The sequence below is a fragment of the Sesamum indicum genome, linkage group LG12 (assembly GCF_026168435.1).
Source record: "Sesamum indicum cultivar Baizhima isolate 11 linkage group LG12, ASM2616843v1, whole genome shotgun sequence".
Lineage (NCBI taxonomy): Eukaryota > Viridiplantae > Streptophyta > Magnoliopsida > Lamiales > Pedaliaceae > Sesamum > Sesamum indicum.
In genome coordinates, this window is record NC_142668.1 from 9013014 (window position 1) to 9073823 (window position 60810).

At 35.0% G+C, this 60810-nt stretch overlaps 5 protein-coding genes and 1 long non-coding RNA gene across 28 annotated transcripts; 4 read left to right on the forward strand and 2 right to left on the reverse strand.

The window, feature by feature from the left end:
• Nucleotides 1-1105: 1105 nt before the first annotated feature.
• LOC105178503 (Zinc finger C-x8-C-x5-C-x3-H type family protein) lies at nt 1106-13760 on the forward strand. Of its 6 annotated transcripts, none has more exons than XM_011101993.3 (12): nt 1110-1392; nt 2882-3490; nt 3599-3712; nt 3802-3838; nt 5238-5373; nt 5468-5524; nt 7567-7664; nt 8073-8144; nt 8251-8459; nt 9415-9617; nt 12941-13153; nt 13451-13760. In XM_011101993.3, the coding sequence occupies exons 3-12, from the start codon at nt 3649-3651 to the stop codon at nt 13520-13522; spliced, it is 1161 nt and encodes a 386-aa protein (XP_011100295.1). In that variant the 5' UTR covers nt 1110-1392; nt 2882-3490; nt 3599-3648; the 3' UTR covers nt 13523-13760. The 6 variants fall into 6 exon arrangements, with proteins under 6 accessions (XP_011100294.1, XP_011100292.1, XP_011100293.1 ...); XM_020699387.2 differs by having other exon boundaries at nt 2969-3490; XM_020699388.2 differs by having other exon boundaries at nt 1111-1392; nt 3808-3838.
• Nucleotides 10681-19280, reverse strand: LOC105178504 (uncharacterized). 2 transcript variants are annotated; one of them, XR_849144.3, is made up of 4 exons: nt 18449-19280; nt 17773-17854; nt 17524-17591; nt 10681-11045 (listed from the first exon to the last, which is right to left on the reverse strand). It is a non-coding gene; the product is annotated as an uncharacterized LOC105178504 (long non-coding RNA). The 2 variants fall into 2 exon arrangements; XR_849143.3 differs by having other exon boundaries at nt 17768-17854.
• A 10063-nt stretch (nt 19281-29343) lies between these two features.
• On the reverse strand, nt 29344-39545 carry ATXR2 (histone-lysine N-methyltransferase ATXR2). 17 transcript variants are annotated; one of them, XR_016063237.1, is made up of 16 exons: nt 39357-39545; nt 39207-39282; nt 38907-38992; nt 38537-38817; nt 37935-38047; nt 37788-37819; nt 36655-36806; nt 35675-35762; nt 32575-32623; nt 32427-32481; nt 32197-32266; nt 32051-32120; nt 31848-31923; nt 30472-30525; nt 30051-30148; nt 29672-29740 (listed from the first exon to the last, which is right to left on the reverse strand). XR_016063237.1 is itself a non-coding variant. In XM_088876564.1 (15 exons), exons 1-15 carry the CDS (start codon nt 39462-39464, stop codon nt 29630-29632), a joined length of 1425 nt encoding a protein of 474 aa, XP_088732690.1. In that variant the 5' UTR covers nt 39465-39545; the 3' UTR covers nt 29344-29629. The 17 variants fall into 17 exon arrangements, 3 of the variants coding, with proteins under 3 accessions (XP_088732690.1, XP_088732691.1, XP_011100291.1); XR_016063231.1 differs by having other exon boundaries at nt 31848-31933; XR_016063229.1 differs by having other exon boundaries at nt 30472-30548; nt 31848-31933.
• A 3797-nt stretch (nt 39546-43342) lies between these two features.
• LOC105178501 (phospholipase A1-II 1) lies at nt 43343-45303 on the forward strand. The gene is made up of 2 exons (XM_011101988.3): nt 43343-44193; nt 44527-45303. The coding sequence occupies exons 1-2, from the start codon at nt 43567-43569 to the stop codon at nt 45115-45117; spliced, it is 1218 nt and encodes a 405-aa protein (XP_011100290.2). The 5' UTR covers nt 43343-43566; the 3' UTR covers nt 45118-45303.
• Nucleotides 45304-47612: 2309 nt separating this feature from the next.
• LOC105178500 (uncharacterized) lies at nt 47613-52380 on the forward strand. The gene is made up of 4 exons (XM_011101986.3): nt 47613-48439; nt 49269-49802; nt 49889-50165; nt 51722-52380. The coding sequence occupies exons 1-3, from the start codon at nt 47699-47701 to the stop codon at nt 49991-49993; spliced, it is 1380 nt and encodes a 459-aa protein (XP_011100288.1). The 5' UTR covers nt 47613-47698; the 3' UTR covers nt 49994-50165; nt 51722-52380.
• A 450-nt stretch (nt 52381-52830) lies between these two features.
• LOC105178499 (ERV-F (C)1 provirus ancestral Env polyprotein, putative (DUF604)) lies at nt 52831-55420 on the forward strand. The gene is made up of 3 exons (XM_011101985.3): nt 52831-54162; nt 54284-54817; nt 54928-55420. The coding sequence occupies exons 1-3, from the start codon at nt 53395-53397 to the stop codon at nt 55036-55038; spliced, it is 1413 nt and encodes a 470-aa protein (XP_011100287.2). The 5' UTR covers nt 52831-53394; the 3' UTR covers nt 55039-55420.
• The last annotated feature ends 5390 nt before the right edge of the window (nt 55421-60810 follow it).

The window sequence follows — 60810 nt, forward strand, 5'->3', positions numbered from 1 at the left end:
CAGAAAGTTACAGATTAGATATTACAAAATTGGAAACTGTTTTATTGCACTTTTGTTTATAATAATTATTAAGTGTGACAATTCTATATACATGCATAACTTTTAAAATGAATTGAAATTAAATATTTTTATAAATTATATTATTAATTTTTGTGGAGTAACAAAGTACCAAAACATATATATTAAGATAATAGATTAATATAAGTATTTTGATTTATTGACAAACAAAGATAATAAATAATACTGAATAAACAAAAAAACGAATGAGAAAAAAATACTACCAAAAGGTAGTTTCGGAAAATGATGATAAATGGAGGAGCTAAAAATAATTAATTAATTATTTTTTTTAAAAAAAATTGCATACCAAAATTAAATAAAACACCTAAAACGTGCTCTCACTCAATAATAAGGTATAGATAATTAGCTGTCATGGCATATTGTCACTGTATTTATATAATAAATAATCTTTCACATTGTAAGATATATTATAAATAATAATAAAATTATTTAAAAGCCATGAAAGAAAGAAAAAAAAAATCTAAAATATCATTGACGCAACAAAATAATTAGTGCTGTAGTGTTAAAATGGCGTGAAGTCACTTTTATAAAAAAAAGGATAATTACAATTAGTTTTTAAAATTTTCTAATTAGAGGTATAATTATTATACCTAAAAATTGGTGTGGCGTGTGAGTGTTTATGTTTTTTTTTTTTTTTTTTTTTTTTTTTATATTAGCTGTTGTGGCACGTTGTTTTTATGTGCATATAATGAATATTTTTTTTTATATTTTAAAGTATATTTAAATAAAAATAATATATAAAAATCAATACATTATATTAAAAAAAAACCTCAAAATTTGCAAAGGAAAATATATAAACCAATTCAATTAATGTAAAATTTTGAAATTAAATAAATATAGTTATCAAAATTAAACTAAAAAAACATAAATTAATTATTTTATTAATTGAAAAATATTTTTGATTATACAAAAAATTGGTACCACCATACTATTAATCATTGATGGTAGAAGATTTTTTTTTTTATATTGGTATAAATATATTAGTGTAGATAATGTATAAATATATATACATATATATTATACTTGAGAAAGAATTGTTTTCTTCACTGTCTTGTCATTTGCGCATCTCAACCTTGGTGTGCATTCACTACCGTTCTCTCTTTCCGTCCTCAATCACCAAATTAGGGTTTGTGCGGTTGGACAGCAATTAAATTGGAGTTTCAGCTATTTTCAGTTTCCGGGAAAAGCAGAAGAAGATGGTAGAGAAGAAACTTTACAAGACAAAGCTATGTATGTTATATCAAAGAGGCCGTTGCTCTCGCCAGTACTGTAACTTTGCCCATGGCGAGGCCGAGCTCCGACGCTCCTTTAATGGTATTTTCGTTTCCCCCCTTTCTTGGAATTAAACTCAAGTTTCATCGTTGGATAATACTGCAGCTTTTTTGGTATCATGTAAACAAAGCCGTAGAATCAGAATTCGAAGTGCTTCTGTTTGAATCTTGAATAATTATTTCGTCAATTTTAAACTCCATAACCGCAATTTATGGTGTTTCTTATTCCGTTAGTAGATACTGGAAGGCTGATATGAACTCCTTTGTCTCTTCCCCCTCTAGAACGATAGTTCTTTCGATTATTACCATATATAAGTGACCAAGAAACTTGGAAGCTAGGATCGGATAGAGTTATTTTCCTTTTCTTCGCGTGGAAGTATGTATAAGTAGTTTATTTGTGATTCTCTCTTCCAAGCTATGTTTGGTGGCCCTGGAACAGCTGAGAAATATTGGTAATATTGTCATTTAGTGTTGAATTTGCTACGTGTTTGATAACTTTCTAGTTATTCATTTGTTAGGTTCACCACTGATATTTTCCGAGCTAGTGATGGAACAATACCATTACTGTGATATTTTATATCTTTTTTATTGGGAGTTTTTGTGGTTCAGCCTATGGCCTCTCTCTCTTAATATTTTCAAAAAATAAAAATAAAAAATTAAAAAAATTGATGACGTGATCTTCAATCATTGGTTCATTTTCCTTTGTCGGCATCTTATTACGTGTCACTCTAGTGGCATTCTTTGCTTGAAATATAGATTCTTGATGTACTGCGAGTGGAAATAAATCTTTGAAATAAAGAAACTTCAGCATCTGATTTATGGACTTTCTTGTTAAATCTTCATCGGGGTATGAGCATTTATGCTCTATGGATCTGGGCTTCTATTCATGGAACCTTGAGCCAGAGAATGGAAAAGGGAATTAGTTAGTTGGATGAATCCTATGATATATTCATTTGCTGTAGTCTTCTTTCAATAATGTTCTGCCATCCCAACTTGGAACTAGCTCACGTAAGCATATTTTTATTTAGAGGTCAAAACTTACACTGGCAGCATGTCTGTGCCACTTGATACCCTTAAAGGAATACCTGGAGATGGATAAGATTTCAGAGTATTACATGAACAAATTGAGTTCGGAAAAGTCTTGTTTTACATTGGCTGAGTACAGTTATTTGATAAGTGAACATGTCCTAGTATCATTTGTCTCTGTATACTTGAATCAGAGCATGCGTGCCATATCCTTATTCTGAGTGTTGACTGTGAACTTTAGTGCTTGACCCTAATTGACAAGTAAAACGTTCATGAATATGGGTAAGGCTTGGAACTCTATCCTAAGTTTGGATCTGCTGAGGATGTGAAAAATTATTTTCTATTTTAGTCCCTGGAGGATCAAAAAGTATCATGAACATGCTTATGTGTGACCTTCTTTGGATATTCTTGCATCTCAGTAAAAATTAAGAAACATCAAGTGAGCTACTGTTTGTTTGGGTTTCTATGAATTGTCACCAGTGTACTGACTTAATATCTCTTATCAGAATGGATTATGCTGCTTGCTTTATCTTTGTGCACCTTTGGTGTTGTTTTCTCGGCCTCTTGGTTTATCCTAATCCTTGTTGAAACAGCTGTATGGTTAGAGGGAGCAGAAATAGGTTTCCATGGTTTTTCTGCAGTTTGTAGAGAACGTGGTATTTTCTTCATCTGATTTCTCTATGAGTGACACTGCTAAGGGCCATCCAAATGCATTATTCCACTTTATTCTGCAGTGTGTATATTCTTCAAGAATGTGGTATTTTCTTCGTGTTATTCCTTCATGAAAGATACCGGGAATGGATCTCTTGGCTTTCTTGGCTGGGAACTATAGACCAATGATGGCTATATATTGCGGAAGATATAGTTATTAAATTCATACAGACACGGGAAGAAATCTGCACCGTTGCTTTATATTCTTATCACACAAGGCTGAGGATGTCTATCTTTTGAGTTGATTCCATGATTCTTCGAGGGATTTTCTGTCTAAAAAAGCTCATGGTATATCTTTATCTATCTTTATACGAAGAGCCAATAATTCTATGGCTCATATGGAATCTGCACGATGGCACACTAAAACTGTTCATAATTATGTTACTCATTTGTTCCCTTGAATGGTAAGCTCTGTTCCATATTATTGGTTTATGGGCTCTCTGTATGTGTCCTTTTCGAGAATGTGAATTTGTACATCTATACTGTTGTGTTAATTCTTGTCCAAATTGCAGGAAGGCAGGAGTATCGGGGTGGTAGAGACTTGAGAGAAAGGCTTGATAGAATGCGTTCTCCCTTGCACAACTCACCAGGAAGAGGAGATACCAAAGCAAGATATTCTTCTCACGGTAAGATTCATAAATCTTACCTTCAGATCCTGTTTTTTGTTGCCTTCTTGGATTGTCGTCTGGTTTGTTTGACTTTGTTCTACTATAAGTTGCAGGAGATAGTCCTCGCTCTCCTGGGAAAAGGATGTAAGTTCATTTCATGAACTTTTGCTTTTATAACTATCTTGGTTTTTGATGATATATCTTGCTACATTTAGTGGAAAACACTTCCTTCTGTGCTGATGGCAGCTATCTTGTTTTTCTTCCCCTTTTCCTCTCTTAATGCTCATCTGTGAATTTCCCATTTTCTTCTTCAGTTATATTATGAGAAAATAAGTTGCCTTGGTAGTTGGTACTTGTGGGGCAATATCGGTAGTTAACTTAACTTGATAATCAATATTTCTGGGGTTTTAGCTTTATATAGTAACAATTCTAATAGAGAATGCTCCAATTGGACCACACACTTGTGTGTATATACATGCATGCATGTATAGGATTATAATTTTCACATCCTTTGCTCTTCATTGGACTTCTTCTTTATCAACTTTTTGAGTCAATTATTTCTATCTTCCTTCTAAAAAGGCTAGAAATCTATTCGTTCACTTCATATGCATCTAGGTATTAGAAATTGAATAACTGAAAGTTGAATTAGGTAATTCAAGATGTTTGTCAGATTTTATTATAGGATTCGTATTTCTCTTCAAGTGGGAAGTCACTTGAGAACCCCTAACTTTTATACCTCACTAAAATCGCACAAGTGTAAAGACATTATCAGAGGCACAAAGTAAATTCTGATAAAACTTTGTCTGGCAATGAATTGCATGGTCCAAAAGATGTGGTCGGCGAAGGTGTTGAAATGATGATCTTGTTCAATTCCGATTATACATGTTACTTTATAAGAAATTGATGTAAATGCCTGGTCAAAGTGTTAGAAGTTCATAAATGCGGATTATGCTCGATTTTGTTTATTATTGATGATGAGAAGGTTGACCTTTTGAATTCCTTTAAGCTCCAATCAAGTGGAGTAGTTCTCCAAGTGATTGAGTTTTTCAGCGGTGCTGTGAGGAGGTTTCTGGTCTGGAATGTAGTACTATTGACTTGGATGGCCATAATGTGACAATCTTTGACGACTTGGCTAATGAAAATGAAAAGATTAACCGGCTCTCAAAGCTATGTGTGGTGTGTGTGCGCACTGGCATGGAGAGCACTTTTCTCCTCCAGTGTCTTTATTTAATTGTAATGCTTTTTAAGTTTTGGAATCTTTTCTCTAGTAAGCGTAAGCATTTCACCTTATCTACACATGCCCTGTTTGCTGATATGGTATTTCTCAATTTGGCATCATAGCTTATGGCATATCTCTTGGCCCGTTTGAATTATAATACATGACTAAATTTCTATTCGTGGAGCTGCATGTTTTCTGGTTATTTAGTTCTATCAAAATCTAGCGTGTTAACATGCAAACTTGCTCTATTTTGAATGTGTCAGATTAAATAAACTTGCCTTATCTTGTTTTTCTTCTACATCGCGAGTCCATTTCATTTTGCAGTGACAGAAATAACAGGAAGAGAAAGCAGTTGGATGGCCATAGTGATTATTCTGGCAGAATGTCAGATGGGACTGAAGACCAAATAAGAGATAGAAGACAGACATCCTCTGATACCAAAATGCGTATTGATGAGCAGGTTTGATGGAGAATGGCTTTTCAATTTTGCCGAAGTAGCTGAGAAATTTTGGCTGTCAAAATTGCTCATACTTCGTTTGTTGCATTATATGCAGCTGAGAGAATTGCACTCTGAAATTAAGATGCTGGAGAGTGACAAGCGGCAGCTGGAGGTTAGTTTTTTTTGTTTGTGTCTTTTGTAGCTGGAGATTATTTCTCCTCCTCTTAAGCGTGGCAAATGAAGTGCTACAGTGTCAATTTTCTTTGGTTAAGTCCATATGGAGAACATTTGAGTAGTGTTCCTTCAATTTTTCCTCCTTTTTTTGTTCTAATGGAGGGTGAAAAACGAAAATAGATAACTTCCTGCTTTCTTAAAAAAATTACTTGATTCTGTCTGCAACTTCATTAATACATTACTACTGTATATACTAGTATCCCTTACAAACTGAGGCTTATGGAAGTAACAAAAACAGTGAAGAAACGAGGTTCCTTTCTCTGCATGAGGGTCTTGCTGGTTTGGGTTCAGTATTCCTGAGTCTATTCTAATACTATTATGCATAATCCAAATGGATGGCTAGGCTTCTGTTTGGAATATGAACAGGTTTACTCAAGATGTTGAGTGTTAATGGAGCTGGAAATTTACCAAATTATTGTGTCATTAATTTGCTGTGCAACTCACTTACAACTGGGCCCTGTAGTCATTTCTCATGTTTCACTCTTCTTATGCCACCATCTCCAATACCTCACTTTTCCACTAAGGCCATCCCAGTTTCTGCCCCAGCCTCTACCCACTGCTCCCAACTGCTATCCACTGGTTTATAGTTGTTAAAGGTGCATGGCACATCATGGCGTAAAGGACCCCTGGAGGCCATGGCATGCACGGCGAATAATGTAGTCATATATAGAAATCTTTTAACATCAGTAATGCATAAACAATTAATATATACACCAGAAATTATTTTAACCATTATACCCTAAAAGAAATATGTAAAAAATTGGTTTTACGGAAAAGGAGAGTTCCAAAATACAAGACCATTAAAAAAATCCTACTATAATCATTATAAAAATGAATAAAGAAATAGAATATCTATCACTGTGATTCCATTTCTTCCCCATCACTAGTTTCTTTTTGGTTTCTTTTCTATTTTTATGATTTTCTTTTTTTTTTTTTAAAATTAAGTTAAAAAAGCCAACCTTTATTTGGACTGCGCGAAGAGTCTTTGAAAAAATTTGTGCTTCACGCAGTTCTTCTTTCAGCCCAAAAAGGGCTCGGCTTGCAGAAGCTTAGCACGCCTTTTGCAAGCCTAACACCATTTTCTGAAGATGGCACTGGGCTTGCGCCTTGTTGGACCATTAATAACCATGCACTGGTTGAGGAATCCATCATCACCAACAAAAAAATCAATCCTTCTGTCATCAAATCATTGCCTTCCAGTCCTAACTGGGGCTATTCATGCCTGTGCTGCCTCCTCCAAACCTGCAAACTACTTTGTCGCCTCCTGGAATCAGTATTTGCCCCCTCAATGTGGAGGTCACCTCTCTAGAAAGATGGGCTGTTGAGCTTGTGGGGCCAGCAAGGCTAATTAGTCCTTTCTTTGTTATAATTTACCTTTTCTATATTCTACATCAAAATGTATAGGAGTTAAGACTTGCTTCTGTTGATAAATAAGTCCATCTGCCTTCGCTCTTTGCAAAAGTAAGGCTACGTTTCTTCCCAGTTCTTTTCCTTCTAATATTCCTCCTTCTCTGTCAATCCAATCACTTTACTTGAACCGCATTAGATATTTCTACAGACCTACTCTACAGTCCTACATGTTTTACCATGTCGATGCACGGATATTTTAGCAAATCTGTGTTCAGTTGGAACAGATCGTAGCTTAGAGGGAGGAGCTACCTGATGCTATTTTCGCTTGGTTGTGATCTTGTGTATTCTTTGTATCATATTGTTCATTAGGTGAAATTGGATTTTACCTAAATAGGATGTACTTCTGTTTCCAGCTTCATCTGATATGTTTGTTTACAGAATTGTTGTGTGGAAGCTGGGTTTTCAACTCTTGTTGATTTTAGTCTGGGAATTTTCTTTTTGTTTGTGATCTGTTGAATCCCTCCCCTCATTATTATCAAGAAGGATTTGTCTTGTCTAAGATGTGTATCACAAATTTAAGATGAACTATTGCTTAAGTCTTAAACTGTAATCTTCATGCTTGCTGAATAGGTCTACCTGGAGGATAAGGTTAAGGAAGCAGATGCTTTAACTTTGAAAATTCATGAGCTTGAGATGCAAGTTTCTAAAGAGAAAGAGGAGGGCAAGAGGTACTACTATTTACTGGTTTCTTGTTCTGATGAATATCTGTCAAACAAATTTTGGCAGTGTTTGTGTTTACTAAATCAAAACCCCACACGTCGAAATGATATTCAAAAGGTGTTTGGCAGTGCTAGTCACGCATGTCTTTGTGGATGTTTGATTGCAAAATGATAGCATTTTGCTGGGATCAGCGGCTGGTTCAGCCTAGACTATTTATTTTTCTAAGCATGATCTTTATTTCCAAATGCAAAGTTAATTCACCGACATCAACTCACACAAAATCAATTTTCATAGAATCTTTTGCTATGGCATCTGAGTTTGATGGTGATGTATATCCACTTAGCTGGTTAGGAGCATATCTCTTTTTGTTTTTCAGCCTTTGTTTCGATTCGTTATCTATCTTGTCTATTTTTCAGGTTTACTACAAAAATTAAGAAGTTTATAAAAGCACATAATCGTCACTTGCGGTTACAGGATGATCTGAAGAGGTATATTTTGGTTTGGTATAGTTCTCCTGGTCCTTCTTGCCTTAGTTTTCTGGTTTATGAATTAAGGTCTAGCAAGTTCACATGTATTAGGCCTTCTTTTCTGTAGATCACATGCTCAGCTTCTGAAGTTGGGTGAACAGCTGGATTTAGATGCTGCTGGACCAGGAAATGCAGATGATCTGAAAATCAACAACACAAGTGATGATATAGTTGGTGGTTATGCACTAAGCCCATTGAATGAGGATCATATGAATTCTTCTCCACACAGGAAAAGATCACGAGTTACTTTAGAAGCTCGTGATATATCAAATAGAGGTAGTATAGAAGTATAAGTTACATACAAGTCTTTCAATATTCATCTTTCAAAGGTTTCGGGAAGTTCATGCAAATTTTTTACTTAAGTAGCATTCTTAACATCTCTGGATCTTAACTTTTCCAAATCTATATTCTGTGACAGTTTCTTTCTTTTATTTGTTAGTTTCAATTACATGCTTCTTATTCTTCCTTGAAAATCAGGGATTTCAGAAACATTGCATACTGAATATAGCCAAGCACAAGACTTAGCAGGAGATCCTTGCTGCTCCAGCTTGATTGTTTCAGTTCATCTGAAAAATTAAGTTAGTTTTGGTATATATATCCAGTCTAATATTCAGTTTGAGGGCCATTCGAGGGACCAGCTTTGTTCTTTCATATATTGTACCATGTGCATTCCTTATAGGGTTTCCATGTCTTTTCTTGACTGTGCCTTACACTTTTCTATAAGTGAAGTAGTTGACTTAGTTTTTTCAGATTTTGTGATATCATGATGTCTATGGACGCTAACTGAGAAGAACACCTTTTAGTTGTTGAGAGTTTGAGTTGCTACATACTTTTATCATTGTTTCGGCAGCGGTTGCAGAGATCTCAGAAGTGATTGAAAAATTATTAGATAAAAACTTGGGATTTTTTCCTCTAACCACCATGCATATTAACTTGTTTGATAATTTGGTGGGAAGTTCTGGGTTGGATGCCTACCTCAGCCATTTTACCTCTACAGATTTCTTTCTTTATCGCTGGCCTTCTTAGTTTCACATGTTGAATTGTTGGCTACCCTTGAGAAGTCTAGTCATCTATCAAACTTAATTTCTTTTCAACATAATAATATGTTTGTTCGTGGCGATGGTTAATGTAGGTTCTTCCTGAAACAAGAGTTTCTAACTGCTGCTAATTATTTGTTGTAGTACAGATACCCTGGTATCTTTTCTTAGCTGACAATTTTTCCTTTCTTCAGTTAATCCAGCTGGGGAAAGGGCTGAGATTGGGAAAATGAGAGTGGAAAAGCTTTCTCGACGATCTGAAAATCGTGATCAAGTGAGCAATAGCAGGAAACCTGAGGCAGATCGTGATGCATATAACGGGCGTGGTCCCTTGGCATATGAAGACAAGTCCAGGAGAGGAACAAACCTGCCTGCTGATATAGCGTCTGCTGACAAGGTGCCTCTTTTTGTCTCTAATAAGAAATTACGATTATCTGTTTCAGTAAGCATTTGTTGCAATATTTCTTTCTTTTTCTGGATAAAGAGTGCGTTGAATGTATTCAAGCAGTTTTGTCATTCTAAATCTTTAAATTTGTTTCCATGGATCTCCGTAAGCATTTACAACTTCAGTGTACAACTGTACATTTTTTTTACACTCACGCATTCAACACACACGCCCACACTCAAAGTTCGAAAACCAGACGCCCCTAGGGACAAGTTGAGTGTACATTTTGATTTCCAAAATGGCAGAGAAAATGAAATAGCTACAATTTGCTGCTCTGTGGTGCTAGGAAAGTCTTGTGCCTGAACCATTAGGTTGTGCCCCTAGGGACAAGTTGAATGTAAAATCTGATTCCAAAATGGCAGAGCAAATGATATGGCAACAATTTGCTGCTCTGTGGTTTTAGAACATGCATAAGGAAGCACAAAGCTAACAAGTATCATATAAGGTAATGGGTGATGGTTTGAACAAGGACATCAATAAACTATTGGCATATTTTTGGACGCATGAAACATATGGCTGACTAAGAATTCTTGAGTGCATTCTTAGTAAATTGGATGGAAGCTTACTTTTATTTGGGACTTTGGGTTTTGCATTGCTGCATAAAATTGAATCATACAGAAATGGGCCAAGATTCAAATTAACTTAAATTGATAGGTCACATCAATTCAGTGACAAAATATTTTGGTAATTTTGCACTGGTTTATAGTTGCCCTGAACTCTACATAAAGAATAGTGAAGATAATTAATGAAAATATCTTAGCTATGAGTAGTACCCTCCACAACCATTCCAATCCAGGGATCTTTACCCAGACTTGGGTTGTCCTTCCAAGTGAAGTGGTTGCAATTTAAAAAAGCCCAGCACTGCTAGGCTGGTAGGGAATGGTGAGTGATCCAGGTGCTGGAGTTTCCAGAATGGGTGGGGGAGAAGAACGGAAGATTACAAAGCCAAGCTAGTGATTGGAATGGGAAAAGATTAGTTGAAATGTGAAACTTGAGAAAGAGTAACTTGGGGAAATTTTTAATGAAAACTTCAAGAGAAATACGTGTATATCTTATATATATATATAATTTTATTCCAGTTTAATATATTATAGATTTAATCTATCTCCTGACAAGATTTCTTAGGAAAGAAAAATATGCTTGACCAATAGACTTGAAGGGAGAAGAGAATAATTTCACTAACTGTGCTCTGCCTGTATACGATAAACAAATGCTCGTTCAGGAGTTTACTCTGGATGTAAGCTTATCCACCATGCCTTGCACTCGACCGCTTTGAGCTTAGAGGTAAGGAGAGGACTTCCTGAACATCTTACTACCGGTAACTTACTCCGGTTGAATGTCAACTATAAGAGAAATCAGGTCGCACCTCCACCTTAGTACCTGAAAAGAACACTTCAGAGTTCAGCATTTTTGTCACAGGGCCAGATGAATCAGCAAAACTTTGGAAAAAACTTTAAGGCTGCATAGAAGCATAACAAAGCTGACATATTACATCTCCAATGCAAATCAACCTTGTGCTCTGAAAGACTTTCATGGCACATAGGGTTTCCTTGTGTCAACCCCCTGTTGCTAGTTAAAGATTGCATTAAGCTCCTTATCAATAGAAACAGAAAACTTGTCCATAAAGAAGCAGGCTTTGATAAAAAATACTGAGCTAAACACATGAAGAACACATAAATCAAAGTTTACTTCATGAAAAGAGTGCTAAATCAATATCTTTGCATCCAGCAAGTTCAAAAGTATGTTTCTGCTGGAAGTTTTTTATGCAGTAGTTGTGTTATACTTCTTTTTTCTCAATAAGACAAGAGCTCCTAGGCTCTAAAGCAAATGGTCTTTCAAGGCAATAGCATAATGATCACTTCCGTCTGCAATATAATGCACTAATTATTAGTTGTTATGTGTCTTCTTTAATATCAATCCAGTGTTTTTAAGATATGTGCATTTGTCAAGGCACCCAGAATTTTGATTATAGTGATATCAAGAATCTTACAGAATCTTGTTGTGATACTACAGCCATGTTCGTCCATAAAGTAAATACCAAAAAAATATCACGACTAGAATTTCAATCAAATTGCGGTTGCATTAAATTTTCGGATTTTAACAGATGCAATTTTACTGAGGTGCTAATTCTTGTTCATGTTTCTGGATCGAGAGGCAATATGTTACAAATTCTCAAGAAATATATAAAACCATGCATCTGCACTCATCTTAGATAGATTCTGAAATTCTGATTGGGAAAAAGTTGTGTTTATGGAGTTTCTTAAATTATCTGGTAACAGTATGCACTATTTGAAATCTTGTTTTGATTTATTAGGGAGCAAAACTTTTCATTGTTATGACGGTAAAGCAAGTTTGTGGATAACTAAACAGAATGTATAGAGTATAGGAAATCGTTGAGGGAAATAACTGAACAGAATGCATAGAGTTAGGAAATCATTGAGGGAAATAGCATAAGCAAAGAGAAGATTCATATGAGGAGCAGAAGAGAGAGATGTGGGTATGGATCAAGGCACAAGAATCAAATTGTGTTAACATGAAATTGTGGAATCACAACATCACTTTAAAATGGGAATTCAAGCTGGTCTAAACGTACTTTTCAGACTTCATGTCGATCTTGGTCAGTCACAGGTAATTGAGAATCTAGGTCCTCCAGTAATTGGAGTTTTGAAACATGAAGGTCTATGCTTTATGTATTTGGGGAAAAATATGATAAAAAGTTTACAAATTCTTGTAAATTGATACAGTATATGTATTTCCTGTTTCTTTTGGGACAGAACTCTTTTGCTTATGACGTCCTAATTGTATGAAAAGATAGTTGTGTTAAATAATTCTTATCCTACTCAATTAACTGTAGAAAGTACCTAAGTGGAGATCGTATTTATCAAATTTTATTATTAAGAATTCAGGAAGACCTACAATTCTTAAAGATGAACCTAAGTTTGTGAATATTTGTTACTAGCAGGCTGCTTCGTTCCTGCACGGAAAACCTAAGTTTGTGAATATTTGTAGTTCTCAGAAACTGCTGTTAATGGTAAATCCATGCAGAAGCTAGCATATGAGAAACCCAAGTTGGGGAGGAAAAAGCTTAGAAAGTTTCTTTAGGGTTGTGTGCTACATATAATGAATTCTGCAGTAAATTGGTATAACTATGTGTGCAAACTTGCAACGTGGATTACCTTGGAATTCGTGACATAAGACTTGCAATAACTTTTATGGATAACCTTGGAAATCATGTGCCTTGATATTATTTTGTCTTTCATGGAAAACTTTCGCAGTACAAGGTATCTGAGACAGGCCTACTGCTGCCATCAACTGGTATAGCTGCTCATGCAATGGATGAAGATGTTGAAGTTGTGGAAACAGAAGATAAGCTTCCAGCGGGTGTAGCTGCTTCTACTGGAGATGAGACAGAAGTTACATTGAAAGGCTCACGCTTACCGTTTCTGCCACCCCCACCCCCTCCTATTCCCCAGGATGTCTATTTACAGGTTTGCCAATTCAGGTTCTTTCCCACTTTTTAGAAAACAAAAATGTCATTACAAGCTTGCATGTTATCTTATGCTCACATCTTTTCCAGGTGCGAGTTTTCAATTTTTCTGATTCGTATGGTGTTCTTTATTACTAAAGTCATAGTAAAACATGTGTTCGATCCATTGAAAAATCATGCATAAAGATGTTTCTTAGATACATGTCATCCACCTGAACTGGGATACCTCGTTTTCATTTTCATGTACCTCAGCTACTGTAACATGTAACCTGAGATGAGCAACTTGACTTGCTTGCAGTACAAAGGCGATGACGAGAATGTGGACGTTGATGGAGTTGATGAGGAGACAGTGGAAGTGGATATTGTTTGATATTAATATTTATTTGGCAATATGCGGTATGCAGAGCGAGTTTTGTAAGATCTAGGGCTGCAGATTTCCAAAGTGATGTATGCAATTTATAAGGGTTCTATTCATGATCGTAAACTTATAGGGATTTTGTGCATATGTTTTCAGCGAGTGAGTTTTGTAAGATCTAGGGCTGCAGATTTCCAAATTGATGTATGCAATTTATGTTCATGATCGTTATACTTAACAGGGATTTTGTGCATATGTTTTCTCAGCGTATCGTATTTTTCTTCATTTTCCGTGTCTTTGATTTGGCATAAATGCTCAATTGATTTTATGTAATAGGGAAGGAAAATTAAGTCGCGTATATTAAATGTCAGCTGCATTTACGTGAAAATCTTACTGGTTCTTCTCATGCATTATTTTGATGGCTCTTTAACACATTTCCTATTAAGAAAAAGAAAAGAAGGGAAGAACCTGTGGTGTGTGCGAAGCTCAAATAATTTTATTACGCAAAAGGATATGCATTTGGAAACAGACTTTTGTTTGCATGTTTTCTCGGTGTATTCTTTTTTTCTTTTTGTTTTTAAATGGAGAAAATATTGAAAATAATTGGATATGTTGGGAGATGAAACTATGCGTCCTGGGAGAAGTAAAGATAGATGAAGGTAATGAATATGTATGAAAGTAGACGGCTCTTCTAAAAGAAAACAAACGAGTAGTCTATGTTGTATATGGTTCAAGATGCACATTGGGTTGAGTCAGCCCCTGTACAGACTACGGTTGCCATAGCCCAACTTAAGATTGGCTCACTATTGATCATAGCTGGTCTTGGGCTTTTAAATAGAATTTGATTGGATTCAATTTTAAATTTAGGTTAGATTCGTGGATTAGGTCGAGACTTGGATCAGATCTACTTGTCCTTGTTTTATGTTTTTCCGAGGGCAAGATAACAACAGGTTTCTTTGAGATTTAATATAATTATTACTGTTTTTTTATTATTTGAAAATTTTTAATATTTGGTCAAATTATATAATTAGTGGATGAATGTCTAATCAATTAGCAATTTTGCCTTGTATTTTTTGATTCAACTCATGGCACGGTTATTGGGTTCTAGTCATCCAAGGGGGTCCGTTGACTAAAATGAGCAACCGTAGGGCACTGCGGCTTGTTAAGCTACGCTGAAAGGCAAAAAGGCATGTTGGGTATGCCGTGCGGGATCAATGTAAGATATCGGCATATCGAATGGGCCTCGAACTTATGATGTGGTCCTACTAGGATGAGGCATAGAAGGTAGCCACGACGAGGCGTGCACCAAGGATGCACCGAGCGAGCATGGGGCATGAGACGACCGTTGCGGGCGCATGCGGAGTGCCGTAATGCCGAGACGGAGCGAAGATGCTCCTTGCCATCTAGGGATGCATCGGCAGGTTCCGAGATTGTGGATGAGACGCATGGCGGCAAACTAGCTAGTTGGAGCTGACCGCAAAGAGACGCAAAGGCGTGCGTGCCGAGAGCCTCGGTGAACATGGGCATTTTGGATAAGTGAGTGCAAATGTCGTACTAGCGAGCTTCAATATGGAAGAAACGCAACCAACAATCGGCAAACTCTGAGAAGCTTGAAGGCTGGTCGAAGGATGGGTGTAACCTAAAAGGCCGGACGGATGAAAAATCCATTCCGCTGTGAGCAAAAGAATCCGCCCGTGACACATCGGTTGGTTGCAAAGACCATTACCTAATGGGATGAATCATAAGTTGGTTTAGTATACATGTATAAAACAAAAACAGGGTGATATTTATTCCCAAGTATGCATTAGGTTGATATGCATTATATCTTAAGTGCTACAAATGGTGACCAGAAAGCCAATTGGATTGGTGGTTTTGGAAATCAAGCAATCTTTATGAATGTGATATTATCTTGATGAATGTAGTAAGCATTCATCTTTGACACCGTGTGTTTGTTGTCCTTACTATTTACGTTAAACGGTGTTTTAACATCACAATAAATGCCCACACATTAATTGAATAACCCATGTAGTTGGATTGCGCATTCAATGAGAGCTATGAAACCAACTTTTGAGGGTTGGTCTGAAATGTTCAAAGTCGAGGACCTCGAGACTGGGCATCGAGAGTCCTATATAGGCTTGCACTAATTATTACATTCATTGGATGAGTGTCGTGTTTTATCGACGACAAATAAGGGATGTCTATCCAATTTTAGTGAATTAGTTGACAAGGTTGTTACGTGATTCAACTGACTCGCCTTGGAGGCTTGGTCGGTATGACTTGAATTCCCAGCTCCGTTAGTACAGTATTAGTTCTTGGACTTGAGGAATAATGACAGTCGCATGCATATGATGACTATATCTTGGATCTAGCGAAAGATGACTCTTTCTTCAATGTGGTCATTATAAGTCTTTTCTAGTGTAGTCGGATTATGTATTGAGGACGGTGGATTTCAAGATAGAATCCGTCCCCTATCAGTATATGATGGATACATCATATATGCGCTTTGAGATGGTTTAGATTCTCTAAGTCTATGGCCATAGCGATTGGTCGAATAGGAAATGGTTTCCTTTGTCGATTAATAGAGTAAACCCATCTCAAGTATTTAGCGTAGTTGCCTAGACCAAGATGGGAACCGACGCTTAATTCCATGCCCTAAACTATGACTGGGAGATGGTCAATGTAAGGACCGTACCTGTATGGAACTCGAAATCCTAAATGTTCACTCCAACATTCACCTAGTCTCTAGTGCCATGGACCATAGCTAGACGGTCACCGATGGTGACGGGCGTTTTCGATTAATGATTAATTGAAAATAATTATTTAAATTTAATTAATTATTTGCATTGTATATAATGCGTCTAGCTGAGGGTGAACCTAAAGGAGTCACACACAAATCACTATGGAATTGGTGGAATTAATTCGAGAAAAAATGAATTAATTTAATTGGATTAAATAGATTCAAGGAGAATATATATATAAATGATTGAATCATTTATTCAATAATCCATTTGATGGATGGCTCAAGAATTAATTAATTCAATTAATTAATTTTGGGCGTACCACCTTTAAATTAATTGGATTAATTTAACTTGTTTGGTTAATTAATTGATTGGATCAATTAATTAGAGTTGGGCTTAGATTTATTTAATTGGATTAAATAAATCTTTGGACTTAAGTTGGGCTAAAACTAATTTAATTAATTATTGTCTAATAAATTTTGATTGGCTCGATTTAATTTGATTCAATCGAGCCCGGTGCATATTTGAAGTCCAAGCCCATTTGAACGTGGTTGGAGCAAGTTCAGGAGTTGAAACTCCTCACCATGATGAAGATAATGGAGTGGTTATTTTCATCATGGTTGAAGATTATGTGCATGTGTGTGTACAGATTGTCTTGGAGGCAAACTTGATGGTTATTGAATTTTGAATTCAATTGTATGTAATATACAAAATACACACATATTACATAATTAAAGCCACGAAATGTTGCTCCCTTTTTCTCTCCAAAAATGTTCTTCTTTTGTTCTATATTGAATTGGATTCAATTTAGAACATAAAACATTCCAAAAGCACTAATCAATAGTGTTTGTTTGGAGTTGTTTTTTCTTCTAGTTCTTTGTTCTATCGCTAAGTTCTATCTACCAATAGAACAAGAATTATATCTCTTCCTTAGTGTGGTGTGGACGAATTAGAGGGGCTCTAATTTGGATTCTAAAATAAACGGGAGAACGTAAAGGGAACAAAATGCATGCTGCTGCTCAACTACAGAAACAAAATGTAAGGTTTCAATTTTGTTTCTATGTTTTTGTTTCATCCTCTAGCCACTTATCTAGCATTGTTATTTGTTTATTATTATGATTTTGACAAACACCCAATGCCCGGTAAATTTAAAGGGAACACCCTTTTGAACCGTTTAATATGTCATTCCCATATGAAGTTGGCAGTTTTCTATCTTGGGTCAAGATGCAGAATGTCAGGGAGTAGGAAAACTAGTAAACCAACATACAAGCAACTTACCCCCATTTGACCTTGCTTTTGACTACTTGACAATCCAATTGCACGATCACATATGGATCACTAGTTACCTGAAAATCAGACAATGACAATCAATCATCACATAAAATCAATTAAACTCAATGATGGATTTAACCATAGTATCATTTCATACTCAAGTAAAGATAATCTAAGCTCACTGCAGAAATGGCAAAAGGTAATCTGGTTGATCTAGTTTCTGATGGGGGAAAGAATTAGAGAACATTACCCTACCCATGGATCCATTGCAGGAAAGTTGAAACCTTTCTTTAGCTTCACAAATAATTGGCCATCATAAATTTCTCATACAAATGACCTGAAATTTTCAGTAAGATAAGGAAAGCATTAAAGCATCTGAAGGGCAGAAGATTATGCCTATTAAAACCTGGAAATCATCTCCTTATAAAATGAACATGAATCTATATGCTAAGTAACTTATGTTCAATGCAATTAAGATATTAGCAAGGTTTATAGGAAATGAGTAGACCCAAAGAGCATTTTAGCATTATTAAGTCTTAAATTCAGTACTAAATGCAAATATATATGGAATTTATGTCTTTCTGATATGGTATTTTTCATGGAATATTTTGTATGCCAAAAGCAATTTGTTTATCCAACGAGAGAAGGAATTTCTGAAGGACAAAATAGCTAGTGAAGCTCCCAAATTCACAGTCCAGAGAAAGAAAATATATATATATATATATATGTACTGAAAATGCCAAGATTTATCTCAAAAGAATCTCAAATTGCCAAGAAGATATGGACAGTTGATCTTCACAAACATCTGCGACACAAAGTTTTGAATAAAATGCTGCATATCTGATTGAATTCACATCGCAAACCTTATGCTATGTTGGACTTTCACTTTTATGAGGAAAAATGGAAGTATCAGAAAGTAAATACAACGTACCACCACTTGAAATGTGAACTGTTTTCCTCACTACCGATCCCATGGCCAAACATAGCCCACATAAACAGCCGACTTTCTCTCGGTGAAAAATGTACAAGATAAGGAGCAAATTTAGAAAAAACTATGAATTACCAAGAACAGAAAAATAAAATTGTAAGATGGAAGAAATATTAACATATCACAACCAGAGGAAAGACGAAAATAGTAGAAATCTTTCACCAAATATTTTCCCATCAGCAGTTAACTAAAAATCATTTCAAGAGAGGCTGGTGCACAATTCTTTCAGTTCTACAATACTGAAATTCCATCATACTCCAAATAAAAAACAACCCATTAACCAAGAAACATGAATTTCCCAATTTCTCGTCACGTTCCACAAAACAAGAAACCCCACCCAAATAAGAAAAAAATATGTACATATAGAAAAGAAATGATGAAATTAGAACAAGGAAAAATTACAGGCGGAGTGGTGTAAACCAGCAAGAATAACAGCCAAGTTAATATCAAACGGAGGCCTCTCATTTCCACTCTCCGTCGAAACAGACTTCTCAATCTCGCGCTGCGCACTTGCTTTCCAATAACTAGTGAACCTTGGACGCAAAACGCCATGAAATTTCTTGGCCGGAAAACAGATTCTTTGAGAGCACAAGTTTCTTGGAGAATGAACAAGAATGAGGGTTCTTAAAGTGAATGAGTTTTGGGGTGTTCAAGGGCAAGAAATGGAGGTGGGATTGGAGAGTGGCCATGGATGAAGATGAACTTGTGTGAAATATTGCTGCAAAATGAAGAAAAGATGAAAGCTTTATTGGTGATTTGAGTTCTTGGAGTAGTGCCGTTTAGTTTTAAAGCACTTGAAACGAAAAGCGGTTGAGGAGCCTCTATGGCAACGGTCATATTTTTCAATTTTTTATTTTTGATTTTTTATATTTTTATTTATTTAAAAAAACATGAGAAGATTACATTGTGATTAGTTTTGTTTTTGAATTATTTTGGAACGTTTTTTGTGAATACAAAATGAGAAAAATTAAAATAAATAATTATATTATTTATCAATAAATCTAGGACATGTAAATAATTATTTTTAAATGAAAATGTAAAGTTAATTTTTTCTTTTATCTTTTCTTCTCTCCTCTCACTTTTCTCCTTTTTAAGTTAATATTTATCTCTATTTAATTAATTTAATTTTAGCATAACCTTTTTTTTTTATTTTTCATAAAACTTAATAGATTAAAAAAAAGTTCATTTTATAATTAAAAAAATTAATTAAGGAGATATTGTATTTTATCATTCAACCATGCCAATTTCTACACTTTATCATATAAATTTTTTTTTTAATATCAACTTATTATCTTAACTTCATAATGACCATTTTTCTGGTGATTTTTCTGCTACAAAACTTTCATATTGTGATATTTAAGGACAATATTTGCGCAAAATATCACATCTCAAGTGCATCTGATCCTTTTTCTAGGGGAAGAACTGATTGAAAACGATCGTATATGGCAAAATATAAATCTTATAAAATTAAAATTTAAAAGAAATTAAATCACAAAATATCATGATGAGAATGGTTCAAATGATAAAATATAATTCACCCTTTAATTAATATTTATATTTTTTTATTTAAGAGCACACCTTGAGTGTGCAAGAGAATGCTAAGTATGAATGAAATGTGGAGGTAAATTTTATTTTCGTCAGAATATCCCTAACTTAAATAAAAGCTAATAGTACTATTTTAATTAGTCGAGCCTATTTTAAAAATTATTTAGAGAGAATTGAAGTTTAAATCAAATATTTCGACTGATCAAAAATCGTATTGTATTCTTTTACATCTTGAGCCATTTTTAGGACTCGATGAATTTACCTTATGTGGAAGCTTAAATATTTAAAAATATATATTTTTGAAATTATCTAAAGAAAACAGAGAGAGAGAGAGAGAGAGAGAGAGAGAGAGAACAAAATTACCGAAAGCCTCAACTTTAGATAAATGTGTGAAATTGTTTAAGATATTATGAACAAGTTCGAGATCAAACATTTAAATCTCATAAAATATATGAATATTTATCTCATTTTATATGAACTTATTATAATATATTTTATTATTTTTTATTATATTGATATGTTGATCAATAAATAAATTATTGTACTATTAAATTTAACAATATATTGATTTAAATATATATTTACCCTTTTTTTTACATAGCAATAATGAACATTAGCATAAGTTATTATATATCTGATTTATATTTTTTGAGTTTTTTTTAATGGCTTTTTCCTTTTAAAAATAACATAAAGTATTTTGGAATAAAAAATAGAAATATAGAGATTATCCCATTTTCTTTGATATTTTTTTGAATCCTCATCAGCTATACACACTACACAAAAAAAAAAAAAAAAAGCTTAGTGACAAAAAAAAAAATCAAATGATGATTTTAATATTATCACTAATTGTATATATTTAGTGGCAAGAGTGTCTATTTCTTTATTCGTACTATTATTAAAATTTCTATTTTTTTTTAGATATGAAGACTTTCAATTACGTAATGAGATGATAGTCGAAGTTTACTAGATGTCAGCCACATCCAGTAACAACAAAATTCTCATTAGGGGAAGTTTTTCATTTTTATCTGGTAAAAATATTATCACTTCTATCCAACTAATAAAAATAGAATATAATTTCTTTATACAAAATCACAGTATAAACAAATTTTGGTAAATCTAATAAAAGATTAGCATACTTCATATGTGTATCTGCAACACAAAATTAACATAATTAATATGAGGAAAATTGAAAGATCATAAACATAATAAATTATATACTCTTAAGTACTATTACGTTTCCAGATTAAATACAGACACATTGAGTACTGTTTCAGTTAGCAATAGAATTTATTTGGGTGCCTTAGACTGTTGGACAAATCAAAATAGCGCACGATATGCAATTTGAGAACTTAGCGTAGCACAAAATTCAAAATAACAAAAATGTTCCAAGCTTTCAGATAGTTTCTCGGGTTAATGCCAACACATGTTTCGTGAGCTAAACCTTACCGGCCAGCATCAATCTTACCATCTAGATGCGGGAATCCTTAGATATACTAAGGAAAAGACCTAGTTCCTTCGGGTCCTTGACCAGTCTATTTATCACCATCAAGTGTTTATTTTTATTAAAAGCTTCTAGCTCCCTGACATGCTGCAGTACTACAGTGCGTTGATCGGGATCGCCGAATTCATTTTCAAGAACACGAGTCAACATCCCTAAACGCATGTTCATCGATTCACAAAAAGAAGAACCCATCTCCACTAACTTTGGGATATCAAAATTCGTATCAGGTACCTTGCGTTTTCTTGAATTGTTGCCCGTTCGTTTAGTCGAACTAGATGAGCTTACAGATTTCATGGTGTGTTGGGAACACTTCCAAGATGTTTCAAAGTTAGACGGTTCCGATTGAGTAGGAAACGACGACGATGTTTGCAGTCTGCCAGAGTAGTGGCGAGACTATAGTTTCAGAGTATTGCGCGGGCAATTCCTTAATGATGGATGATTGAATGGGGCTGAAACTCATGGGTTATGATGTAGAAGTCATAAGCTATGCAGCGATTCAAGCGACACGTGATTTGGACGTCGGTTGAGGGAGACACGAAGAAAGTGCGCTCCTTGGCCATTTTAATGTCTACTCTTGGAACAAGGAAAAATATTTTTAAACTTATTATAAGGGAGGCATGCAGTGGCGAGCTCTAACCAGCCATCCCCGTGCACGACAGAAGCGAAGGAAGGCAACGTCGGCACTAAATGAGCATCTCTTGAGGGCATGTTGGGGGGCTTCAAGAGCCAACTCTAGGCATCTCAAAGGAGTGTTTAGAGTTTCCAAAAGGCATGGGAAACAGAAGGGCAGTGTAGGGCCAGGATGGCCCATGTTGGGCAAAAAAGCGGCCGAGAGGTTCCGTGTGACGCGCAAAGTTGCTTCGTGGACTGCGAGATATCTGGGGCAACACATTTGGTGCAAATGGGTGATCTAGACAAGCACTCTAAGACCTTATAATCCAACTCATGGCACGACTATTGGATTCTAGTCGTTCATGGGGGCTCGTTGGCTAAGATTTGCGACCGTGGGGCGACGCCGTACTGTGGCAAATTTTTAAGTTACGCCGAAAGGCAAAAAGGCATGTTGGGTATGCCGTGCGGGATCAATGTAAGATATCGACATATCGAATCGGCCTCGAATTTATGATGTTGTCCTAATGGGGTGAAGCATGGAAGGTAGCCATGACGACGCGTGCGCCGAGGATGCACCGAGTGAGCATTGGGCATGAGACGACCGTTGCAAGCGCATGCGCCAAGGCGGGGCGAGGATGCTCCTTGCCATCGAGAGATGCATCGACAGGTTCCGAGATTGTGGGCGAGACGCATGGCGGCAAACTAGCTAGTTGGCGCCGACCGCAAAGAGACGCAAAGGTGTGCGTGCCGAGAGCCTCGACGAAGATGGGCATTTTGGATAAGTGAGTGCACATGTCGTACTGGCAAGCTTCAATATTGAAGACACGCGACCGACAGTCGGTAAACTCTAAGATGTGTGAAGACTGGATCAAGCGAAAGATGACTCTGTCTTCGATGTGGTCATTATAAGTCTTTTCGAGTGTTGTCGGATTATGTATTGAGGACGGTGGATTTCAAGATAGAATCCCTCCCCTATCAGTATATGATGGATGTATCTTATATGCGCTTTGAGATTTCAATAAATTTTGTTTATGATTTATGTCTTTGGACTATTTAAATTAAAAGTTAAGTAGTTACCCACCAATTTTTACAACTTACAAACAAAATTATTTCTCCATATACTTTTTTTCACTTTTTATTTTTATTTTCGATTCCTAATATTTTTATTTATTAACAACAACTTATCAAGAAATTATTACCTAAAACCACGTGATTGAGTATTACTTGATCTTAATGGTATCATGTTCTTTTTTGTCTTTTACCAATAAAAAAAATTATTACGACAAATACCCTAACTCCTTACAAAATATGAAAATATCTTATAAATTTAATATATTATTTTATTCAAATATTATAAAATTTTATTTTTAAAATATAAAAAACTTATCAGTTTGAGGGGATGCCTTGGAATGTCCAATCAAATGGCACAGGTCATCATTGAAGGCCAGACGAATGGATCTGATGATAATGTAGATTTGGTAGGTGAATAATCTCTAGAAAAAATAGATCTCCTACTTGGAAAATCAACCACACTTTTTTCCCCAAACACATTCCTCTTCACCAACGTCAAACAACAACCCGGTACAATGCCTAGTAGGAAGAACCCAATGCCTCAAAGTAAGTACTTTTATATCACCACCTGAACGAAGAAAGTGGACAATACATTCATCAACATGTTATACTACCAAGCATTGATCGGCTAGAAGCAACTGACCCCATGTCGGCCGAACGAGATCACACTTGATTATGTTGTTGCCATCGTTAATCGATATGCAAACCGTCACTGGCTGTTGGATTTCTTCAAAAGTAGGTTAACTGTCTTTCATCTATGATTGGACTCCTTCAGTATGGTTTTGGAAGACGAGTCGTTCACATGGAATGAGGTCACAAATCGGATGCTCGGCCAACATGAGGACCAGAAGAAACTGATCTGGGTATGTAGATGTAGTTATGTCATACGTAAATATAGTTGATATGATTTGAATAAGGATGTCTTCATGTGAAACATAACATTGCAGCAATGCCCTTTCGCAAAAGCATATCGTTACACTGGCGAGCCGAGTTGGGAACAATCGTAGGAAATCTTCCAGTCGTCTCCAGATTACCCTAAAGGGATGCGAGGGAGGCACACGTCAGCGAAGAGGTTATTGCAGGCAGCGATCATGAGTTTGACGTGATTTTTTGGGGACGAAGGAAGATAAAGAGCCGGAGGTCGTAGATCTCACTGTCAGTTTCTCCCAATTAACTTGAATAAAATGTTTATGTATGGTGGGTTCCTGCGGTTATTGACATGTCTCGTAATGGCCCTATTTGGATTCTTTAGTATCTAGTACTAGAAAGATATGTTGTTGTATTTTGTTTTTACTATAGAGTTTAGGTCTGCAAATTGAACCCAATGGGCCTTGGATCTTTGATGCCAATATGCATTTTTTTATTTGAGTAAAATTTGAAGATTATTGTAAAGCTCCATTTCCTTATTAATAAAAGAATCGATGGTTGGGCCCAAGTTTTATCTAATAATTTAAAAACCTTACTGATTTTATCTTTTAAATGGACAAATATATTTTTTATACCAATGAGATTTTGTTGTGATGGAGAGTTGATTTCTTTTAAAATCTAAATCCGTTGACCAGGGATCAACATGTAAGATTGTAAAATAATGTTCCAATAATCATCAAGAAGAGTTCATGCATTTTCAAAATGAAAGAGACGAGGTAGGGTGTGTGATTATGGTCAGGGAGTAATGGGGAGTGATTGGAAAAGGGGGGGGGGGGAGGGGGGAAAGGTAAAAAACTATAACCTTCAAGAACAAATTTGTCCAAGTTGAATTGGCCAAACAACAATCTAAGAATTCACGTATATAAGAATTTTCAAATTGTTTGTTGCTCCATATAAAAGGTTGTCCATGAAAACCTAAATCTAACATATTACATGCATGCAGGCATTATGCAAATGACAATGATTTTTCATTCAGAATAGGACCTTCTATATTTTCGTGCGGGTGCAAAATGTCGTTAAAGTCACCAATAAGTAGCCAAGGAGATGCATGCATCGTAGAAGCAATGGAGGTTAAGGTGTCCTTGAAATAATTTATTCTAACAGTCCCAAACACAGAGCTGTAAATGGACCTGTGGATAGTTGTAGATTGTTGTCATGTGGAAGGGGTTGTTTAGATGAGGAAAGTCCATTTCAAGGTGTACCGTAGAGCAATAATTCCCAACTACCTTATACTAACCTCAATAGCATTCCAAAGATCGCAGATGCCTCCAGCAAAGCCTAAAGCAGATGTGATAATCAATGCATTGAATGAAAGTTGGATAATCTTTTGAGCCTATTAGCATAGAGACACGTGCCCTTCACAATGAAGATATAAAGGTGATAGCGGATCAAGTCGCGTGCTGTGATAAACCTTGCTGCACGTCTACAATTCCAGTTGAGTATCTTCATTGAAGGAATCATAGGTGATGAGATATGGATAAAGAGTCGTGCATGTTCATTTCCAGTGGATTCACAAAGTTGTTTGCATATTGTGTGTTCAAAGGGATGTGTGGAACTCTCTTTAGAGAAGATGTAGATAAAGCTTGAGCCAGGCCTCTCTCTCGTATGAAAAACCCTCTTTCTCTTGTTTTGTCCAGTAGCAGAATGTTTGCGAAAGGTGGGACAATGAAAAGGCATGGAGTTGTATTGAAAGGTTGGACCAGAAAATTGTTAGGGCCTAGGGGAATGAGGTCATTTCAGATTCGGGTGGTGGGGGACAGAGGGATGAGAGGGTTTGGGTGTAAGTGGTCGATGTTGCACAGTGGGAGGTCATGCATGGGACTCGAATTGAAAACTATGGGTGGAGCAGATGGAGACAACCTCTTGAAAAATGGACATGAGGGTGGCTGAAATTAGTTTGATCATGGGTTGATAGTGGGTCCGTTGGTGGGGAGTTAAATGAGTGATGCTCGTCGTGGGCTCTGATAGATTGGCAGTGTTCGTGAATGTTGTGTGCTATGTGTGAATGTAACAAAATAAATGTGAAGAAATTGAGGTAACTGGTTTTCTGTTTGTGAAAATGAGTTATTGCAATATTATTTAAAGCATTAGGCTTAAAGGGTGGGTGCAGGGTGAAAAAAACTGGGATAGATGGTAAAACTGAGTCATGTAATGAGACTTCTTGCTAAAAATGAGTCATGTGATAAGACACCTGGAGTGAAGTTGCTGTCACAACCTTAGTTGGGCTCTAGTCCGGGGCAGTATATGTGTCTGATGGGGAAGCCACATGCAAAATCAAGCAGTTTTCAATGAAAACAGTGGTGGAAGTAGTCACTGAGGACAATGGTTTTCTGACATAGTAGGCTAGGACCTATCATAGGACACTTGTCGAGTAGAGTAATTCAAATGTTCTTTATTATTAGTGGGGACTAGTTGTGCCAAGTTGGCAGGTGCTGAAATCGTTTTGTCACTTTACATGCATGGTGTTGTATCTTCTTGTTCATCATCTTGGAAATCTCCGATAGCATACTAGGCAGATCATCCGTTATGTTATTCCAACTTTGTTATGTTTTGGCAGTCTTCATCGGACATAGAAACATTGGTCGCCGTAGGATTAAGTAACTGAATTTGTTATAAGTAGGAATAGGGCAAGATGGAGATAGGGGTTTTTGTTGGGACTGGATGAAGGTTGCATGTCTTAAGCTATCTATATTTGTTTTACATGGTCATTTATTTTGGAAATTTGTGTTAGACGTGATGTTGTGGTACTAGATATTCGAGTACCGGTATTAAAGGATCGTAGCATAGAGTTGCAGTTTCTTCTAAGCCTTAGAGAGATGATTTCGCAAGTTTGTTGTTCGCCGGTGGAGGCGATTATGGTGGGGTAGTGTTTGTTTCAGAGTTGTTGTGGGGGGATACCTTCAAACGGACAACCATCTCTTAGGTGACCTATAAATCCACATCTACAACAAAACAAAGTGTTTAATTCATACTTGGTTGGTTGTGTATGGTTTTGTTTACGAAGTAAAGGAGGAAGTGGAAGCGATGTATCAATCTCCTCACAGACTCTAACAAATTTGCTTTTTATATGTTTGAAAGTGTGAGAGTACATTTTTATGGGACAACCAATCAACTTGGCAATATGAAACAAGGCATCCAAATCATAATATTCAATAGGTAAATTAGGAATTGGATACAAACAAACAAACTAGAGGAAGTGTTTCTTGATGGGGTGAAATGTGAAGTCTATTGTTGAATACACAAATATTGGTTGAAAAGTAACGAAGAGCCTCCGGCCATAGCTATGAAATAGTTTTCTTGAGAACTACCTTTAATGTTGTTCACCCATAAACACTTTGAATGTATTGAGTGAATCTTAAGCAAGAGTGTTAACTGATTGTGTATTTTGAGTCCGAAATGATTGTTAAATACAATTGATTTGTTGTGTGGCTTGTTTGAATTTGTAATGAAGTTTGTTGTTGCTTACACCTTGACAGGAAGTTCATTTTAGAATGTTGATATGAGTTGAAATGGGGTAGAATGAATCAAATAAGATTTTATTTTTAAAGGTGGTGATTGAATTAAATTTTTGTATGCTTGAAGATAAGCATGATTTAAGTTTGGGGGAATTTGATTAGGAAAAATTGTATGATGCATTTTCTCTATTAATATCTGTATATTCTCGTGGTATGATGCTTGTTCTTTGGTGTATTTGTGATATTTTTAGGTGCTTCTATGGAAAAAAAAAAAGAAAAGATAAGTTGCAAGAAATAACTCAAGTATGAAAACAATCGAGAGATTCAGCAGAAGCACATCCACGATAACCTGTGCCCACGGGCTATTAAAGATCCAGTGGATAGAAACGCAGTTCACTTTTACTCGTTACCACGGGTTATCAAACATGCGATGGGCAGTAACTGAAGAGTCCCTAATTTGAGTGCTGATATGAAACATATTTTGGAGCCACGTTTCATTGTATTTTATTTAGAATTTGAGTGCTGGTATGAAACATATTTTGGAGCCACGTTTATTGTATTTTACTTAGAAGTTTGGTAGGAATAGAATTAGAAAGGAAAGAATGAAAGGTTGATTGAAGAAAAATTCCTTTTCTCTCCTACCATATTGAAAAACCAGGATAAAAGGAAAGAAAGAAGGAACCAAGAAAACGACTTTTTGCTAAAGAAAACACTAAAGATCATACAAAAAACACAAGGAGAAGACAACTAGACGAGTGAAAAGTTGATCTAACATTAGAGTGACAATCGTTCAAGCCCTATTTTCTACTCCATTAGTCTTTCTAAATTCTTCTTCTTTGTGTTCGATTTAGTCAGTATGAACTACTTGTTGCTAAGGGTTTTGGGAAGTCTAATTCAGATAGTGTTTTAAGTATTTTTACCGAATTATTCTATAGCTTTATTTTCATATGTCCATGAATTAGTGTTTGTTACTATAATAGGTTAATATATTTTGCCATTCGAACTGTGATTGTTTTTACACATTGGTATCTAAACTTTTTTTGTGTCAACTTGCTATCTCAACTTTACAAAATTTTGCACTTTGAGGGTTATGTGATGTGATATTTTACACGTATGCACAACACATTATGTTTTTCAAGCAATAAAATCAACCAAAAAAATCCTCACATGGAAAAGTGCAAATTTCTTAGAATTGAGATTGAAGTTAACACAAACAAAAATTTAGATACCGAAGTACAAAAATGGGCATAGTTCAAATAGAAAAATATAATTTACCCTATTATAAATTTTGAGAGTCTAATAACTTCTTAAATTAAATTAATTATGTTGATGAACTGAAAGAAAATTCGACATAGTGGACAAGGTAACTCTTGTGAATTGAATAATATATAGACATATATAAACGTGATTCATCTAATTGCATAAGCTTTTCCCAAATCTTAGTGCATACTATTACTACTTTCTGAAATGAGTAATCTACTAATTCCTTGAAAGTAGTAGGTTTGGTACAACTCGAAAGAACATATCGAATTAACTTGGATTTTTATCCAACGTGTTTGTTTGCCTTATTCTCTTTAATAACTGCTTTTGGTAGTAAGAATCTATCTTGTTATTCACGGTCGTCCACACAATCATAGATTAGTTATAGTTTGGTACTTATTTTATTCAAATCTTCATGAAATCAATACATATTATACTACTTGATAGCTAGTGTACTAAGATACATATTTTGGCAATCAATCATTAACTTAAAATTAAAACTTTGTAGAATCAAAACGCACCAAATGAAGACATTTTAACTGAGTCCGCAAGAACCAACACAACTGAAATTTTTTCAACTAAGTTACGTTTCCGTATTATATACCTATTGGATGCTATCTCCTCTGATAGATGCTGGAGAGTTTTCTTTGAAGAATTTGATTGCGCATGGAAACTTTTCTCCGAACATGGTCAGATTCTCTAAGTACGAAGGTTAACTGAGGATCCTTGAAGATAGCGCATGTATAACTTGTCTTAAAGTTGTTCTTCTATGCATCTAGGGCATTTACATCTAAAGCCATAGTCAGCAAGTAATTCTTGCCTCTCGTCGTAGGGAAGATCCTCATCTATGTACGATATAGTTACCTGAAAACGTGAAGTTTGAACAATGGAGATGTTAATCTTGATCAATAGGGGTAGATTTTGCAATGGATCACGTAAAAAGTGTTTACATATTACAAATCTCCACTGGGGTAAATTACAGCACCACATGCAGTTACATATTCTCCTTAGCTAATGTAAAACATGATTAATGAGCGAACTGTGTAGTTTCCAACATCTAGGAATTTTCTTGTAGCATATACCAACCTTAGCAGTATGTATGTAATTATCACTTTATTTTAACTATATAAGCCTGATCCTGAAAAATTGGCGCTGTTTGGAAATGAATAGTTACCTCTTCTCCCTTGAAAATGGGTCGCAAAGCAACTATAGTAGCTTGTCCATCCTTGTCCTGGACCATTCTTCCATAAGCATCTGAATAGAAAGCTAAATCTTCTTGCATACATGAATAAAACAAACAACCATTTTTCTTAGAAGTAGTTCCCTTGAAAGATGGTATTCCAAACAGAAACGTCTTTAGGCACGTCAAATGGCAATGTTTCATAATTTCAATTTTTTGTAATGACATGCAAGTGATTTCCGGAATGGTGTAACTCATGACATTTCTAAGACTTGTAGATTTTATACTCAAATTCAGATGTCATAAACTAAAATAAGCAAATATTTATCATGAAGACAGATTCACAGTGAAAGTGACCCCATCAAATCAAATGTAAAAAGAGTACATTCAAAGTAAAGCCTTTACGGAAAAGTACCTCTTCTCGTTTGAATGCCTTTGCATTAGGAATACAGGAATGATTCATACAACTCTGCAAAGGGAAAAAAGCAGTACCTGCAGATAGTACACACATCATAATTTCAAAAAATTCAAGTTTTACCAACTAAAAACAGGCAATAGTAGCAAATTTATATGCATGGATATAAGGCAACTGATTCCTTCTCTCTAGGGAGTGGAAGGGAATTTAAATTGAAAGGCAACAAAGTCAACCATGACAAATAGAAGGAAGTTGGTTGGACAGACGCACCAACACTGGAATTGGGAAGTTATAGAAACACAAAAGACAATGGTATACTTTTTTGGCATGTTAGAAAACAATTTGAATTTAGAAATGAAGCGATAAGAGCAATAACACAAGCTTAGGTTCTTAAAACTACTTGTTTTGGCTTAAGTTAGGGGCCCCCTTGTAGATATTCTGGTCAAATTTTCGGGAGATGGATGCGAGAAATTTTTACACAACTCTAATTTCTAAGATTCCCCCTCAAATGATTAAAGGATAACTTGTCATCACTTCATGACGCATGAGAATTCTTCAAACTTAATTAACTGAAACATCGTGCAGAAAAGAACCATATGATTCTCAAAGTTTGCTTATGATATTAACATAAAGTATACCATACACGGAACTATAGGGTTCTCACTAGTTTTATAAAATACTGGTATGAGGCAACTCTTATAGCATGAATGCAGTAAACATTGTGTGACAGAATGCTAAAAAATGATCTCAAAATTAAAATTAACCTAGGCCTGTGACTAACAAGCACCATTTAGGCACCCAACCCAAGACATTAAGTTTGTGGAATGGATAATGTGAATACATTGGTTATAAAAATCATATAATAGTATAGGGATATTATCAGAATCCAAGTATGGTTTCAAGAGGAATTGAAAAAGTAGGATTGATGGCCTCAATAGAAGGCTTGTAAAACAAGCTGTTTTCTGGTACACCATGTAATTTATATATTGTTTTCTTCATTTAGAGAAGCATATAGATTAGTTCAGCCCAATGTCTTCTGTAAAAATGTTGAGGATATAAACCAATACTTTATGGGGTTCATTATACATCATGGCGATAAAAACGCTCCTATATTCAAACACTTGCTAATAAAATATGTCGGGACATATTCAGGTTGCCTATAGCTTCTTTCCATCATAAAAAATCTCAACAACAATTTAACTCCAAGATTTAGATATTTTCATTGTTGAGAATTTGAGAGGATACTGTTAAATCAGTTTTATATGAATGCAAATCACTAGAATAGTGAAGAGCATATAAAAGCACATGTTTATCAAATATAATTTCTAAGATTAGTTTGGGACTTTAAGGGTCTTCTGAAGCACCAATAAATATACCTAAATATCAGCTTGCAACACATGAGGAGCCCAGTGCTCCCCTGGGCATTAGAACTGTATCAATGCGCCAATCTGTCTGGCATTTCCTTTAATAAAGTTGCTCAAACTTCAGAATTGACAAACAAAACATTGGTGATGAATTCAAGGAAAATGCTTAGATCATTTGTCAGCATGAAAAAAGTTGGTCTAGAATAGTCTCGTACCTTGGCAAGAAATTGAATAGTCATCACCAAGAGCATCAAGGAAAGGTTTTGTCAAGTTTTCAACTTCTTTCTACAATGAATATCAAGTCAATAAAGTTGTTAATTCCATGATGTAATAACTATAATCAACACGTCACATTCCTAACCTTTTGAGAGACTGGAAGATCATCAATGTACAAAAAGTAGTCCTCCACTGGAGATGCTACAACCAAATCACTATCACATTGGAGAGAAATTGGTTAGCATTACATGATTGTATCTAAAAGTACAAAATTATGTATTATTTTAGGTGCCTAGGCTAAAAAATAGAATATTTAGTATGTGGTATGCACATGACATGATTCACAACCTTAAATGAGAAGTATGACAGACTTACAGGTTATTCAGCTCAAACATGCCAATAATATGACCATAGATGTCAAGCGAAAATACTTTGAAAGATTAAGGACTTTACATTTGGACAAAAATGATATATCAGAATGGCTGTAAAAAATCATGGCAGCTGATTCAATACAGTAGGATACATGGCGCACATTCCTTGTCATAGATGGCTTCTTTCAGAAGCTGCAGAGACTAAAAAGTAAAAAACAAGTGATTAGATTCCACTGAGTAGGTCATGAGAAGAATCAGAACAACAAAGCAATTCACCCTTGTTTCACACTGCAATATAGAGTCGAAGTTCTCAAAATTAAACTATTAAAAAGTAAAGGATTACTACTTACTAGTAACTCTTTACTTTGCAGGTATTCCAGAAAAAGAGAAATCCACACTTCCCAAAGAAAAACCAACACTCTCAACATATGAGAATTCCAATTTCTGGGTCTCCTGTTTTCTTTCTTTGTAATTTTCATCACCATCCAAATTACGAAAACTTAAGATTCAATTTCCTAAGTAATCAAAGTCTAGTCAATATAGCATTAACAGGTCTCTAAAAAAAACTAGTTTTTTTCAAGTCGCCTACTTGTCACTCTGTTTTCCTTTTTTGTAGTTTTCCTCACCATCAAAATTTATTGGAAGTTAAGATTAAGCTTCCCAAGTAGTCAAAGTCTAGTCAAATATAGCATTAACAGTTCCACATATCATGGATTCAATTTCCTGCCCTTACCAAAATCTGCGAACTCATGCATTGGTAGCACATCAAGGTACATATTGTCCCCTATATGGGATTCTAAAAGGTCTTCTCCTTGCATATACCTAGCTATTATATTGATCTTGATCATCTGTAAGTCTTTCTTTACACAACTAAAAACTCCTCTACTGATAGTTGTAATTCTCTTTTACCTTTCTCATTCCAACATATTAAGGATTTGCATTTCCTCCCATACAATATTTCACATGGGCCCATCCCCATACTGTTGTGATCACTATTGCCATAGGAAAACTTGATCGATCTCACAGTCATATATCAACTCTACTTCTACCCTGCCTTATGTTCAACTCCTTTTGAGTGATCAAGTACTCACAAACTTTTTGATCAGCATTTACCTCACGCTTCTCTCTATATATGTAATTCTTTCTATATAGGTACTGTCTATCTCCATATTTTTAAGGCAAAAATGAACAGCTGTTAATTCCAAGTGGTGATAGGGTAATAAAGTTCATACGAATAAGTTGTGTAAATGAGTATGGAATTGCCGTACTAATTTGCATTAAGCCACATCTTAACCTATTTTGGACACATCACTATATATTGTAATTCGCTCCTCTCAGCACGACAAAGAAAAAACGTAAGGAGCTTTATGCTAAGTTCAGTAATATGAATTTTGGCTATAGAACATGACCTTATAAAAACTGAAAGCATAGTGGACTGACCTAGACCAACCAACATTGAGGAAGTGAGAAGCTTTCTAGATTTTGGCAACAACTGTAGGAAACATATCCAACTGGATGCACTTGAATTATTTCGCTAAAGTAATCACTTTATCAGTTCTTAGCTTATGTAGGATGAGCCATAACAAGAACTAATAAAGTAAATTAAAGAATGTACTCAGTAGGTTTCAGGGAATTTTCGTATCCAACAGGCTCGAAGGCTCAGGCCTAACAGGTTTTGAGTAGGAATAGAATGTACGAACTGCGTGCACCAAAACCACATGTTTTCTTGCTCTAATTTTCATGAATCCACAAAAGTTTGGACTACATACACATTCTTAGATAAAAAGAATTTTGAGTAAAATAGACATGCACTTAATGTTACACTATCCAATGAAATCCGTCTCATGCAATATATTTTCCACATACATGCCTATACAAATGGCTGTATATATTAATGTATCTTAAACACCATGTAAATAGCTTGATGCATGGAGAAGGAAAGCACCCGCAAGATGATTAACAACCATTATGGCAAACAAAGTCGTTGGAGCATCGATCAAAGACATATTGTTCCTGAGGGGGAGGCAGCGTCTATAGTTGGCATTGTTCATGGTCTCATATATGTTCATCAAAATCTTCTTTGATGGCATGTCATTTATTCTTGTTGACAATTAGTTCTCAATTCACTTTTGGAGGTTTATTTTATTTTTCGTTATTACTGGAGATGTTGGTTATTTGTTATCCAATCTAATTTTTTTCATCTTTATGGAGTGACTTTTTTAAGGCAATGTTGGATCAAACATCCTTGATGATGGACAATGTTGTGGTTGCAACTACGTGCATCGCCATGGTTGGCATGTGTTACAGGTGTTGTTCAGACCATCAGTACCTACTATTGTCACCACAGAGGTCATAATACATTCAGTTGCTTTCAACTTATTAGTCTCCATGAATTCAATTGGGTTAAATAGTTAAAATCATCATTTGTTTGTCTAGATCCATAGATTGATGCAAGTTATTTCATTGTCACTGTAATTAATATTTCACGATAGTTTTGCTAAATTGTCGCTGTCTCTTCCATTCTAGTAATATTATATCAGGTGCAGTGGGTTTTCACTACTGGGTTATATTTTTATCAAGCAAATGGTGTCTATGGTGCAACTTTGGGTGGAGTTAACTGCTATAGGTATGTCAGCGACTCTGTTGTCTATCAGCGGACCTATTACAGTTTAGTAGTGAATGAAACAAGCATCCCCAAACTTCAACTAGAACTCAAGAGACGAAAATGATAAATTTTCAAGTGATAGGGACATTTAAAGTAATTTTAACCAATATCAATAAGAGAATTTACTGGACATAGCATCATTTCAAACATAAAAGGCTGAACTGCTATAAAATAATCAAGTGACTCAACTGAAATATCTGGAAATGTTACTTGATGTAGCATCATCTCAGGCCTAAATGGCTGAACTGCGGTAAAATGGTCAATAAATTCTTGATTATATTTGTTCCTCTATTTCCCTTCACTCATGAATTTTGTCCTGCTTTATTGTTAAAGCTATTAAAGGATCAAGCAACAATAGAATGGGAGCCTACCAAAAGAACATGAATGCCATTTAAGCATGTAAAACTTTGTACTTATTCTCATCTACTACTGGTGCATATTATTATTTGTGCACAAGCCGCCCATTTGGCGAACTCATAATGGAATAAAGCAATACTAAAGTGGCAAATAATCTAGATATTCTTAAAATCATAAACTACTTTATACTTCATATAAGATACCTGTTATATGTTTAAGAGTAGGATTACCTCAAATGCCAAGTCTTTTATTTGCATTCTGAATTCCACTTTTTCAGAAGAATCAACATCTTCTGGTAGAGCAATGCAGTCCCACCACCTAGAGTCAAATTGACATGTAGTAATAGAGTAATTATATGATGACGTCTCACACATAACAAGCAACCTCAAGAAGAATTTTATAGTGCTTCCTTCAAGAACAAATAACATTGTAGCTATAGTCTAGGAATCCTTTAAGGAACTTTAATTGTCAATTATTAACCAAGGCACAAGGTTGCCTATACCAAAGGGTGAAGATGGGTTGAAAAGACCAGTGCGAAAGGATGAAAGAGATCTAAAAAGGCCACATGAGTGTAATAGCATGAAAGCACAAAATACGAGATCATTTGTAATTGAAAAAGGAGGCCGAATACCACCTGTAAGTACAAATTTGTTTTGGCATAAGAGAGTGTGGATATGAAAGATTTTGTGTATCGGAAGAATTCATAAGTGATGCAGCTGAAAAATTAAAATATTGTAGTTGATGCTCAACCCAGGTTCAATAATGTAATGCCACATTTTTTTACAATTACAAGAATTTTTCTTAGTAGATATGCAAGTGAAATTTTCATCAAGACCTTTGGTTAATAGCAGTTAAAGTTCCAACTGACCATCTCATTTGATGGTAAGGTTAACCAGCAATCTAAGAGACTAAGACGATGAAAATTTACATTATAACAACAAACAGTTGGTATTGATCACTATTAATATCGTTAAATAATGTTGACCATGCATGAGTAACGTGCATTGCATGTTTAAGGTTAATGATACTTGGTTTCAGTATTATTTTCCAAAAGCATTTATCTATTCTGTCATTAAAGTTTCATTGTTTCTCTCAAGTATTTTGTTAGGCAAATTTACCTTGTAATAATTAAGCAAGTTATGTATACTGCATAGAATATGGAAAAAAAGGAAATGCAGAAGTCTTTCAGAAATAAAGACTTCTGAAGTACCTTCTCTTGAATCCCATGGACACTGACTTCCATGCCTCTAAAAGCAAAGGAAAGATACAACTGTCGAATTGATTAGAAGAATCATGCTTCCCCTCCCTTTGAACATGAGCTGCTTTCAACTTTCTGTATCTCAATATTGTAAATGAAATTACCTATAACAGAAGGAAAGAATATGATTATCAAAGAGATGCATGCTAAGTAGATGAACCATATTTTCCAAAATGCAAAAACACTTGGTCTACAGTTAGTTAGGAAAAATAAATGAGATTAATCTTAAGCTTACGGAAAGATAAAGATTTTACTGCCAAGATTATCTGAGGTAGAGAGGTAGGAAATTTTTAGTTGTGATGTTTAACCAAGTTTGAAGATAGTATCTCCAAAATCTACCACTCCTAACATAAAATTCGCTCCAAATAGATAATATGTGATTAAGATTATCCTTATACTGCCTGTGGTTTTAATACTTTGTAATGGGGAATGTACTGAATAAGATATTATTGGGAAAAAACACTCTCTTAAACAACAACTTTTTTCACACCGTTGGTAGCTGATTACTGTTGATCTCATTAATTATGTTTTCATTTCATAGAGTTGCTCATAATGAACTAAGGTGCCAGTATTCGTTCTTTTGTTAAAGCAACCAACAAGCACTTTGATACTAGTTGGCGTTCCATATATTTAAATTTACTAACCTTCTATCTCTTCAAAAACAAAGAAACTTTGCTAGAGATAACCAATTTATTGGCCCACATTCTGTAGTTGTGACACTTGTGCTTAATCGAGTACATAAACTTTGGCTTGTTACAAGACAACTCTAAAGCATTATCCTCCTTCAATTTTCACAACCATGCATTACCATGATCTTTAGTTTGTCTCAAGGATTGAAGTCCACTCATTCCATGTAATTTAATTGCACTGTTTCATGATGAATTATGTTCCAGAAGACAAATCAATTCATTCTTTTAGCAGATGAAGTCAGATCTCAATTACCGGACTCTCTCTCATAACAATGGCAAAGAGTAAAGTTACATTTATGAAGGTACCCTTATTGATTTAATAGTATTAGATTAGCAACTGAATTGAGAGACCAAGGTTCAGAAATAAAAATAATTTTGCTCAGATAATAAAATTACCTTAGCAGCAAGAATGAAAATATCATTGGTTTCTGCCAAAAGGAGACAGTGGAAACAAGTTAATCAACCCAGGTAATCTATTATAACAAGAGAAGCATACTAAAGGACAATTTTAAATTCAGTGAAGTAACAAATCTAGTGCTTTACCATTAGCATGCTTCACGAATTTCAAGAGTGCTTCTGTACTCGGTGATGAAGATCCATGCCCAATACAAAGTAAAGAATGGAACGAATCCCAGTCAGCTTCCGCACAAGATTTGCTACAAAAATAAATCTTATTATGTGATGCTGAAATGAATTGTAGAGCATAATAGATGTTACATGTAAGTAATAGAGGAAGTAATCACACTACTCTAATCTGATAACGCGTTCAAATTCTAAATATCTGGCATTTTCAACTATAATGATGTAAATTCAGTTAAAAGCGAATTAAGGAGTTAAAATCTTGAACATGCACAAAAGTAGCTGAAAAAATATAGCAATGTCACTTATTACTGAAGGTGCAATGTACTCATGATATGAGTAAGTTATTTCGTAAAACAATCATTCAATCACATCATCAAACTTCATAACCACTGAAACTAATTGAATTGTGATTTGACCGGGCAATGACCTCAAGAATCGTGATACCTACTATGTTAATCTTAAGGTAGCAAAGGTCCTTTCCTCTCGAAAGCACTGAACATGGTGTAAATAAAGAAAACTACTTTTTTCTATTTATGTACTGAATATTGGAATATGCAGCTGACCTGCAATAATAAGCTTCTTTGCATCCTCCCAGACATGGAACAACTAAAGGAAGAGGGAAATTCTCTGAATAAGGCAACTGCAGGTTGCTATTCATTAATGATTGGATAGTATCTTGTGGGATGCGAGTTTTCTCAGACGAAGTATTACATCCTATTCCATCCGATGACCCAGATCCATCAACTGCAGAGACCCCCAATTCTTGCAAATACAGTTTTCTACCTATTTGTAGCTCTATCGAGCCAATGAATCGGAAGCAAAAGCTACACACGAAGCAATCAATCTGGCACATTCCAATAAATAAGCATCAAACAAACGAAGAAACTCACAGTAAAATTGACAGTAAAAAAACATATCCACCAATCCTGAGACCTTATTAGATGAATGTTGGGCCCCAACAAGCATTTCATCCTTCAAAATAAGGTCATCCTCTTGAAAGTTCACCTCACTATGAACACCTGCACCTCAGTTTTACCACTCTATATCAAAACTTCAACAAAGTTAAACCCATTACACATTTTTCACCATTCCACCTTCATATACATCCAATTCTTGAAAAATTATATCTAACAATGGAAGGATTTTCTCCCAGAACCAGACACACACCTCCCAATATTCAAATTCTACAATTTTGTATTACATGCAGAATAAGAAAACTAGGGGAAAAAGTACCTTTCCCATGCTTGGCATCTGGCTTTACTTTAAGGCCAGAGCAGTGTCTTTTAGCTTCAAGCACTTCGAAGTATTCCTGTAAAAGCTCTGTTAAGCATTAACACAACCAACATAAACCCAAAAAAAATAATAGTAAATAAATAAACTTGCATATGTACTACTGCTTCCTGCCTGGATTTGGGGAAGAGTTGGAGGTGTGAGAAGCGCGGCTACTTGGTCAAAAAATTGGGCATCGATTGGGCAGATGCAGGTCCCCATTGAAAACTTGAAAGCCTCTCACAGCTACTCTCTCCGCTAATGCTGCGCCACCCACAATACTTGTAACAACAATAGGTTCTATTCTTAAATTTATTCAAATCATATATATCCATAGAATTATGGGTTCCAAAATAGAATTTAAGATATTCTATTTAAAAAAATATATAATACCAATTTAAATAATTATGCAATAGTAGTAATCTTTGTGATGAACAACCAAATAAAATAATGCCGAGTTTTGAATATTTTCTTAGAAACTAAAATGAATTAGATGATAATATAATCGATAAAGTAATTAATAGAGGCTTTAAAATTAATTTCAAATGATTGGCAATATGGCAAAAATTTATATTTTTATTAGTAAAAAAAAAAAAGTTATGATCGATCTGAAGATTGATATATATTAATTTTGAATGCCCATTTGTGAAATAAAATAAAAAAGAAAATTCAATTTCCCCTAACTCCATGTACGAATAGAGTGGTCAAAGGGGTAGTAATAAGTCCAATCGATTCGTGGTAAACTAAAATCCCTTGATGATGTATTTTCTTACAATTTTTTGGCTGATAGAGGGATCAAATGGTATAATTTATTTGTTGATATCTTGGAGGATTAAAAGCATGATTCTTGTTTTCTTTCGTTTTTTAGGTTTCTTTCAGTTTCTTAGTAAAAATGGTCGGTATTCTGCCTAAATAGTAAACACAGGTAATAAATAAGAGAATACTAAAGATCCGAGCCATAAAATTTCTCAATTCTGATAAATTACGATTTTTCAAAGCACGTTTAAAGTATGCAGCCGCAATCAACTAATCAAAAAGAATTACGAACAAAAATGTAATATGCATCCACTTATTACATTAAAGAACTAATAAACACCCATCAATTCCACGTTTTGTTTATGTTTTTTTATAATGGAGTGTCAATATTCATCAAAAGCAACTAGAGAAAACATGGCATAGAGTTTCTATCTTTCGTGTCTTGCTAGGCATTTCGAGTCCTTTTGCACATATATGATTTTTATTTTCTATTTTTGTCAAATTTGTTAATCTTAATAGATTTTTAATGACGATGACCACATTTGATAGAATATTCAAGCATGGGAGATTACAACTGATGAGTCAAAAATGTAAAAGACCAAATTTGGATTATAAGTGACATAGTTAAAAAATAAAAAGTGATATTTACCCAAATAATTAATAAAGACTTTATAATTAATTCTAAAGGGTTGGTGATATGACGAAAGGTTGTACTTTTATTAGTAGAAAGAGGTCATGATCGACTTGGACATTGGATCATGTTACTTTAAGAATATAAGATGGTGAATTTTTTCAGAATGCAACAAGTATGGGAGGCTCATTAGGAAGTTGTTTTGCGAGTAGTTCGCTATTTGAAGGGCAGTCCTAGATAAGGAATATTTTGGTGTGCTGATAGTGATTTTCGGTGTATGCCTATTGTGATTCTGGTTGGGAAAATTTTCCTATAACGTGACAGTCTCTTACCGGATATTTTGTTATGTTGGGCATTTATCCCATTTCTTGGAAGACTAAAAAGCAACATACAGTTTCGAGATCTTCCGCTGAAACTGAGTATCGCTCGATGGCTAGCACTATATGTGAATTGAAATGGCTCAAAGGTCTTTTGTTATCTCTCGATGTTACTCACTCTCATCCTATACTCTTGTATTGTGACAGTCAAACAACTTTATACATTGGTGCCAATCTTATGTTTCATGATTGAACGAAGCACATTGAAAGTTATTGTTATTTTATTCGTGATGAGATTCAAAGTGGATACATTCAAGCTGCTTTTGTACGTAGCTCGGAGCAACTTGCTGATATATTTACTAAGGCATTGGGGACACAATAGTTTGTGTATCTTCTCCACAAGTTGGGTGTTCGCAATCTTCACGCATCAACTTTAGGGGGGTATTAGAATATCTTAAGATCTGTAAATATCTGTCTATTCTATACAATATACAATGAATTTAGCAAATTAACTTAGTAATATATATATTCTTATGATATCATGCAGAGGATATATACGAAACTCTTCATATGTTTTAAAAAAAATTATTGTTTCATTTTAATGTAAATTAAAAGATTGAGAAATTTTATTTATTGAAATCTATTATGTTGAAAAAACCACACACACACATACACAAAAATTAATTAGTAAGACCCTACAAGATTTTTCTTAATACCTCAATAAAACTCAATAGATGAATTTGGGTAGGGTGAGGAGCGCAAATTCTAGTTTGGATTCGACTATATCAAACCTGAACCAATTATAACAAATGTAATATATTTATCGCGTGAATGGAGTACAGTTCAGGAAAAATGACCAATCACATAACAAGTACGATACACTTATTCTATGATTGATTTGATTCGATTAAACTTCATGTAAACAAGAATTTTCCAACGAGGAAAGGGCTAGAAAAATAATGATTACAGTGCATTTATTAGGTATGCGATCCATTCTAAATTGGCTCTTAAGCTGTTGGTTTTTTCAAATTTTAGACTAAATAAATCAAGATTGGTGAAATCTCTATAGTCATTTCAATATTTGAAAAATTATATTTTTTGTCCCACATGATACAGCGTATTGTATTTTTTATTTCACAGTTTACAAATTTAGCATATTTGATTCTATAGGCTAAAAATTTATAGCATTTGAAAAATAAAATACTGTAATATTATATCTTATGATACTATAAGTGCCATAATTTTTATTCAAAGGGACAAGAAATACTATAATTTTTTATCCTATGGCATCAGTATACTATCTCGTGAACTGTAGGACCAAAAATATAATACCCTCTATTGTCTGAGACTAAAAATGTAATTTTTTCTTCCAAGATCATACGAAGGAAGTTTGACCAAGAAATGTTATACCAATAGCAAGCATCGTTGGGACTAGTGTTGCTTGAATATGCTTGATAAATTGCAATTTCAATCGTAAAATGTTGGATGGTTGGTAATATTAGTCCCATATTTTTTGAAATAATTAATGTTAGTTTCATATTTAAAAAAAAAATTGTAAAGTTAGTCACATTGTTACAATATTGGCCGCACACTTTAGAAAAGCATCCCAAAATCATCCCAAAGATTCGCAACGTCTCTGACTAACTTTACAATATTTTCTTGAAATATGGAATTAATATTGATTATTTTAGAAAATATAAGATTAATATTATTAACCACCTTATACTTCGAGATGAAAATTACAATTTTTTAATTTTTTCTCAATATGATGAATGTTAGAAAAGAAAAGAAATGACAAATTAAATTGGTACGTAAATATCAACACTTGATATCCCACATAGGATTGCCATGCTGTAAATTATAGTTTTTGATCCAGTCCCAATAGATTAGAAATTAGATACGACTCTCGGTATATACAGGGATAAATTATTATTCAAATTAATTTTAATCGAATTAAATTAATTATAAAATAAGAGTGATACACTTGTTATTTAATTAGTCAGTTTTTTAAATTGTACATCAACTGCACGATAAATGTGTTGTATTAATAATATAATATTGTGCAGATCTGATCGAACTCGATTTGAATTAAAATTTCTCCAATATTAAGCGAGGAACATGCTAAAAAAAATATCGTGCATTTAGTGTGTGATAACAAACTCTAAAGCTTCCTTGGGGAATTCTTCTTTCAATGAAATGATGCATCACAAAAATTGCATGAACTAGATGCTAGAAAGGAAAAATCGTCACGCACCCTACTATCAGCACTTCCCGTCAACCTACACTCCTTGAACTAAAATTGTCTAACAAAGTTAGCAGAAAATTACAATTTTGATCCTCAAATATAGGATAATTTACAATCTTAGTCCTGAACATAGCAAAGTTAGTGTCCTTGTTAAAAAATATACAACATATGAGACTAACTCTACAATACTTTCATCAAATACGGGGCTGATATTGCAATAATGGGACTAACTTTGCAATAATTTCCTAAAGTGTGGACCTATGTTGGGTATTACAGAAAGTACAATACCAACAATACAAACCACCTTATACTTTCGGAATCTAAATTACAATTTTGTCCTGAAGAAAGTATTATATAAAGGATATGTAGAGAACTATGAGTGTATTATGCTTTGAGTTGAAGAAAATGATAGGAGGTATAGCACAAAGGTGGAGGCTGCTCAGCGGTCACAACAACTGGACAAACCTCTTGAAGCCCCTGGATAGTGATCTACAACGGTATCTTCTGCACTATGGTGGTATGGCTCAAGCCACCAACGACGCTTTCGATTTTGACATTCTATCGAAATATATCGGGTACAGCAAATTCTCGAGGAAGCATTTATTCGAACGATGTGGGTTAGTTAAAGGGAACCCCTTCAGATATAAGGCTGTCAAGTATATATATGCAACGTCGGGCCCGGGGATTAGTCTTCCGGAGTCGTTCATCTTGAAGCCCTTGTCTGAAAAAACCTGGTATAAGGAATCCAACTGGATGGGGTACATTGCTGTGGCCACCGACGAAGGGAAAGCTGCGTTGGGAAGAAGGGACATTTTGATTGCTTGGAGAGGAACAATTATGCCGATTGAGTGGGAGAAAGATTTCGAATTCCCTCTGGTGCCAGCATCCAAGATTCTTGGAAAATGTGGTGGTAGTAATGCTCATGTGCACCAAGGTTTTCTTTCTATTTATACGGCGACCAACCCCAGATCTAAGTATAGTAAAACGAGTGCACGAGATCAGGTGAGTTTTGAATTGAACACAAGTATATTTTTGGGTAAATTATAATAAGCTATTTTGAAATTTAACATAATTATGAAAAATTACAAGTATTCCTGATATTTGATAAATTTATGTAATTTTTGGATAAAGATATAAAATTGTAAACTTTGTCATAAATTATACACCAATCACATGATAAGGGCATTGCATTTGTCATATAATTGGTTCAGATTTAGTCGAGTTTACAATTTTACAAAATCAAGAGTGTCGATATAATTCTCCTTTCTATTTTTCATTTTTTACCTTGAGAACTGCATGATTAGACAAAACTGTATGTGCTCCTCAAACTTTCAGGTACTATCAGAACTGAAGAAACTAATAGAACAATACAAACATGAAGAATTAAGCATAACACTGACAGGGCACAGTTTGGGAGGAGCACTTTCAACTTTGTGTGCAACAGACATTGTATGCAATGGCTATAACAAGATTTGCCACAATCCATACAAAACCTGCCCCGTGACAGCCTTCAGATACGGCGCCCCAATGGTTGGGGACTCAAACTTTAAGCACACGGCAGAGTCAATGAACGATCTTCACATGTTAAGCATTCACAATGTCCCGGATATCGTCCCTAAGTCGCCAGCAATGCCCGGGTATACCCGCGTTGGGCAGGAACATTTCGTTGATAGTAAAAAGTCTCCTTACTTGACGTTTCCAGGGGACACCTACACTTGGCACAACTTGGAGGGGGCTTATTTGCATAGTTTGGCTATAGAAAACGGGGGTGAACCTAAAAGAGATCTTGCTCTTGTGAACAAAGGCTCTGGGGCTTTGAAACCAAAGTATGGTATCCCTTTTTCCTGGTGGTGTGAAGAGAATAAGGGTATGGTACAGAAAAGTGATGGCTCTTGGCAATTGCGTGATTATGAAGGGGATGAGTGATGATCCTTGAATATGGATGTATTCTGCACCTGCTTAATTCTGAAACAATCGGACGGAGTTTAGTTGAAATAATGTTAAATCATTCAAAGAAATGATAAATAATTAGTGATCCTCTCATCTGTTATTCAGATGTTAAATAAAATTAGTTTGTTTCTTTTCTTTTTCTTGGATTTATGTTACACTTAAACTTCCCCTAAAAGTCGAAACTTTCTCTAAATAAATTTTGAAATTATACTTACGCGCTCTCCGTAAATTCTCCATTTACGCCTAATCTCTTTTCGTCAGGGCTTGGAGTACAAATAATGCTAATGTAAACAAAAAAAAATTACATACAATACATATATATTGAATGAGGTTTACATCATTATATTTTTTTATTATAATAACAAAATTATTATATTGGAGAGTTATATAAGGGTAAAATTAGAAATTTATGTAATTATTTTTGCTAATGTCAGCATTTTTTGTTCAAATTTTAATAAAAATGGGTCAGGATTTGCAGTGACCTGTATTTCCGAGAAAGAAGGCGAAATTTTGGGAAAAAACATGATTTTATCTCCTCCTTGATTTGAGCAGCTCGTCTTTAGTTGGAGGAGAACTCCCTCTATGCGAGGACTCTTGTTCTGCAAGGGATCCTTTTAGGTCAAGGAGTCTAGCTTCTTGCGGGAGCCTCCCTTCCCTCAGAGCTGGGCTTGGAAGACAGGCCTCGTACCAAGTCTCCTTTTTGGGTCGTTCTTAGTGTACTAGGCTTCCCTCTTAGGCTGAGCCTGGTAATTTTCAGCGGGCTGTCCTCATCATGGATTGGTGGGTCTAGCTTGGGTTTTAGGTCTTTTCATGGGCCAAATAAAAGGGGATGCCTTCAACTTCCTTCCTTTGCTAATCTGTTTTTTAGGGGGTACCTGCCAAGGCCGCCCGCCTATTTGTTTTTTGGAGTCACCTGCCAAGACCCCTGTCAAGTGTTTTTGGGCCTCTCATGATTTGGCCCTCCTAGGATGTTACGGACCTCTCGTTTCTTTCTTTTTTTTTTTGGATCATTTGAGTCTTTTTGGGCCAAGCTATTTCTATGCACATCGCTTATCATTTAGCTCAAGTTTCGCAAAGACGGCGCCACTGATGTGTACCAAAGTCCAATAGTACTACAATTGTCAAAAAAACTTCTTGAAAATCCAAGGCCAAAGGGGAAACTAACCTGCCAAAAATTGATTAACACTCCAATACTTAAATCAATAATATAATTTAATGAAAAAATTGGTAAACATATGAGATGATAATGAAATAAATAATATGGAGTAAAAACAAAAGCTAAAATAAGCTTGTGGAGTTTAGAAAATGAACTAAAAAACTCACAGCCTTGCTGTATGCGAAAGTGAAAAGTGTGTTGAGGGTATACCATGAAAGCTACATTTTTACTTCAACCTGATGACCTCTATTTGTAGAGGGGGTCAGAGCGAGATTTGAGTTAGTTAAAGTAAGCAGCTTGTTAAGAATATATCATAATGTTTAGATTCGTTTTTTAAGTATTTTGTTATATTTTGTGGAGATAAAGAGAGAAAAATAAAGATAAATAAGTGTGTGTTAGAGATAGTATGTATGTTTGGATTTGTTTTTGGAGGTAATTTAAAATAAGTATTGTATGTTTAATGTAGTATTTTAAGAAACAAAAATTACTATTTATTATCAAATCATGTCTGTTTTATATATATTTATGTATATGTATCTGTACTTATGTATATGTATTTTTGTTAAAACAGTTTAAAACACCTAAATAAGGTGTTTTTAAATAATAACAAATATTGTGTATATTTTAACTTGTCCGAAAAATAACTTGAACATGAAAACAAACATAATGTATGAATTTCAGAGAGATTTTCTTCTCACTAACTTAACCTTTCTCTCTCTCTTTTCTTTTTTTTTTTTCCTTTTCTAACTTTGGATGTTTTTTCTTCGCAACCTCCATAATTATTGCTTCTTTCGATCACTTCTCTTAATTGTTTTAATTATCCAATTAAAAATTTGTTTCTTAAAACAACACTTATTTTTTTACTTTGAAATTAATTATGCTGATAAGGTTATTATCCAAATTAAGATCGCGCGAATCAGATCAACTATAAAGCAAGTGTGATATAATTATTATGTAATTAATCATTTTTTTTGAATTGTACACCAATAATACAATAAGTATATTACACTTGCAATACAATCGACTCAAATTCGACAAAACTCAGTCTTTCTTAGAACTTTCCCATATTTGAACTACTGCTCAGTGCTCACACAAAATTTTCTACAATTTTATTTTTTTTGACTTTTTAATTATTTCATAAATTGTTTATTTTTCTCTAATTTTATTTCAATTTCTTCTCTCAATAACTTCTATTATTTTAATTATTATTTTCATTTATTCAATTGAGAAACACTTTTAATTAAATAATTAAATTTTAAATTTTAAATTAATTATACACAATTTGAATTTGAGCATTTTGTTATTTATTTATGGGGAGTGATGAAAACATTGGCCCCCAAAATTCCTGAGCAGAGGTCAGTGCAATAAGTGTGTGTAGTGTGTGAAAACTGCGGTGAGAAAATGGCCGTACCTTTCGCCACCACCCCATCACGCATGAAGGACTGCATCCTCCTCCTCTCCGCCCTACTCTCCGTCTCCCTCCTCTACTTCCAGCACCTCCGCCTCAACCTCCGCCCACCCACCACCTTTTTGTCCGCCGTTGAATCCCCTTCTCCGTTGCCGCCACCGCTGTCCCTCGACCGCGTCCTCTTTTCCGTCGCCGCTTCCTCTTCTTCCCTCCGCTCCCGCGCCACTTATATTCGACTCTGGCACGGTCCCATTTCTCATCTCAACACCACTTTCCTATTCCTAGACCGTCCCCCATCCTACCCCACCCCCTCTCTCCCTCCGATCATCGTCCCGCCCAACACCTCGTCCCTCTCCCCCGGCCACCGCATCGCCCGTGTCGTCAAAGATGCTCTTGCCCTTAATGTTCCTGGCATTTATTGGTACGTTTTCGGCGATGATGACACCTTGTTTTTCACTGAGAACTTAGTGAGAATTTTGTCCAAGTACGATAACAATAAGTGGTACTATATCGGGTGTAATTCCGAGAGTTATGAACAGAATGAAAAATTTTATTTTGATATGGCTTTTGGGGGCGGTGGTTACGCGATTAGTGCGCCTTTGGCCAGGGTTTTGGCTCGGGTTCTTGATTCTTGCCTCGATAGGTATCGTCATTTGTACGGAAGTGATGCTCGGATTTTCGCTTGTTTAGCTGAGCTCGGCGTCCGGTTGACAGTCGAACCAGGATTCCATCAGGTATGAGGTTATTCAGTACTATGCCCGTTGGTTATTAGTTTTAGCTGTGTACAGGCTGAAAAGTAAATTTAGTTACTTCATAAGATATTGATCACTAGAAGCTTATTTGAGCTTATTCAAATAAATGTAAAAATCAAGCTTCCACATTTTTGATTTAATAAGATTTGGAGCTGCTTGACTTAATTGAAAATTTGATAAAATATGTAAAGAAATATAACTCCATGACATCTGTTTATCTTTGACTCGATTAGAACTCCTTTAAGCTTGATTTAATTGACAATTAAAGAAGTTCAAACTCCATTTTTGGAACTTTGTAAAAGTTGAAACAACCGTATTTTTCTCAACTTGATTCACTCATGATCTCAGCTCTGTATAGGCTGCGACAGCTTTTTGTCCTTATCTCAATTTGTATATAGATATTGCATTTCTGCATTTCAGCGGTTAGATTGAGTTTACTTTTGTGAGAAACTATGGAAATCCCATACACTATCATCGACAATCTCTGGACCAAGCTTTCTGTCAGACTAGAAGTAGTGGTTTTTCTCTTCTATATCTATACTTTAAACTTGAATGTCTTAAAGATTCCAGGTGAGTAGTTTGGGTACTTTAGAATAAGAAGTAGAAATTGTTTAGGATTTGAAATCCTCTCTGTTTTTCCCCTTTATCTATGTGAGCCTTCCTCTTAGTTACCTAGAAGCAGAAAATTCTGAAACTTGATGTTAGCTAAATTTACAGATAAAATGAAGTAACCATTGATTTCCAACAGGATGATTGTAGTTTATGTTTGTTTTGACGATATCTTTATTGACATGTCCTTCATTATTTCTAGGTTGATGTTCGAGGAAATTTATTTGGTTTGCTTTCTGCGCATCAATTATCACTTGCGGCATCACTCCATCACATAGATGCTGTCGATCCAATCTTTCCTGGTGTGAGCAGGATTCATGCTTTGGAACATCTTTTCAATGCTGTCCGTGTCAATCCTGCTAGGATTTTTCAGCAGACTGTTTGCTATGACCACACCAATTCATTGACGGTTTCAGTTTCATGGGGCTTTGCTGTTCAAGTGTTTGAAGGAAATCAGTTTCTTCCTGAAGTTCTCTCGTTACAGAGGACCTTTAGGCCATGGAAGAGAGGAAGAGATGTGGCTTCAAGCCGTTATATGTTTAACACAAGAGAGTATCCCAGTGATCCATGTAAAAGACCTCTTGTCTTCTTTATGCATACTGTCGTTGCAGATACAACTGGGGTCTGGACCAATTACACAAGGCATAGTGCTCGAAATTGTTCTAGAACAAAAGCTATCGAGAAATTGAAAGCAGTTAGTGTTTATTCTCTTAATCTGGATTTCGGTATTGAACAGGTACTATCCATGCTTTTCATCAAGATTTCTTTACCTAAATTCTTGTCGTTTTTCTGATGATTATCTTCTTTCTTCGTTACATGAAGGCACCTCGTCGCCAGTGCTGTGATATTTCATCAGTTTCTGATGGAACAATGACTATCCAAATAAGAAAATGCGGGATTTATGAGCTGATTGCCATGCGTGGATAAAGAATGAGTGAAATATTTTATGGAAACTCATTATTATATGGAGACTCTAAATCAGATTTATGTATTGGCAGTTTGGATGATTTTATACAAGCAATTTTACAAGCAAGCATACAGTCTTACCAAGTACATGAGTGGTGCTGCATGTTCATGAACTTGCTCCATTAAGTTCTAGGTAAATGGTTTTCTCAGTTCAAGATTATGATGTTCTGCTCCATCGTCTGAGTGAATAATTCTAGAGTTCACAAAATTAATCTTGGATTGCAAGCATTTCCCAATAATTTGTTGTTCTGGTATAGTGCAGAGTTCTTTCTGGAATATCCATGCCTTTTTCTCTCACCTGATCTTTTGCTTATAGTCTTCTATTGGTTACATGATCATGACTCTTATTTTCTCTACAGCGATTTTAGCAGTTTTTATTGTTTGATATAGGCCATTGTTTATCCCAATAGCAAAGTGCCTGGATACATCACGAGGATTTGTTTACAGTATAATCACATTTTCTTACTATATTTTTTGTATATAGTCTCCTTAATTGAAAAACATTCTAAAACAAATAAGGTAATTGAGAATTCTTTCAGAAGGATATATAAGACATGCTGTTTAAGCAAGCAGAGTCTGAAGGTCATTGTGGCTCATGCTTGAATTGCATCATATATTAACATGCATAAATATTTCCTGGCAAGTTTTCCACCAACAATAACATACTCAAATAACTTTTCTAGTTAGAACCATGCCTTACTTGGCCCTTCCTCCTCAGATCTGGTTGTTCTTTTGTACTAGAAGAAGGGTCAATTAGAGGTTTTTTGGGTCAGCCTGGGTGTGAGCTGTGGAGCTTGTAAGAGTTATGTCTTCTCCTTCAATCTGTTTGGATAAAATAAGCGCCTAGAAGATATATGAAGTTTGTAGTTAATTATTACGAGTAATCTCTTCCTTTACAGTCATGTCTAACATGTTTGTTAGATTTCTAAGATCAGTTGGGTTGCTTACTTTCTAAAGAGATCTTATATAATTTCTTAATCTTTTGGGCTTAAAAGCTCTCCTCAACTAGATTGTACAACCATCCAACGTTTAGTTGTTCACCCATGAGCGAGGATAAATCAGGGATGTCCGGAATGGCAAGTATGATTGATTAAGACCACTATTACGAATGGGTTGTCCATTGAGTAATCTGTATACATGGTCTGGTTTATGCTTCACCCCATTATCCTTCACTATGGTCACATACAGGTTTCTAATTGTCTACACTCCTTTCTTGATAGCCAATCTTAATATCCTTCTTTGGAACTGTAAATCAAGGAATTAAAAGACAACATACAATTGAATCGCTGACAGTTTGAAAATATACACTGGTGAGAATCACTCAGAAGTGTTTAGAGACATTGTTTTGGGAAAATAATAATTCTTGCAATAAATCTGATTCTCCAAGACTGGTGTGTACATTGCAACAAGTATAAAGCATGACAAATCTGCTTTTGCTGCTAACCATGGTTTTTGTCTGAATAATGGCTCCTATGGTAGTTGGTGATAAATTTATTTTATGTTGTGAATATCCTAACAATAGCAGCTATTCAGAAAAGTCTAAGAAAAAAAAAATACCTGAGTTAGAACCATTCTGGGCATGCAAGTTAGAGGTAAAGTCTTAGTTCATCCCCATAGTTGGTGACTTTTCTTCATTAACCACATTTGACTAAATGGGTTTTTACCATCATGGAATTTTTTGATTTACAGATTCTTGCAGTTAATCAACGGAGTATATAGTTCTCCAGATTGTCATTGAAGCTGGTTGGCTCTTTGTTTTTCTGGATGGAAACCAAGCTGTTCAAGCTGCAGAAATTGGACGAACCTGTGTTGCAAGTTCTTCAGTGGAGCTGGCATAATATCTGGAGACATTATAAAGAAGTCATTGGATTATCGTCAATGAAACACATTGCCTGAGAGTTTTGGCTTCTTATCCTTGTCCTTTTTCTATTGTTTAAACACAAGAAGACAGGAAGCTAAGATGCAAGAGAGAGATTATTGTCTGTGGCTGAATCATTCTTATGATGAATCTGCATCCAAGAACCAGAAGATCTGATAGTGCAGAACATGAAATTGTTTGCATTCATTTCAAGACCGTAAACTCCTGAAATTGGTCAGCAGGCAAGAAGGCCAGTGGTGAACTAATATCAGCACAGGGAAACTACTGAATATTCTTTTGATGAGTGCAAAATTGTTAGATTATTTATACCTCTTTTCCTAATGCTTCTTCATGTACCTTTACAATTTGTTCTTGCAGTTGACCTGATGTTCTTTCCTTAATGTACAGCATTCTCATGAGTTATCACTGAGGTAATTTCTTTACGTTTTCCCGAATCCCAGAATGTATACATACAGAAACGTTTATTCTCTGCCGGAAGTGTGAGTCCTTTTATCAGAATTTCACTGATTAGAGACATCTCAACTGTTTGGATCATGTTCAAATACAAATTCTCATGTATTACAGATGGATTTAAGGTATTCCTACAGTTGTGGTTGAATACAATCTGGTGAAAGTTGACATAATGTTTGGTTTTATTTTGCTTCATTTCCGAGATGGACCAAAACATGGACAATGTTTGCCTTTGATTTGTTTTGGAAGTTTTGGTGGTGTTTTGAAATGTTTTGAAACAGTGCTGCATTTGTTTTTGTCAAAATAAGCCTACACTAATTATAGGTCTTATAACTAAAAAAATTATATATATATATACATATATTTATATATATATATATGAATATATATAAAAAATACATGATTTGACAATGAACATTAGTTTTTCTCTCCTACTAAATAACATTAAACATACCATATTTATTTTATATTATCTTCAAAAATAAATTCAAATATACACATTATTTTTAATACATTTTTATTTATCTTTGGTTTTTTCCTCTTTATTTTTACAAAACATATCAAAACAAGTTAAAAATAAAATCAAATATAGTGTGAACCTCCCAAGAATCTTCCTTCCCAAAATGAACGTATATTTAATTGGATGTTTCTATATTTACTTTGAGTGCCATCTGGGAAATGTCTGGTAGCCCTGAGCTGGCAAGTTCCCACCACCTTTCAAGCACGACACTTTCAGCAACTTATAATGTGCGAGTAAAAAAAAATATTGGATTGAGCATTCATCAAAGAAGTTGACTTCCAGATTCTCGACATCTGTGCGATACATAGTCCATTGTTTAGGACTGAATTCATGCGAGCAAACTGAACTCCTACGTTTTCTTCCTAGGTGGAGGTGTATCTAATTCTCTAAGAAAAATGTGTCTAATTCCGCCTAGTATTGCGGGTCAACATGGGTGGCCACAGAACTTCAAAACCTGCCCAAAAGTATTACCACCTTCTCCTGTAAACCCCTCAGCTCTCCATCGCCTTCTCCATGGACAAATCAGCAGTCCCCAGGCCCCACTCATACAATCGCCTCATAGTATTCATGATAGTTTCATGTCTTCTATGTATGACATATCTTACATTCATCGTCCCGAATATTAAAGTAACACACATCTCCACTTCTTTACAGGCTCTTTATCCACCAACCTCTCTTGAACATATAATTTTTGGCATTGCCTCGAATGATAAAACTTGGTTGAGTCGGAAGGAATATGTTAGGCTCTGGTGGAGGCCTCAGGAGATGAGGGGTTGTGTGTTCCTGGAAAACGCACCCCAAAATGCGACACCAGTCGATCAGGCTGATGCAAGTGCTCTTCCTCCTGTATGCGTCTCTGGAGACACATCTCGATTTCGTTACACATATCGGAACGGCCTGCGGTCCGCTATACGTGTTGCACGTGTTGTCTCGGAAACTGTAGCTCTTAACCATTCGAATGTGAGGTGGTTTGTGTTTGGGGATGATGATACAGTTTTCTTCCCTGAAAATCTGGTGAAGACCCTGTCAAAGTATGATCATGGCTTGTGGTACTACATTGGGACAAATTCAGAAAGTTATATTCAAAATAAGCTCTTCTCCTTTGAAATGGCCTTCGGAGGAGCTGGTTTTGCTATAAGCTATCCCCTGGCAAAGGTTTTGGCTAAAGTTTTTGATTCTTGCCTCGAACGATACCCACACCTTTATGGAAGTGACAGCAGGATCCAGTCCTGTCTGGCCGAGCTTGGCGTTAGTTTAACACATGAACCTGGATTCCATCAGGTAACCATTTTATCAGCTTTTGAGATGTTTACCTGATTAACCAATACTATTCATTTTCTTTTTCTGTCATTTTGTTCAACATGAGGTTCATTGTTTGAGAACATGAAATTTGATATATCAGATGGATGTTCGTGGAAGTGTGTTCGGTCTCTTGGCTTCTCATCCCATTAGGCCCCTCGTTTCCCTCCATCATTGGGAGGCAATGGACGCGATTTTCCCCAAAATGACACCAATAAAGGCCCTGGAACACTTGTTTAAAGCAATAAGCATCGACTCCCAGAGGGTTATGCAACAAACAGTTTGCTATGATCGGTGGTTTTCTTGGACAATCTCCGTCTCGTGGGGCTATGCTGTTCAAATCTTCCAACACAATGTATTCTTACCAGATGCTATTCGAACTCAGGAGACGTATGTTCCCTGGAGAAAGGGCGGCGGTATTAATGATTTATATGTTATCGACACGTTGGGATATAACCCTGATCCATGCCGGAGGCCTCCTGTGTTCTTCTTGCACAACGTCTTATCTGAAAGAAATAGAATAAGAAGCACTTACAGAATGATGACCTCAGATAACTGCACGTTCGACATGGCCTCTCCACGGAAGCTTGAAGAGATCAGAGTTTTCTCACAAAAACAAGACCTTGATCACAAACAGGTACATTTCAGGTGCAATATATATGTTAATACAATCATAGATGACTCCTATATACAACGTAAATTTTATCTCATCTTTCTTTGGGTTTCTTACTAAACCGTATAATACAGCTGCAAGCGCCACGAAGACAATGTTGTGACGTGCTACCGCCCTCTTCTGGCACTGTATTGGAAGTTGCTATTCGAGAATGTGGTGATGAAGAGTTAATATACATGCACTAATTTTTTCATAATCGAATTTCTTGGAGTTCATCTAACAACCTTGATCAGCCTCTACCCCCCGGATACACCTGGTGATGGCATTGGTCTAAGTGATGCAACTTCTTTGAATTCCTTCCTGTGTACTACAAATCAGCCCAGTGCATCTGAATAGAAACTAGACAAGCACAGGACCAGACCCTCTTCCTGTTGCCGGTGTATCAGCTTGTGAAGGATTGGGTGGATGACAAGGAATGTAATATCATGTAACATGCATTCTAAAAGTTCAGTTAAACTCTTAAGTAACATATACATACAAATACAGTTCATTAGCTAGCATTTTTACTTAATTCTCCATCATGTTACGGAAACTTTTGAACTAATCAAAGGAAGTTCTTAGATCTCTCCTTCATTTTCTTGGACTAAACGCTTCTTCTTTTCTTGGATGCCTTGCTTAGAGTTCTCCAAGTGTGATCGTTTTAGTTTTGGTCAATCTGATATTGTGATGAATTTGCCTTTCGGTGTAATTGGATAGAAATAAGAAGTTAAGTAATAAAAAATTAAATAAGTAAAAAGAAAACTATTAATGTTAAGGGAGTAGCAAGTTCTCAAATTATAATGGGATAATTATAAGGCCTTCTCCCAAGTAAAATTTGATTTTTATTTAATTTTTATGCTAATATCAAGAAATTTTATTAATATTATTAATGTTTGAGACCATTTGTTAGATAATAGCAGATTATAAGAATATTAGATGTGATTTCTTAAACGTGAAAGCAGTTTATGCGGAATTAGACCAAATGTTGGGGAAGAGCGTTGCAATAATTCCTTTTAACTAACCAAGACATGCATTGAAGTAGTATTTAAATAACTAGTATATGTGGCAAACTCAAATGCTCGGCATAATAATTTTAAGTTTTAAACATTTATTATTACTTTGAAAATATATATATATATTAATTGGATTTAAAAATAGAAAAAGGTTGTGAGAAATATTGGGAAAAGAGAGAAAAAGGTGAAAAAAGGGAGATGTAGAAGTTGAAAAGAAAGAAAAACAAAGAGTAATAAAATAATGACAAAATAAAAAATGACGGATCAAAAAATTGAAAATATCAGAAGGTGCTCTTCAATTATATAGCTTAGTAATTTGTGGCACACGATGTGTGTAAAAATTTTAATATATTATTTAAAGTAAAACATTTATTATTAATGAAGTATATACAATGCAATATTAATATCAAATTAATAAAAAAATAATATAAAAAATGAAAAATAAATTACTAAAAGATAGTAGGAGAATGGGGAGTTAGAAGAGTGGGTGAGTGGAAAATTAATAAATAAGATAATATATTAATAAATAAAATTAATTATTAAAAATAAAAAATAATTGAGATACCAATCCACCCCTTTTCAATTATATATAATATAAATGTATAGGTATCAAGAACCAATCAAGAAGTTATGGGTCCAAGCCATATAAATGTGGGCATATAGTTTACTATTACAATAATTTCTGAACATATTTATTAATTTAAAAATTTTAATCTATTGAATTAATTATTAAATTTGAATATATTGAATTATGTAATAAATCGAATATTATAAAAAAAAAAATAAAGAAAAAGAGAGGGAGAACACCACGAAGGAATAGGCTATTCAATTTAGAGGGTTCCTATGAGAGAATCAACCCCGCATCAATATCATCTGATAACTTAGTTCTCTTCTTCTACTATTTCTATGTAGATAACAATAGTAATTAAAAGATGCGACAGTTCTATTCCAGTGTCGTTGGTGGATGGGTGATGCCCTAGAAAATTAGCCAACCAGGAGATGAAAGGTTTGGTAGAAAAAATAAAAGAGAGAAGTGAGGAGTAAAGTAAAAACGTTACTACTGCACTTTCCTTTAATCATGTATCAGTCCCGCCTTCTTGGAGGAAACTTCTCTATCACATGAACGGGTCAGGTAGGCTTCTGGACTTGTGCCTTCTTCTTGGTAGGTCTTCTGTCTAGTGCAGGTCTTCCCATTGGCTGGGCTTGTGGCACAATCTCTCTCCCTAGGTTTCTATCCTATTTTTAGTCAATTAGGTCTGGTCCAATTCCTAAGGTAATCCTTCTGCCTAATAAAGGTCATTGGTCCCAAGGCCAAATGCGCTTCTTCTTGTCTTGGGGCCTTATTCCCTGGGCTGCACGAGCCTATTTCTTTTTATGGGTATTATTCAATATACATATAAGAAATCAAAATTGAGATTAAATAGAATATAATTTCAAGATTTTGACAGATCAAACATTGAACTCTTTGACGAGTGAAGATGAATTGTGATCGGTGAATGCAGCAGAAACTCCACTTTGCCCAAGTAGAAAAACTCTCTATTTAGATAAGTTACACTTTGGATTTAAATCTAGTTTCAAGGAAGTAAGACAATAAATATTTTGTGAAGATTGCTTAGTTCTATTTTGATTTGTGTAGAGATTATAATATAAATCAATTAATATGATACGACATAGTTGATACGACATAGTTTTAGGGAAGTTGTTAGGTTGTTTACACTCATGATAAATCAAATTCTTCTCTAAAATTGTTAAGGGAGGCTGGAACTAAAACTTTTTCCCATATCAATTTTAATTTGAGTAACTTTTTCTTCTCACATTATACCCGTATAAATTCAGACGACTTATGTTTCTATTGTGATAAAAATATTATTTCTTCGTAATTGATACACACTATTGTGAGGAACGAAAGGTTGTCATGCACATCATTTACTTCATAGTGTGAGGAAAAAATATTTCATATCACATTTATTAATAGTACATGCGACAAAATTTAATATCCTTTCTTTTCATTTTGGTAGTTTTATCGAAGGTTGGATAAGTCCCCATCCAAACTCTAAGTACCAAAAGGTAGTACCATTTCACTAAATTTGATTTTTATTCAAAATATTTCAAATTTTAATAGTTTTATGTCGAGTGCCATCTTTTGTCTAATTTATAGCATCAACCTACTGCACAAAATGAAGATGTTGCATCAATTTCCACATCATCAGGTGAAAATCGTTAATAGCTTTGAGGTTTCTACCTAAGAATGTTAATCTATTTAGTGTTTTACTAAACTTAGGACCTGTTTACTAAATGTGATGAGAATATGATGTGATAAATAATGAGCGATAGTGTATGTGGTAAGTTTTGATAGATTTTATGTAATATCTTTCTTTACATGATTGGATATTTGTTGAAAAAATGTAGGATAATTTTATGCAGTGTTTATTAAGAATGTTATGAACTTGTGGTAGGATAGAAAAATATCCAAAATGCCCAAGAATAAGACAAAATTATTATCAATGAAGGAGTAATTTTTCACATAATTAGGGACAACAATGTAATTTGGTGCAAAAAACTTAGGACATTTTGCACCAACAAAACTTAATACCTACATTTGGGCCAAGCTTGATAATTATCCACTAGAGGAGGTGAGATAGTTCTCAGGCCACAATTTTTGTATCGGCTTTGAAAAGTTTGTATTGGGTTGGACTAAAACAAAGTAAACAAACCCTGAACAAGTCCTTAATAGGTTTAATATTTTTGTAGATGCCGCCACTAACCATATATTTTCTTACAAGGGCGATCCTAATAGTCTTTTGAATCAAGAAAATTTTTGTAAATCAACTTGTTTCAGGTGTATGTGATCCAGGATCGGATACGCGATCTCTTTTAATGTGGTAGCAGCAACTAGCGACAACCCTCTGATGTTTAAATCAGTTATTGTTCGAGATGCGAATAACGATCTCAAGTAGTAAATGATATCGTGAACAGTAAAAAATATCTTACCATGAATGTGGTAGCTTGAGGGTATTTATAGGACTATATGTCCATACATGCTTGGTCCATGTGGCGTTATCGTAAGGTCGAAATTGTCAAACATCCTGCGAGTCAAAATCTTGGGTTCTTGGCCGAGTTACTGAGCAAGTCGCCGGGTCAGATTGGGAAGATCTGTAGAGATATGGAACAACAACAAGCAACAGTACAAAGCAACAAAGCATCAAACTTTCTTCAGTCCTTAAGACGTTGTAGTCGTACTTTTTCTCTTTTGCGCTTTTATTAGTAATATGCGCTTTTATGCTACACGCTTTTGTATTAGGCGTTTTTTCCTTTTATGCTTTTAGTCATTCTTAAGCGCTTCTTCCTTTGGCTTCCAATTTAGTAAAGCAGACGTTAGGTTAGTTCTTGGAAGCAGCTGATTAACTGTCTTGAGTTCTTGTTGTAACTATTTGAGGGAACTTCTATTTAAAGGAGGTACCTTCTCTCTTGTTAGTATGATTGATGGTTAACAAACTTTTCTGTTGTTGAGTATTGATCTTTTACAAGAGCCACCGGACCCGGAGCCAGAGACACAGATCCTGTGGCTTGAATGTTAGCCCACTAAAAGGGGTATTTAGGTATTTTCATTAATGGGTGCGATACATCCATATCTGTATGTTATATATGTGGTCAATAATTTCATAAATAGAGGTATACTAGTATTGGATTTTATGTGAGTGTCGATACCTACTGATTTTTCACAAGCTAATAAAACTCACACATTTTTAAATTAACATCCTGAGGTAGACATTGAAATGGTGCTATTTTGTCAAATTAATAGCCTAAAAGAACTTAGCTAGTATCAATGATGTTGGAAATGTTTTGCCAATAACCATAGTTAATGAATTTCCCACGTTCTCCACAAATTTATCTAGTTTTGAGTTACCTAATGATGCACACAAAGGTTATAATATTTCATATGTTCTATAAATGTTATTATTTAAGAATGCATAGTGTTAAATAGTGATAATGTTTGTCATTTCTTGTCAGATGCCACATAGTTTACAGAACCTACAACATCTACTCAACCAGAGAGGTCTTTTCTGATGCCCCTACATCCTTTCAAGACCTTCACATTGTGCCTAATTAAGGATGTCAGATTCGTGATCTTCCATGAAGTGATGATCCACGATCCGTAATGAGTATTCCGAATGCTTGGTGGTCATTGAAAAGAGGAAAGCATATTAGGCTAACCGGGATGGTTTTCGATGAATACCCTCTAATGCCTAATTCAGCTCAAGTTTGAGATGATAAATGGCGAGCTCCAGTAGTAAATAAGGTAATGAGTAATAAATATGTCTTAGCATAAATGCCATTCGATGGGGATATTTATAAGGCTAAATGTGCCCACCTTATGATTCACGTGGCGTCATCTCAAATCATAAATTGTCAGATGATCTATGGTCTAGATCCCAGGTCATCGGAGGAGGTTGGATTGAGCGACTCGACTGGAGATAGAAAGACCCGACCGAATCCAAAATAAAAGGAGATGAATCTTGAGGCTCTAGTTGTATTTTAGTATTCTTGAAGGGTTACTTATATCTTTTTCAAGTAGGTATGATATAGCATGTCAGATGCATCTTTAGAGATTCATACATTAACACTTCTTTTGTTATTATTATTACAATGATGATGGTGGTGATATTTCCAACTTAATCATTGTTCTTTATGTAATGCAAATGCCTTCACAGCCTATTCAAAAAGCCCAATCCAACAACCACACAAAGATATATTTATAATCATTTGAAAAAGTTTTTATATTATGTGATGAATTTAAAGAATATTGATTCTACAGTTTTTATGTTGCAATTTATAAATGCCCCTCTTGTGTCTTATTAAAGAGCACCACAACATGGCTAAAGAGGAAGAACACAACAAAAGTAGTTTCAACATCAAGATTGACAAGATTATAATTAATTATAATCTTGTATATTAAATGGGATG

What these genes read in the sequence shown, in the direction of transcription:
- ATXR2 (XM_088876564.1), bottom strand. Translation starts at nt 39,464, where the DNA reads ATGGGGACCTGCATCTGCCCAATCGATGCCCAATTTTTTGACCAAGTA. An exon ending in CCCAACATTCATCTAATAAG is followed by an intron (nt 38,818 to 38,906) that starts GTCTCAGGATTG and finishes GGAATGTGCCAG; the next exon opens with ATTGATTGCTTCGTGTGTAG. An exon ending in TAAAAGACTTGGCATTTGAG is followed by an intron (nt 32,624 to 35,674) that starts GTAATCCTACTC and finishes TTTACTTTTTAG; the next exon opens with TCTCTGCAGCTTCTGAAAGA.
- LOC105178499 (XM_011101985.3), top strand. Translation starts at nt 53,395, where the DNA reads ATGGACAAATCAGCAGTCCCCAGGCCCCACTCATACAATCGCCTCATA. An exon ending in ATGAACCTGGATTCCATCAG is followed by an intron (nt 54,163 to 54,283) that starts GTAACCATTTTA and finishes TTGATATATCAG; the next exon opens with ATGGATGTTCGTGGAAGTGT. An exon ending in AAGACCTTGATCACAAACAG is followed by an intron (nt 54,818 to 54,927) that starts GTACATTTCAGG and finishes CGTATAATACAG; the next exon opens with CTGCAAGCGCCACGAAGACA.
- LOC105178501 (XM_011101988.3), top strand. Translation starts at nt 43,567, where the DNA reads ATGAGTGTATTATGCTTTGAGTTGAAGAAAATGATAGGAGGTATAGCA. An exon ending in AAACGAGTGCACGAGATCAG is followed by an intron (nt 44,194 to 44,526) that starts GTGAGTTTTGAA and finishes TCAAACTTTCAG; the next exon opens with GTACTATCAGAACTGAAGAA.
- LOC105178500 (XM_011101986.3), top strand. Translation starts at nt 47,699, where the DNA reads ATGGCCGTACCTTTCGCCACCACCCCATCACGCATGAAGGACTGCATC. An exon ending in TCGAACCAGGATTCCATCAG is followed by an intron (nt 48,440 to 49,268) that starts GTATGAGGTTAT and finishes CATTATTTCTAG; the next exon opens with GTTGATGTTCGAGGAAATTT. An exon ending in TGGATTTCGGTATTGAACAG is followed by an intron (nt 49,803 to 49,888) that starts GTACTATCCATG and finishes CGTTACATGAAG; the next exon opens with GCACCTCGTCGCCAGTGCTG.
- LOC105178503 (XM_011101990.3), top strand. Translation starts at nt 1,275, where the DNA reads ATGGTAGAGAAGAAACTTTACAAGACAAAGCTATGTATGTTATATCAA. An exon ending in GCTCCGACGCTCCTTTAATG is followed by an intron (nt 1,393 to 3,598) that starts GTATTTTCGTTT and finishes TCCAAATTGCAG; the next exon opens with GAAGGCAGGAGTATCGGGGT. An exon ending in CGCTCTCCTGGGAAAAGGAT is followed by an intron (nt 3,839 to 5,237) that starts GTAAGTTCATTT and finishes TTCATTTTGCAG; the next exon opens with TGACAGAAATAACAGGAAGA.